Below are 59,038 nucleotides of genomic sequence, written 5' to 3'. Positions count from 1 at the left end.
TAGCTCTTATTGCAGGACTTTGACTGTGGGAAATCCCCTCCCCAGTCAATCTATTGTGGGTATTGAACATTAATATTGGACTGTACAGCCTTACTTATAGAACATTCCAACCTTGTTTAGCTTTATCTAGTCTAAATATGGCATTTTTCCACTTTGTATCCGTTTGATCAGTTTCAATGGGGGACATATATTTTGAAGGCGACCTGCAAATTCCACTGTTGTGGCTCATCCTTATTGTGGCTATAGTTTCACACTGAGAGACACAGAGTGGTTGTTGTGTTTTAGCGGAGAATAATAAACAAACAACTATCAGCGGCCGTGTACACACTACATGCTGTCAATGGTCAGGTAAGACCAATGAAACATAAATTAACTTACTTATATTATCGATCATAAGAAAGCTCAGTGAATATTTGACTAACTTGTGAGTGTGTCAGTCTGCCGAGATATGGGTCCACGGCCCTGGGACTGTAGCCGGGTAGCGTCTCTACCGAGAGCGGGGATTATATGAGAAGCTCTCTGGTGTAAATATTTTCGTAGTGGATGGAGAAATTCATGTAGACTGGATTTACATGGTCTCGCTGCACGTTGGCAAACTATCTTACTAATTAGCTAACTGGACAGTGCACAATGCTAACGTTGTCGAAATGGGACCTCATCATAAAGATGAGCTGCCAAGGCTGTTGCTTCACTCTCCAAGTTAGTTATCTGCAAATATACAGTCACTGATTATCTGTGGAGAACAGCTGACAAACAGTCCTTCCTGGATCTGAGAGGGGGTGTGGGGGGGGTGGAAGTGGTAAACCCGTCACATGACAGTCAGCCGAGACCGACACAGATGCCGTGTTCACGTACTAGTCGGAACTCGGAAATGTCAGACTTGCTAACTGGTTGCGATATTCACGCATGTCGGACATTTCCGAGTTTCCTATTTACGACTAGCACGTGAACGCGGAAAGAGACAAGGAGAGAGAGCTATTTCGGTTTGGAAAAGTTGAATATTTGCAGAAAGAGTCGTGTAATCGGTTAAGGAAGGAAGGAGGTTTGGAGGGAAAGAGAGAGGTTGAAAAGGCCGAGGGAGGCAGAGGATAGGTTTGAATCTGTTGAAGGTAGCAATAACATGTCGAGGATGATTGGTGTCAAGTTCAAACAAAGTGAGGAGCTCGAAGCTCGAGCCCTGCATTGATGGACATGGTTTTGGTAAAGATAAGTTTGGTCCATTGAAAGTGAGATTTTTGAAGAGGGTGGAACCAGGCCTTTTGGCTGATCCATGGGTGGGTTCAGGTTGGGTGGAAAAGATGGTCGGTGCTGTTGAGTCGGTGAAGGTAACCCGAAGTGGACATGTGATGTTTGTGTTTCTTCAGATCAGAGGGAGCGGGCGCTCTGTGCGACGCTACTTGGGGAAAGACTTGTATCTTGCTTTGTGCTTAGGTACAGGGCACCATTTGAAGGGAGTGATTTTTGGGGTAGTGTTAAGTGTGGAGGCATAGCCGCAGGAAGTAGGGGTGCTGAGGGGGCTTCAGCACCCCTGAAAAATCAGAATATTGAGAGAGAGGGAGAGATACATATTTTTTCACAGAAGAAGTGCACTGGGCATTTACTAGTATTAGTGGACTGATATAGGCATCTGTAGCGCGGGCAAACAATTTTTTCCAGCATCTCCGCTTTGGCAAAAAAGGTATTTGTATAATTAAGAACAGTATATTTCAGGATACCGTAGTTGGAATTGTTGCCCTGTCCCTTTCTCTGCGATTGTCATTCTAATGGAATCAAGAAAAAAACAACCTGTCCTCAAACATTTACATCAAAAGGTGCAAAGTTATGGGCAAAGACAAAAAAACAAATGAAATTAATTAAATAACATGAAAAACAACCACTTTTTGTGCAGTATTAATTTAGCATCCTTCCAAACCACTTAATATAAATGTACATTACTCTGTTGTACATAGCCTGGTCATCTAGGTTTGTACCTGTAGACTTTCCATCACTATGAAGAAAAACAATGCACAATACAGTAATTGAGTACATTGAGACATCAAGTGGTTTGTGATGATGAAATATGATGATGTGGCTCAGTTGGTAGAGCATGGCACTTGCAATGCTAGGGTTGTGGGTTCGTTTTCCATGGGGACCAGTACGAAAATGTATGCACTTACTACTGTAAGTTGCTCTGGATAAGAGCGTCTACTAAAATGGAAAAGGAATGAAATAGACCATTTCCGTTTTCACAGAAATAAGTTGCATTTGCAAAGTATTTCAAGAAACTGGAAAACATACAGTACCAGTAAAAAGTTTGGACACACTTACTCATTCTAAGGTTTTTCTTTATATTTACTATTTTCTACATTGTAGAATAATAGTGAAGACATCAAAACTATGAAATAACACATGTGGAATCATGTAGTAACCAAAAAAGTGTTAAACAAATCAAAATATATTTCATATTTGAGATTCTTCAAAGTAGTCACCCTTTGCCATGATGACAGCTTTGCACACTCTTGGCATTTTGATGTCTTCACTATTATTCTACAATGTAGAAATAGTAAAAATAAAGAAAAACCCTTGAATGAGTAGGTGTCCAAACTTTTGACTGGTACTGTATATCAAGCAAATATTTTTATACTGCACAAGTATTATCAAATTAACTGTTTTGTACAGATAATAATCGGACTCAAGTTACAAATGCTGTTAAGCAATTAAATATATTTAGTTAAAATTTGTTCACAAAAGTAGTGCACTGGGCCTTTACTTGTCCTGTATTAGCGGACTGATATAGATGTCTTCAGCGCGGGCTATAATTTTTTTCTGCATCCCCCCCTCCCCATCAGCAAAATAATCGCTGCACCCCCACCCACAAACTATTTCCTGCGGCTGTGTTTGAAGGTGGAGCAATTTAAGTTGAAGATTCCTGGTGTTTGTGCGGTGAGGGTGCTGGGAGGGGGGATGCAGGAAAAAAATTATTGCCTGCGCTGAAGACATCTATATCGGTCCGCTAATACAGGACTAGTAAAGGCCCAGTGCACTACTTTTGTGAACAATTTTAAACTAAAGTAATGTTAGGATTTACAAGTTATGCTGTTAAAGCTTTTGTGCCGAATACACTGCAGTGTTATAGGTGTCGCAGAAGTGTATACAAAATGGTGTCGTCTGCGTAGAGGTGGATCTGAGAGTCACCAGCAGCAAGAGCGACATCATTGATATACACAGAGAAAAGAGTCGGCCCAAGAATTGAACCCTGTGGCACCCCCATAGAGACTGCCATAGGTCCAGACAACAGGCCCTCCGATTTGACACATTTAACTCTATCTGAGAAGTAGTTGGTGAACCAGGCGAGGCAGTCATTTGAGAAACCAAGGCTATTTAGTCTGCCAATAAGAATGCAGTGGTTGACAGTCGAAAGCCTTGGCCAGGTCAATGAAAACGGCTGCACAGTACTGTCTATTATCGATCGCGGTTATAATATCGTTTAGGACCTTGAGCGTGGCTGAAGTGCACCCATGACCAGCTCGGAAACCGGATTGCATAGCGGAGAAGGTACGGTGGGATTCGAAATGGTCGGTGATCTGTTTGTTGACTTGGCTTTCAAAAACTTTTGAAAGGCAGGGCAGGATGGATATGGGTCTGTAACAGTTTGGATCTAGGGGATGACCGCGGCAGCTTTCCAATCTCTGGGGATCTCAGACGTTACGAAAGAGAGGTTGAACAGGCTAGTAATAGGGGTTGCGACAATTTCGGCGGCTAGTTTTAGAAAGAAAGGGTCCAGATTGTCTAGCCCAGATGATTTGTAGGGGTCCAGATTTTGCAGCTCTTTTAGAACATCAGCTGTCTGGATTTGTGTGAAGGAGAAGCGGGGGGGGCATGGGCAAGTTGCAGCGGAGGGTGCAGAGCTGGTGGCCGGGGTAGTGGTAGCCAGGTGGAAAGCATGGCCAGCCGTAGCAAAATGCTTGTTGAAATTCTCGATTATTGTAGATTTATCGGTGGTGATAGTGTTTCCTAGCCTCAGTGCAGTGGGCAGCTGGGAGGAAGTGCTCTTATTTTCCATGGACTTTACAGTGTCCCAAAACTTTTTGGAGTTAAAATTTGTTGTTTGTGTTCATTTATAATGGTGTATGTTTACCCCCCAACACCGCTTTCCATAAATTTCGATAGCAGACCCTCATGTCAAATTGAGTCAAAAGCTGTTTTGAAATCAACAAAGCATGAAAATACTTTGATTTTGTTTGTTTGTTTGTCAATAAGGGTGTTCAGGGTGAATACGTAGTCTGTCGTACGGTAATTTGGTAAAAAGCCAATTTGACATTTGAGGAAATGTAGGCGTCTGCTGTTAATGATAATGCAGAGGATTTTCCCAAGGTTCTCTCTCTCTCATTCATCACTCACTCACTGTCTCTTTCTCTCTGTGTGTGTGTGTGTGTGTGTGTGTGTGTGTGTGTGTGTGTGTAGGATGAGTGGGAAGCAGTGTCTGGAGGGTCAGGTGTACTCTGTGCCGCTGATCCAGTCAGATCTGAGGAGGGAGGAGGCTGTTCACCAGATAGCAGACGCCCTGCACTACCTAGAGACCATCTCTACTGACATCTTTACCAGGTACACACACACAGAGATAGAGGAGTATAAGTTGTCCAATAAGAGCATGTGCTACATGTGTTGTTTGGTAGCTAAGATCCTCCTGATTTATTCCTTACATATTGGGCGATTCCACGCCAGCGGGACTGGAAAATATTTTTGTTCTGGGAATTCTCACACAGAAACTTCATTGGCAGGAAGGATGTTTAACATGCTTTTTACATTTTTTGTATCACAAACCATTTTTTAGAAAATCATGATGAAAGTGGCCATTTTAGGCCCTTTTCAAGCTCTCCCTGACCGAGTCTGTAATACCTACATGTTTCAAGCAGACCACCATAGTCCCTGTGCCCAAGTACGCCAAGGTAACCTGCCTAAATGACTACCGCCCCATAACACTCACATCTGTAGCCATGAAGTGCTTTGAAAGGCTGGTCATGGCTCACATCAACACCCACTCCAATTTGCATACCACCCTAACAGATCCACAGATGACGCAATCTCAATTGCACTCCACACTGCCCTTTCCCACCTGGATAAAAGGAACACCTACAGTGGGGGAAAAAAAGTATTTAGTCAGCCACCAATTGTGAAAGTTCTCCCACTTAAAAAGATGAGAGAGGCCTGTAATTTTCATCATAGGTACACGTCAACTATGACAGACAAATTGAGAAAAGAAATTCCAGAAAATCACATTGTAGGATTTTTAATGAATTTATTTGCAAATTATGGTGGAAAATAAGTATTTGGTCACCTACAAACAAGCAAGATTTCTGGCTCTCACAGACCTGTAACTTCTTCTTTAAGAGGCTCCTCCGTCCTCCACTTGTTACCTGTATTAATGGCACCTGTTTGAACTTGTTATCAGTATAAAAGACACCTGTCCACAACCTCAAACAGTCACACTCCAAACTCCACTATGGCCAAGACCAAAGAGCTGTCAAAGGACACCAGAAACAAAATTGCAGACCTGCACCAGGCTGGGAAGACTGAATCTGCAATAGGTAAGCAGCTTGGTTTGAAGAAATCAACTGTGGGAGCAATTATTAGGAAATGGAAGACATACAAGACCACTGATAATCTCCCTCGATCTGGGGCTCCACGCAAGATCTCACCCCGTGGGGTCAAAATGATCACAAGAACGATGAGCAAAAATCCCAGAACCACACGGGGGGACCTAGTGAATGACCTGCAGAGAGCTGGGACCAAAGTAACAAAGCCTACCATCAGTAACACACTACGCCGCCAAGGACTCAAATCCTGCAGTGCAAGACGTGTCCCCCTGCTTAAGCCAGTACATGTCCAGGCCCGTCTGAAGTTTGCTAGAGTGCATTTGGATGATCCAGAAGAGGATTGGGAGAATGTCATATGGTCAGATGAAACCAAAATATACGTTTTTGGTAAAAACTCAACTTGTCGTGTTTGGAGGACAAAGAATGCTGAGTTGCATCCAAAGAACACCATACATACTGTGAAGCATGGGGGTGGAAACATCATGCTTTGGGGCTGTTTTTCTGCAAAAGGACCAGGACGACTGATCCCTGTAAAGGAAAGAATGAATGGGGCCATGTATCATGATATTTTGAGTGAAAACCTCCTTCCATCAGCAAGGGCATTGAAGATGAAACGTGGCTGGGTCTTTCAGCATGACAAAGATCCCAAACACACCGCCCGGGCAACGAAGGAGTGGCTTCGTAAGAAGCATTTCAAGGTCCTGGAGTGGCCTAGCCAGTCTCCAGATCTCAACCCCATAGAAAATCTTTGGAGGGAGTTGAAAGTCCGTGTTGCCCAGCGACAGCCCCAAAACATCACTGCTCTAGAGGAGATCTGCATGGAGGAATGGGCCAAAATACCAGCAACAGTGTGTGAAAACCTTGTGAAGACTTACAGAAAACGTTTGACCTGTGTCATTGCCAACAAAGGGTATATAACAAAGTATTGAAAAACTTTTGTTATTGACCAAATACTTATTTTCCACCATAATTTGCAAATAAAATCATTAAAAATCCTACAATGTTTTTTTCTGGAATTTCTTTTCTCATTTTGTCTGTCATAGTTGACGTGTACTTATGATGAAAATTACAGCCCTCTCATCTTTTTAAGTGGGAGAACTTGCAAAATTGGTGGCTGACTAAATACTTTTTTTCCCCACTGTATGTGAGAATGCTGTTCATTGACTACAGCTCAGCGTTCAACACCATAGTGCCCACAAAGCTCATCACTAAGCTAAGAACCCTGGGACTGAACACCTCCCTCTGCAACTGGATCCTGGATTTCCTGACTGGCCACCCCCTAGTGGTAAGGGTAGGTAACAACACATCCGCCACGCTGATCCTCAAAACGGGGGACCCCTCAGGGGTGTGTGCTTAGTCCCCTCCTGTACTCCTTGTTCACCCACGACTGCGTGGCCAAGCACGACTCCAACACCATCATTAAGGTTGCTGACGACACAACAGTGGTAGGCCTGATCACTGACAACGATGAGACAGACTATCGGGAGGAGGACAGAGATATGGCAGTGTGGTGCCAGGACAACAACCTCTCCCTCAACGGGAGCAAGACAAAGAAGCTGATTGTGGACTACAGGAAAAGGATGGCCGAACACACCCCCATTCACATCGATGGGGCTGTAGTGGAGCTGGTCGAGAGCTTCAAGTTCCTTGGTGTCCACATCACCAACAAACTATCATGGTCCAAACACACGAAGACAGTCGTAAAGAGGGCACGACAACGCCTATTCCCCCTTAGGAGACTGAAAAGATTTGGCATGGGTCCCCAGATCCTCAATGTTCTACAGCTGCACCATCGAGAGCATCCTGACCGGTTGCATCACCGCCTGGTATGGCAACTGCTCGGCATCCGACAGTAAGGCGCTACAAAGGGTAGTGCGTATGGCCCAGTACATCACTGGGGCCAATCTTCCTGCCATCCAGGACCTCTGTACAAGGCGGTGTCAGAGGAAGGCCCAAAAAATTGTCAAAGACTCCAGCCACCCTAGTCATAGACTGTTCTCTCTGCTACCGCACGGCAAGCGATACCAGAGCGCCAAGTCTAGGTCCAAAAGGCTCCTTAACAGCTTCTATCCCCAAGCCATAAAACTGCTGAACAATTAATCCAAAAAATTCGATCTTTTTTATTTTACACTGCTGTTACTCACTGTTCTTCATCTACACATAGTCACTTTACTCCTACCTATATGTACATATTACCTCAGTTACCTCGACTAACCTGCACTCCCGCACATTGACTCGGTACCGGTACCCCCTGTATATAGCCTCGTTATTGTTATTTTATTGTGTTAATTTTTTTACTTTTAGTTTATTTAGTAAATATTTTCTTAACTGCATGGTTGGTTAAGGGCTTGTAAGTAACCTGTTGTGTTCGGCGCATGTGACAAATACATTTGAGTTGATTTTGATTAGAATGACACATTTAAATACTTTATCAGCAATTTTTTCTGTACATTGAGCCCTCTTAATGAACCTGGTACCTTTATACACATGGTTTGGGAATGCCCTCTGGTATCTGTATTCTGGGATGAAGTAGCTTCTAACTTATCCACTCTGTCAGAAAATATTCCTGCATCTCCTTTTGATTTCTCTGTACTTCATTTATATGTCAGAAGCGCATTCTTCTTGCTGGCCTAACTGCTGCAAAAAAATATATTGCAGTACGTTGGAAGCCTCCACACTCACTTTCTATCCGTCAATGGATCCTCACTTTTTTGGATGTAATTGATATGGAGCATTTTACCGCTCTCATTCATTGAGCTAAAGAAGACACTTTGAACCAATGGCTTCTTGCCACTGAAACACTTGTGATGTGTTGCTTTGATTTGTTATTTGTTATTTTGAACCATGTATGTTCATTTAATTTGATCCCTTAGGTCCTCGGGTGGGGTGGGATTGGGGAGGGGGGTGTAACTTCATTTTGTATGTGTATATTCATATTTGCTGAATAAACATTTGATCACAAAATATATATATATTTTATTATCAGAACACACGCACACACCCACACATTTACACTTTGAGTTTCCCCTGGTGTGTGTGTAGGGTGTCTGAGAGTGTAGAGCGGAATCGCTTGCAGCTGCAGAGTGTGACAGATCGGATCAAGCTGGCCCAGGCCCGCGTCGACAAGATCAAAGGCAGCAAGAAGGCCACCAAGGTAACACGCTTCACACACAGAGTTTCAGATCTCTGCAAAACAGATTACTCACAATACTTTCAAGTTCTACGAGATGTTGGTTTGTGTGTGTGTGTGTGTGTGTGTGTGTGTGTGTGTGTGTTAGGTGTTCTCCAGTGCTAAGTATCCAGCTCCAGATCGTCTCCAGGATTACTCCTCCATCTTCAGTGGAGCCACAGACCCCGCCTCCCAGACACGCCCCCGATACCGCATACAGGCCAAACTACGATCCCTTGACGACAAGGCCCTGCAGGTAACACACACACATAAATATACAATACTTTATTTGATCTTCTGTTAAACATTGCAGTACAAAGGACCTACATATTTCAGAGGTCATACAGATTGCTGGACTTTGGACACAGAAAGCACTGTCTCCTCCGCAGCTAAAGCTGCCCATGCAGCTGATATTTGTATAGTTTAAATGCACAGCTTTATAGCAGTATAGGCATAGCTGTTTAGATAAATTAAATATTACCATGCCTTTTTGGCTTTCATACACAATATACATTCTGCTCCACTCAGCCATACAGCTGTGCACAGGTATTTAACAGCTGCATAGACAAACCTGGGGTCTGAGGTGATGGGCTTTGACCTGGCTGGGAGACACCTACCACTAGTTAGGCTCTGACCTGACTTGACCTGCCTGAGGACAGACCTTTTCTGATCTGTGGACATGACATGAGAAGCTACCCTCAGGAAACTACTGTGTGTGTGCGCATGTGTGTAGTGGTGGAAAATGTACTCAATTGTCATACTTGAGTAAAAGTAAAGATACCTTAACAGAAAATGACTCAAGTTAAAGTCACCCAGTAAAATACTACTTGAGTAAAAGTCTTAAAGTATCTGGTTTTAAATGTACTTAAGTAGAGTGGTCGAAAAAGTACTAAATTGTCGTACTTAAGTAAAAGTAAATGCTATACATGAAATTCCTTACATTAAGAAAACCAGACGGCACAATGTTATTGTTTTTTTAATTTAGCATTTGAAATGTAATGAATACTTTTGGGTGTCAGGGTATTTTTACTTAGTTACTTTACACCACTGTGTGTGTGTGTGTGTGTGTGTGTGTGTGTGGGCACCTTAGCTCAGCAGTAAAGTTGTGCATTATTGATAGTGAACACCCCTGAGTTCTCCCTCGCTGCCGGAACTGAAAACTTACAGGAACAGTAGTATTTTGTGCTGTGTGAGAGAGAGGAAGAGAAAGATGTGGAAAACAGTATTTCCTGTGTGCTTCCCTGGCTCAGAGATGTATTATTTCTGAAACCTCATGTGCTGCAGAGAGAGAGAGGTAGATGAGAGAGCGCGAGTGAGGGAGAGGGAACTAGACAGAGGCTGATGACAAAAAGAGAAAGAGTGGGTGTTATTCATGTGGTTTGGAGTCTGGTTGTGTGCAGACTCCAAACCATAGGGTATTTGAATCCGTCTTTGAATCTGTATCCCTCTCTTTTGCCTGCAAGGCTGTCTCTATCGAATGCTACTACTGTAGCTCTTTATTTGTTCAAAACAGCGGTGTAGTCCCCTGTAGCTCAGTTGGTAGAGCATGGCGCTTGCAACGCCAGGGTTGTGGGTTCGTTTCCCACGGGGGGCCAGTATGAAAAATGTATGCACTCACTAACTGTAAGTCGCTCTCGATAAGAGCGTCTGCTAAATGACAAAAATGTAAATGTAAAGCAAAGCTAATGCATGTTTATGTCTGGTGGCCATTTGTGTTTTCTAAAGAAAAGTAGGTTCTTACCAGACTCATCTAATATCTGTATTTTCTTGTTTTACACCCCCTGTCTCTATATCTAGGAGAAGTTGTGTTATTACCCGGTGTGTGTGAGCAGTAAGACGCGTTCGGAGGATGAGACTGAGGAGGGGCTGGGCGGTCTGCCTCGAAACATCTCCTCTGTCAGCTCCCTGCTGCTGTTTAATACTACAGAGAACCTGTTAGTACACACACACACACACACACACACACACACACACACACACACACACACACACACACACACACACACACACACACACACACTCCTCTAACTGGTTGTGTATGTGTTTAGGTATAAGAAGTATGTGTTCCTGGACCCCCTGGCGGGGGCGGTGACTAAAACACACACCACCCTGGAGACAGAGAAGGAAGAGAAACCATTTGACGCTCCGCTATCCATAACCAAGAGAGAACAGCTGGAGAGACAGGTACACACACATCGTACATATACACTCCCACATTTGTGTTCAATAAAGAACTGGAGGTCTGAAATATTATTTCAAAGGGCCTTGCTAACAGGTTAAAGTGTGACTGTGAATTATGACACTCTCCCTTCTTCTCTCATTCCCTCTCCCTCTGTCCCCCTGTAGACAGCAGAGAGTTACTTCTATGTTCCAGACCTGGGTCAGGTCCCAGAGATAGACGTCCCCTCCTACCTACCAGACCTGCCAGGCATCGCTGACGACTTGTCCTACAGCCAAGACCTGGGGCCGGGCATCGCACCCTCTGGACCAATACACATCTTCCCTGAACTACCGACCTTCACTGGGGAGGACATGCCTGGTACACACACTCTGTTTCTGTTGTGTAGATTATACAGAAGTTTCCATGGAAATCGGTCATGTCAACTGAGGGAAATGTTTCTATTGGTTTATGTTTTGTTGTTTGTTTGTGTTACAGATTCTCAGTTCCAAGTTGCAGTCCCGCCTCCTCCCCCTCCACCCCCACCAGAGCCCACACACACCCCCACCCCTCCCCCTGGTCTTCCCCCTCCTCCACCTCCTCCCCCTCCTCCACCTGCAGACAGCCCTGCCGACCCCAGCCGCACTCGGAGCACAGGTACCACACACACACTACATACAGTGCATTCGGAAAGTATTCAGACCCCTTCACTTTTTCCACATTTTGTTACGTTACAGCCTTATTCTAAAAGGCATTCAAACAAATATTCCTAATCAATCTGAAGACAATACCCCATAATGACAAAGCAAAAACAGGTTTTTAGACATTTTTGTATTCAGTCCCTTTACTCAGTACTTTGTTGAAGCACCTTTGGCAGCCATTACATCCTCAAATCTTCTTGGGTATGACGCTACAAGCTTGGCACACCTGTATTTGGGGAGTTTCTCCCATTCTTCTCTGCAGATCCTCTCAAGCTCTTTCAGGTTGGATGGGGAGCGTCGCTGCACAGCTATTTTCAGGTCTCTCCAGAGATGTTCGATCGGGTTCAAGTCCGGGCTCTGGCTGGGCCACTCAAGGACATTGAGACTTGTCCCGAAGCCACTCCTGCGTTGTCTTGGCTGTGTGCATAGGGTCACTGTCCTGTTGGGAGGTGAACCTTTGCCCCAGTCTGAGGCCCTGAGCGCTCTGGAGCAGGTTTTCATCAAGGATCTCTCTGTACTTTGCTCCGTTCAGCTTTCCCTCGATCCTGACTAGTCTCCCAGTCCCTGCCGCTGAAAAAGATCTCCACAGCATGATGCTGCCACCACCATGCTTCATCGTAGGGATGGTGCAAGGTTTCCTCCAGACGTGACGCTTGGCATTCAGGCCAAAGAGTTCAATCTTGGTTTCATCAGACCAGAGAATCTTGTTTCTCATGGTCTGAGAGTTCTTTAGGTGCCTTTTGGCAAACTCCAAGCGGGCTGTCATGTGCCTTTTACTGAGGAATGGCTTCCGTCTGGTCACTCTACCATAAAGGCCTGATTGGTGGAGTGCTGCATAGATGGTTGTCCTTCTGGAAGGTTTTCCCATCTCCACAGAGGAACTCTGGAGCTCTGTTAGAGTGACCATCAGGTTCTTGGTCACCTCCCTGACCAAGGCCCTTCTCCCCCGATTGCTCAGTTTGGCCAGGTAGCCAGCTCTAGGAAGAGTCTGGGTGGTTCCAAACTTCTTCCATTTAAGAATGATGGAGGCCACTGTGTTCTTGGGGACCTTCAATGCTGCAGAAAGTTTTTGGTACCCTTCCCCAGATCTGTGCCTCGACACAATCCTGTCTCGAAGCTCTACGGACAATTCCTTCGACTTCATGGCTTGGATTTTGCTCTGACATGCACTGTCAACTGTGGGACCTTATATAGACAGGTGTGTGCCTTTCCAAATCATGTCCAATCAATTGAATTTACCACAGGTGGACTCCATTCAAGTTGTCGAAACGCCTCAAGGATGATCAATGGGAACAGGATGCACCTGAGCTCAATTTCGAGTCTCATAGCAAAGGGTCTGAATACTTATGTAAAATAAGGTGTGTGTGTGTGTGTGTGTGTGTGTGTGTGTGTGTGTGTATATATATATATATATATATATATATATATATATATATTATTTTATTTATTTATAAAGCTTTATTTAGCTTTGTCATTATGGGGTATAGTGTGTAGATTGATGAGGATTTTTATTTTTTAAATCAATTTTAGAATAAGGCTGTAACGTAACAAAATGTGGAAAAAGGGAAGGGGTCTGAATACTTACCGAATGCACTGTATGTAAGTATACTCACTCACACACACACACACACACACTCTCTCCTTCTCTCTAACTGTGTGTTTATGTCCAGCTCCTGTAGCGGGGGCTCCCAGCGAGGTGGTTGAATCAAACAGCCGTGCCAGTCTACTAGAGTCCATCCGCAACGCTGGAGGCATCGGCAAGGCCAAACTACGCAACATCAAAGAACGCAAGATGGAAAAGAAGAAACAGAAGGAACAGGAACAAGGTAAGATAAAAAGAGGGGGAGTGAGAGGAGAGAGGTGGTGGGGGGAGAGAGGAAGAAGAATAGAGGGAGAGAAAATAAACAGATTGTCGTTGGTTGAGTGTCTTGGTTCTCCACTTGAATAACAAGCGAGCGATCAGTCTTGAACCTGGTGACTCTTTAAGAACATGTAGCACCAACCGAGCAATGCTACAGGCCTCCAGTTCTTTAATTTACAGAGCATATTTGGGACATAGTGTTAGTGTGTGCGCAGACTCCAAACCACAGGGTTACCTAACTAGTCATAGAGAACAGCTCAGGGCTGCATGACCTTTAGATGTATAAACATCACCTTCATTAAGCACTGATTTAACTACACAATGTTTTTATCTGTAAGACATTTGCTGTTTGCGCATGTGAGGGAGCGAGAATTTGTGTGAGTGAGTCCCATCATCATTGCTGGTTCAGTTGCTGCCGGGCCACTCTAACATTTAACAGCTGGGTTCATCTGAGCAAGTCATGAAAACTTCTACAGTTGTTCACTAGCTATACTATTTATGTAGTGTGTAGCTACAGTAGATGTAACTGCTCTGGTCTCTGCTCTGGTCTCTCTCCACTGTACTAAAAAGGACATAGAAATTGAATCCATCATCTCTGCTTCACTGCTTTCTAACTGTGTTCTCCCTCCCTCTCTCCTCTCTCTCAGTGGTAGCAGCAGCCAGTGGAGGAGACTTCATGTCAGATCTCTTCAATAAGTTGGCCATGCGAAGGAAAGGTGAGAACATCTCTCTCCCCGCCTGTCTTCCCTACTTCGCTCATCTCCCCTGGGTTATTGTCGCAAAGGCTCTGATAGTGGCGTAGTAGTATTTCTGTCTTGGTGATAGTGGTGTGTGTGTTTCCTAGGTATCTCTGGTAAGGGTCCTGGAGGCGGGGACTCGGGGGAGGGCCCAGCTGGTTCTGGCAGCGCATTCGCTAGGATGTCTGACGTAATCCCGCCTCTTCCTGCCCCCCATCAGCCAACCGCTGAAGACGAGGACGACTGGGAGGCCTAACAACTGAGACTTGCCAATCAGAACCAATGGAACTCTGAGCACATCTAGCTCTAAGCCAATCAGAGAACAGAATACTGAGGCGATTCTGAGGGATGAAGCTAACGCTTGTTGAAGAGGTAATGCTGTGCTGTCAGTGGGTTGAGTTTCTTCCAGATAGACAATGGTGGCATTCCAGGTTGTAGCGTGACTTCAGTGAAGACCGGGAACGCCACTGGTTTCTTTTCAGATTATATGATTGTTTGACCATAGTGACGTGGTCCCTACGTTTTGCAATCAGCCGCACCTCCAGTGTCTGCCATGTATTTGACCCAGGTGTGTTCTATAGTTCAGTGACTCCCTCTGCTGGCTTTCTGTAGTACTGATCAGCACACTGGAACCATCAGGTACTGATCTTTACTGAGAAAATAAAAGGACAAACTATAGTAGAAAAGTCAGACCTCATCTTAGTATTGTAAAAATGTTTATTATAAAGTAATAAAAGTAACACGTAAATATTACATCATGTGTAACACCACACTAAAGTAGCAGAACTTTTAAATCAGAATGTATTTCATTCAATAAATGGCTTTTTGCATTAAAAAAAAACTGGCAGTGGAGAGTTGACTGATCTGTACTGTTGGAGAGGTGTGTGTGTGAGACAAAGAGCCTAAACCTACAGTGCCTTCAGAAAGTATTACACCCTTGACTTTGCCCACCTGTTGTTGTTACAAAGTGGTATTAAAATGGATTTAATTGTCATTTGTTGTCAACGATCTACACAAAATACTCTAATTTCAAAGTGGAAGAAAACATTTATTTACAAAAAAATACAAAAAATAAAACATATCTTAAATAGATAAGTATTCAACCCCAAGTCAATACATGTTAGAATCACTTTTGGCAGCGATTACAGCTGTGTCTTTCTGGGTAAGTCTAAGCGCTTTGTATATCTGGATTGTACAATATTTGCACATTCTTAACTTAAAAAAATTATTCAAGCTCTGTCAAGTTGGTTGTTGATCATTGCTAGACAGCCATTTTTAAGTTTTTTCAAATCAATTTAAATCAAAACTCAGGAACATTCAATGTCATCTTGCTAAGCAACTCTGGTGTATATTTGGCCTTGAGTTTTAGGTCATGGTCCTGCTGAAAGATGAATTTTTCTCCCAGTGTCTGGTGGAAAGCAGACTGAACAAGGTTTTCCTCTAGGATTTTGCCTCTGCTTAGCGCTATCCCGTTTCTTTTTATACTAAAAAACTCCCTAGTTCTTGCTGATGACAAGCATACCCATAACATGATGCAGCTAACCACCATGCTTGAAAATATGAAGAGTGGTACTCAGTGATGTGTTGTGTTTAATTTATAGAAAAGTTTGTGGTCATACGCACATCCTTAAAAACATAGGTGCTGGGCTAACAAAGAACACTAGTAAAGCGGTGAATTGGGAGCTTCAACAGTGTGCGGGCCTTCTTGTTCTTTACTTGTGTTTGATTTGCCCCAAATGTAACGCGTTGTATTCTGGACATAAAGTTAATTTTTTGGCCACATTTTTCGCAGTTTTACTGCAGGAAGCATGTTTTGGAATATTTTTATTCTGTACAGGCTTCCTTCTTTTCACTCTGTCATTTAGGTTAGTATTGTGAAGTAACTACAATGTTGTTGATCCATCCTCCGTTATCTCCCATCACAGCCATTAAACTCAGTTTTGGCCTCATGGTGAAATCCCTGAGCTGTTTCCTTCCTCTCCGGCAATTAGAAGGACGCCTGTATCTTTGTAGTGACTGGGTATATTGATACACAATCCAAAGTGTCATTAATAACTTCACCATGCTCAAAGGGATATTCAATGTGCTTTTTAAAATGTTTATCCATCTACCAATACGTGCCCTTTGCAAGGCATTGGAAAACCTCCCTGGTCTTTGTGGTTGAATCTGTGTTTGAAATTCACTGCTCGACTGAGGGACCTTACAGATAATTGTATGTGTGGGGTACAGAGACGAGGTAGTCATTAAAAAATAATGTTAAGCACTATTATTGAGTCCATGCAACTTATGTGACTTGTTAAGCAACTTTTTACTCCTGAACCTATTTAGGCTTGCCATAAAGGGGTTGAATACTTGACTCAAGACAATCTCAATTTAATCAATTTTTAATTCAGGCTATAACAACAAAATGAGGAAAAAGTCAAGGGGTGTGAATACATTCTGAAGGCACTGTACTGTATATGCTTAAACGAGTGTGTGTGTGTGTGTATATGTGCTTTTGATAAGAACATCCCTCCAATCGAAAAGAGAGAGACTCTTGTCCAATCAGAAGTCCTGGCTCCAGGCTGAGAGAGGTGAAGCAGCTTAACTTTTTTGACCTGGCCGCACTCTTTCCCCTTCAACTTCCTCTCATAGCTGCTGCTGTTGCTTTTTCTTCTCCATGAAGAACTGAGTTGGGTCAGAGAGCTCCTGCGCTCCAGGGTTGTGCTCTACAGGAGTGCGTGTGCGACTGTGTGTGTGATTACCCGTCGCAGGCCAGCGAAGGCAAGGCCGAAGCTGGTGTGTGTGCTCTGATCCAGTCGGAGTTTGGCCAGCGTTGCAGGTTGGGAGTAGCGTCGGTCACAGAACAATACATGCATAGTCTCCGCGATGACGGATCGCTCTTCCTGTGGGGAGAGGAAATTAGGTAATCCCCAGAAGATTGATTGATTAGGGATACAGATTGATTGATTAGGCCAGGGGTATACATACCTTGAGATATATACTGAACAAAAATATAAAATGCAACATGCAACAATTTCAAAGATTTTACTGAGTTACAGTTCATATAAGGAAATCAGTCAATTGAAATAAATTAATTAGGCCCTAATTTATGGATTTCACATGACTGGGAATACAGATATGCATCTGTTGGTCACAGATACCTAAAAAAAAAAAGTTAGGCGTGGATCAGAAAACCAGTCAGTATCTGGTGTGACAATCATTTGCCAAATGCAGCGCGACACATCTCCTTCCCATAGAGTTGATCAGGCTGTTGATTGTGGCCTGTGGAATGTCGTCTCACTCTTCAATGGCTGTGCAAAGATGCTGGATATTGGCGGGAACTGGAACACGCTGTCGTACACATATCCAGAGCATCCCAAACATGCTCAATGGGTGATATGGGTCTGGTGCGTATGCAGGTCTTGGAAGAACTAGGACATTTTCAGCTTCCAGGAATTGTGTACAGATCCTTGCGACATGAGGCCGTGCATTATCATGCTGAAACACAATGTGATGGCGGCGGATTAATGGCACAACAATGGGCCTCAGGATCTCTTCACGGTATCTCTGTGCATTCAAATTGCCATAAAAATGCAATTGTGTTAGTTGTCCGTAGCTTATGCCTGCCCATACCATAACCCCACCGCCACCATGGGGCAAACCGCTCGCCCACTCGATGCCATACTCGCCATACTCTGCCATCTGCCCAGTACAGTTGAAACTGGGATTTATCCTTGAAGAGCACACTTCTCCAGCGTGCCAGTGACCAACGAAGGTGAGCATTTTCCCACTGAAGTCGGTTACGACGCCGAACTGCAGTCAGGTCAAGACGATGAGCTTCCCTGAGACGGTTTCGCTGAAGTTCTTCGGTTGTGCAAATCCTCAGTTTCATCAGCTGTCCGGGTGGCTCATCTCAGACCATTGCGCAGGTGAAGAAGCCGGATGTGGAGGTCCTGGGTTGGCGTGGTTACAGGTTGTCTAAGGTCGTGAGGCTGGTTGGACGTACTGCCTCTAAAACGACGTTGGAGGCTTATAGTAGAGAAATTAACATTCAATTCTCTGGCAACAGCTCTGGTGGACATTCCTGCAGACAGCATGACAATTGCATGCTCCCTCAAAACTTTTTTGAGTGGCCTTTTGTTGTCCACAGCACAAGGTGCACCTGTGTAATGATCATGCTGTTTAAATTAGCTTATTGATATTCCACACCTGTCAGGTGGATCGATTATCTTGGCAAAGGAGAAATGCTCACTAACAGGGATATAAACAAATTTGTGCACAACATTTGAGAGAAATCAGCTTTTTGTGCTTAACGGAAAATTTCTGGGATCTTTTATTTCAGCTCATGAAACATGGGACCAACACTTTACATGTTGTGTTTATATTTTTGTTCAGTATACTGTAGATAGATATGTTAACTATAGATTAACTGAAAAGGTTTATAGGTAAGAAAGCAAAGGTAACCTGCCTAAATTACTACCGCCCCGTAGCACTCAAGTCTGTAGCCATGAAGTGCTTTGAAAGGCTGGTCATGGCTCACATCAACACCATCATCCCGGAAACCCTAGACCCAACAGATCCACAGATGATGCAATCTCAATTGCACTCCACACTGCCCTTCCCCACCTGGACAAAATAAACACCTATGTGAGAATGCTGTTCATTGACTACAGCTCAGCGTTCAACACCATAGTGCCCACAAAGCTCATCACTAAGCTTAGGACCCTGGGACTAAACACCTCCCTCTGCAACTGGATCCTGGACTTCTTGACGGGCCGCCCCCAGGTGGTAAGGCCAGGCAACAACACATCTGCCACGCTGATCCTCAATACGGGGGGCCCGTCAGGGGTGCGTGCTTAGTCCCCTCCTGTACTCCCTGTTCACCCACAACTGCGTGGCCAAGCACGACTCCAACACCATCATTAAGTTTGCTGACGACACAACAGTGGTAGGCCTGATCACCGACAACGATGAGACAGCCTATAGGGAGGAGGTCAGAGACCTGGCAGTGTGGTGCCAGGACAACAACCTCTCCCTCAAAGTGAGCAAGACAAAGGAGATGAACTACAGGAAAAGGAGGGCTGAACACGCCCCCATTCACATCGACGGGGCTGTATTGGAGTGGGTCGAGAGTTTCAAGTTCCTTGGTGTGCACATCACCAACAAACTATCATGGTCCAAACACACCAAGACAGTTGTGAAGAGGGCACGACAACACCTTTTCCCCCTCAGGAGACTGAAAAGATTTGGCATGGGTCCCCAGATCCTCAAAAAGTTCTACAGCTGCACCATCGAGAGCATCCTGACCGTTTGCATCACTGCCTGGTATGGCAACTGCTCGGCATCCGGCCATAAGGCGCTACAGAGGGTAGTGCGTACGGCCCAGTCCATCACTGGGGCCAAGCTTCCTGCCATCCAGGACCTATATACTAGGCAGTGTCAGGGGAAGGCCCAAAAAACTGTCAAAGACTCCAGTCACCCAAGTCAGTCTGTTCTCTCTGCTACCGCATGGCAAGCGGTACCAGTACCCCCTGTATATAGCCTCGGGATTGTTATTTTATTGTGTTACTTTTTATTTTTACTTTAGTTTATTTATTAAATATTTCTTAACTCTATTTCTTGAACTGCATTGTTGGTTAAGGGCTCGTAAGTAAGCACGTATTCGGCAAATGTGACAAATAAAATGTAATTTGATAGAGAGAGTACCTATGGATTGATTGACAGCCTTCATATAGAGGTTCTCTATCACAGCCTGGCCTGGACTCCTCCCACCAGAGTGAGGCTGAAACAGAACAGAGTGTGAGTGTGACTAAGCAATAGTCACACTCAATTAATGGATGCAGGATGGACTGAGCTTTCCATTCAACCCTATGAGAAATGGAGAATGGCGAATGAATACCAGGAAATGTATGAGTGAGTGTGTTCCCTCTCACCAGGTTCTTGTCCAGGTAAGCAATCTTCTCCTGAAGCTCTGGAGACTTTATGTTTGGATATGCCAACCCTACCATCACAATATACCTACAGACACACACTTTATTACCATACTACATAACTGCACCCGCTTTATGCAAGAAACAAATAACTACCGTCTTCACTGATGAAAGCCTACAAATGAGAGATGTGCTATCTGTACCACACACCTGCCCAGGTCATCTGAGAAGTTGATACCCTCGCTCATCTTTTTCCCCGACCACAGAGAACAGCAACGCACACTACATGTTAATGTTTTTAAATATATGTAAAGTATTTTCTCTTTAATGTATTTTTCGTTATGTTTAGGACCCCAGTAAGACTAGCTGTCGCCATTGGCGTTGGCTAATGGGGATCCTAATAAATCAAATTTAAAAATGCTCCTGAGTGTATCCCCATCCACAGCACACCTCAGAGAGAGAGGGGAGTCTTTCAACAAGCATTCCAATAAGCAATATCTTTATCTGATGTTTAAACCTCAAAAAGGTGAGATGAGAAGTTCTTTAGTACTCATAATTTCAAGCGATGGTAGTTTGTTTGTGTCTCACCTGGATTGTGTGTGAGAACTCATTGAGCACGTGTTCCACCTGGTTGGCTTTCTTTGGCTCCTGGAAGATCTGAGAGAAAAGCACACGGAATATATGGACTTTTCAAGACCAAAACCTTGCTGAGAGGCAGAAACGGCTATATTTGAGAGCTAGATGGTATATCTTCTTCTTGCAAGAGAGTCATGCCAGGACTCTGCTGGCCTCCCAGTGTCCCAGAATCCTCCTGGAGTAGTCATATGAAGGGAAGAAACACACCACACCTCCCTGCACCATGTTACACAGGTTAGACAGCACATGGCCAGTCTCCTCCATCTACACACACATGGACACAGACACACACAGACACTAACATTGGCTTCTCCGAATGGCAGATTGTGACATTAAAAGGTGTGTGTGGGTGTGTGTTACTATGCGTGGTGTGTCTGTTCTGGAAGGTGAATTTCAGCTCCTGACCAGACGGGCCGCTGCACAGCACTATAGGTAGGATATTCTCTGGAGGAACCACATGACCTGCCAAACACACAGACACAGTCATTTGGTCCAAAGCAGGGGCTTCTCAGCTAGGCACTTCAATCATGGGAAATTACTTTTACTTTATGATTTACTATCACTATTACTGTAACACAGACCTTTAACCTGCTCTCTTATTCTAGCTAACTTCCACCGGCCCTCCCAGATCTATCCCAGGGTGCAGTATCTCAGGGTACTCTGTGATGCGCTTCGCTACAACCCCAACAGCTCCTGCTTAAAGTCAGACACCTAGACACAGACACAGACTAGTCGTATTGACTTTAATTTGTCAGGTCATCACTAATGTGTGTGTGTGGTCGCAGTTCAGTTGCTGGGAGACAAAGGTCACTTCAGACTGTGTGTGTGTTCTTACCTGGCTGAGTAGTCTGGCTGTGTGGATTCTGCCCCACCTAACCTGAAGACACCCAGCTGACCAGAAGGCAAGATGCAGCTATTACCATATTATACCTATCCTGTCTTCTCTACATGTGTGGCTCTTTTTCATGGCCTCCTTGCGTACACACCAGGGCTCTAAAGTGTGACCATTTTAGTCGCATATGCTCCTTAATATTTTGCTGTGCGACCTGGAATTTTTATTTGGGAGCACCAGTGCCCCTAAAAAAAACGTTCACCAGGATAATTGTTATAATGATTAGGCTTCGCTGTACCGTTGTTTCAGAGTGCCTTTGAGAAAAAAGGAGGCACAGATTAGTTAGATTGTTTCTTGCCCAAACAGTTCAAAAGATTAATACATTTTCCCAAGTATATTATAAGACACGAACAGAATACATCAGTGATTCGTATTTCCTGCAACTTTCTGAAGAGGCAACGCACGGGAATGCCCGTCTGTGTGTGCGCTGTGCGGTTCGCACATGTCTACCACCTTGTGTAGCCGTTAGCGATGCTAATGACAACCGCCTTCTGGTAGATGGAAAGAATTTCTCAAAACCTTCGCAATTAAATGTTAACTACAAAGAAGCCCATGCCAACCTACCTGGCAGAATGATATCATGATAATTTGCTTCAATCCATTGGGCATTTGTTTTGTAAACTCTGCACATGTGGGCTACAGAATCTACTAGGCATTTCTTTAGCAAACTCTGCACACATGTGGGCTACACAAACACCGCTATTGCTATAGGTGCATTGTGCACACTTGAATAAAAGTTATTGCATTTTTGCCAGACCTAAAAAATGGTCTCCTGATGTAGTTAAAGCATTGTTGTGGACAAAAAAGTGGATGTTCTATTAAACAAAGTGTGATTTTGAGAGCGAAAACCTGAAAAACCGGGGGAAATCCGAAACCTGGAAAAACAAAACAGAAAAAACCTACATTTGGGACAAAACAAAACGGAATTAAGCCTCAACTATGTAGAATCCACAAGTGATTTAGTAATTTCAATGACAGCTACTTGTATCAACATTTTTGCTTTTTATAATAAATACATGTATTTACAGGGTTACCTATTAGTTTCTAGGGCAAAACAAGAAATTGCTCGAATTCATATAGGCTATATCTCAATCAAGATTTTTTTAAATCCCCTTTTCTGATGCTCCTAAATTTGATGTTGTGCTCCTAACTTTTCTAAGTTGGGAGCACCAGTGCTAACAATGAAACCTTTTAATTTAGAGACTTGGCACACAAACATACTTACCTCCCAGCACATGCACCAGCTCCTCCACCACAAAATTATCAGTTTGATGTACATCAGGTTCTTGGCCTTCAGTCTACTCCTGTTACACACACATCAGACACAGTGTGTGCGTTTGTGTGTGTGTTATTTTACCACAGACACAATGACAAACTAGTATAGTTCTCGTGTGTGTGTGATATGTGTGTGTGTGTGTGTTCCTGTGCTCCAGTTAGTTCTGAGCTGTGTATACAGGAGAGAGTGTCACTGAGGTTGTGGGCCTCCTCTTTGAACAGCACCTAAACCAATCAAATCAAACTGTTAAAACAGCTCAATACATTGTTCAATAGATAGACATAGCACATGAGGGAAAAATACACTACATGACCAAAAGTATGTGGACACATGCTTGTCGAACATCTCATTCCAAAATCATGGGCATTAATATGGAGTAATTACAGGTACTGTAAAAACTTTTAAGAAAGGGAAATACACATCTAGTATAGGTTGCCTGACAATCAGACTGTGATACCTCTGGTTCACAGGCTGAGATTAATGCCATACATTTGTTTGGAAAATGTCCACTTACAAGCTCTACAAGCCAGAATGTTGAATAAAAGTGTATTTTAACATACTTTACTGGTTGTCCGTGTGGTTGGTCCTTTTGGCGGTAGGAATGTGAGATAATATATCCAAAGGAAAGTATAATTAAATACACTTTTCAAAGTGCTGGTGTTGAATTCAGATTTCTATCACCTGAAGCATAGCTAGCTGAAGATAACAGCCAACTTAAAAAAAATATATATATATTCTTCGGTATTATGGCGGTCCGCAAACAAATATTATAGGTGCATGCAGCCTACTATTCTGTAGTATGAATTTATATTTACATTTTAGTCATTTAGCAGACCCTCTTATCCAGAGCAACTTACAGTTAGTGCATTCATCTTAAAATAGCTAGGTGGGACAACCGCATATCACAGTCATAGTAAGTACATTTTTCCTCAATAAAGTAGCTATCGGCAAGGTCAGAGCTAGTAGGGGGAAGTGAAGTGTGCGTGTTAGTTCACAAAATTATTTTTTATCTTGGGAGGTGGTGCGAGGGGGGGTGCTGCGGGATTATTTAAGATACACTATATATACACAAAAGTATGTGGACACCTCTTCAAATTAGTGGATTTGGCTATTGCAGCCACACCCGTTGTTGACAGATGTACAAAATCGAGCACACAGCCATGCAATCTCCATAGACAAACATTGGCAGTAGAATGCCCTTACTGAAGAGCTCAGTAACTTTCAACGTGGCACCGTCATAGGATGCCACCTTTCCAACAAGTCAGTTTGTCAAATGTCTGCCCTGCTAGAGCTTCCCCGGTCAACTGTAAGTGCTGTTATTGTGAAGTGGAAACATCTAGGAACAGATGGGGACCGCCGAGTGCGGAAGCAGGTAGTGCGTAAAAATCGTCTGTCCTCGGTTGCAACTGTCACTACCGGGTTCCAAACTGCCTCTGGAAGCAACATCAGAACAAGAACTGTTCGTTGGGAGCTTCATGAAATGGGTTTCCATGGCCGAGCAGCCGCACACAAGCCCAAGTTCACCACTTCAGAGTGTTCAAGACAACTGCAAACTCTGAAAAAAAACAAGCTCTGAATGGGAAAAATCGTTTTAAACTGTTATCCAACTCGGAATTCTGAATCGGAAACTCAGGCATCTTTCTAGACTTTCCAACCAGAAGATCACCGACGTCATGATTTTACCTCGTTTTTTTCCCGAGTTCCCATTTGTCTTGAAAGCACGAATAACATGCGCAGTTTGAACTCCTCCAGGAATTTACGTTGCATGTTCGCTCAGTGCTGCCTCCTCTTATTGAGTAACTCAAGTTGAAGGCCGATCGGGGTACTGCAGGTTGCCATTAGCAGCGAAATGATCCTTATAACTTATTCTGTGTGCATTTTAAAAATAATCACTTCAAGGACATAAATGTACATGTGATGTATTAGAAGCAATTATTGGTACAAGTATTGTCTTAGAAACATGCCTGCAGTACCGCGGTCGGCCTTGAACTTCCGTGTCTTCAATGAGAGGAGGCAGTCGTTATCCCCAGTTCTTGACAAAAGTGATCCACTCGAATGTGCTCAATGTCCCCTCCCTGCTCACTCCACCCTGACCAGATTTTTTTTGCCAGTGATAGATGTCTCTCTTTCTCTATCATCTCTGCACGGACCTCATGCGCGTTCATGGCAACTCTGAAATTCAGAACCTCCGAGTAAACATTTGCATAGAGCTTCCTATTGGTTGATTCTGATAGTTTCCAAGTCATTTCCAAACCTAATCTTTCTACAACGTGTTTCCAAGTCTGACATTTTCGAGTTGTCTTGAACGATACAGCATAGTTTAGTCAGGCTTACAGCGCTGCGCTTACAGGGCTTTTATTTGAAATAATTTGATTATTTGAGAGATGGTTGTAAAAAAAAATGGTGCATTCATGACAAGTCGAAAACTCGGAACCTCTGAGTTAAAATGAACACAAGTTATTTGATTAGAGCTTCATATTAGTTGATTCTGATACCTTCCAAGTGGGAAACTCAGGCCTCATCTTTCAACAAAGTGTTTACAAGTCGCAAATGATCGAGTTTCCGAGTTGGCGTGAATGTACCATCTTTCCCCCAAATAAACCCGTTAAAAAATATATCCTAATACATGTGTTTACCACACCATAAAACAATGTGTGAGGTAATGTACATTATGTGTATTTCGTTAGATGACGATTGAGTCACTTGCTTCACACGACGGTGCCAATTCCCTCCAACGAAAAGCCCGCCACCCCCCTTTCCTCGCTGCGTATCTGGAAAGTTCTCGGCGTTTCCTCCAGATGCTAGAACTAAGCAAGCAACACAGCAACGTGGACCCCCCAGATTTTTTTGTGTGCCAGTGATAGATGTCTCTCTTTCTCTATTATCTCTGCACGGACCTCATGCGCGTTCATGACAACTCTGAAATTCAGAACCTCCGAGTTAAAATTTGCATAGAGCTTCCTATTGGTTGATTCTGATAGTTTCCAAACCTAATCTTTCTACAATGAGTTTCCAAGTCGGATATTTTCGAGTTGTCTTGAACGCAGCATAAAGCGCTGAGTTTACAGGGCTTTTATTTGAAATAATTTGATTATTTGAGAGATGGTTGTAAAAAAAATTGTGCATTCATGACAAGTCGAAAACTCGGAACCTCTGAGTTAAAATTAACGCAAGTTATTTGATTAGAGCTTCATATTAGTTGATTCTGATACTTTCCAAGTGGGAAAGTCGGGTCTCATCTTTCTACAAAGCGTTTACAAGTCGCAAATGTTCGAGTTTCCGATTTGGCTTGAATGCACCATCTTTCCCCCAAATAAACCCGTTAAAAAAAATATCCTAATACATGTGTTTACCACACCATAAAACAATGTGTGAGGTAATGTACATTATGTGTATTTCGTTAGATGACGATTGAGTCACTTGCTTCACACGACGGTGCCAATTCCCTCCAACGCAAAGTCCGCCACCCCCCTTTCCTTGCTGCGTATCTGGAAAGTTCTCGGCGTTTCCTCCAGATGCTAGAACTAAGCAAGCAACACAGCAACGTGGACCCCTTGACTTATTAGCCAAGCAGCTCAACAGCACACATTCAGTTTGGAGACTGGTGCACAACTGTCTATATCCGGCATAATTTGGCGCTAAATGCAAAATATAGCAAACAAGACAAACTGAATATTGATCTAGCTGATTTGTGGCGCAGCTTGCCTTCCGTTCCGAACCATAGTTAGCTAGCTAGCGCTCTACTCTACTAGCCAGCCAGCCAGCCATATTGTTAGCTAGCTAACGTTAGAGGTTTGCAGACAGAAGTGTTTCAGGGGCTTAAGGGCTATGACTGCAGAAGAGATGACCAACGAAGAACAGAACAACATCCCGATGGAGGGAGAGGATATCACGCAGAAGAAAGATGGAGGGGTTTTAAAGGTAACTGAGCAAGTTACGTTAGTTAGCCAGCTAGCTTAGCTAACGTTGGCTTGCTCGCTTATCTAGCCAATGGCAATGCAATGAATAATATAACCAGATAACTAGCCTGACTAAACTATTTTCGAACATATTTTATTTTCTTCATTTGGCTAGGTTAGACTAATTAGATGGTTTTACAACGCAGTCCAATGACTGAATTTGCAACATTTGGGGTTTGCTAATGTTAGCTAGCGATAAATATCTGTTGGACTATCATTGTTAGCTAGCTAACTGGCTAGCTATTCATATCTTGACGATAGCCAGCAGACTATAACCTGTAAATTCATATGCCTACGGCCGAGACATGCAACTACCTCTGGAAACAACCGTGAAGCATTCCATTGGAAACGATGACCAAAAATAAACGCAGCATCCAACAGTTTCAAAGACTTTACTGAGTTACAGTTAATATAAGAAAATCAGTCAATTGAAATAAATTCATTAGGCCCTAATCTATGGATTTCACATGACTGGGAAAACAGATATGCATATACCTTAAATAAAATAAAAAGTAGGGGCGTGGATCAGAAAACCAGTCAGTATCTGGTGTGACCATCATTTGCCTCATGCAGCGCTACACATTTTGATGTTGATTGTGATATGTTGTACTGCTCCTCTTCAAAGGCCATGCGAAGTTGCTGGATATTGGCTGAAACTGGAACATACATTTTAGTCATTTAGCAGACACTCTTATCCAGAGCGACTTACAGTTAGTGAGTGCATACATTATTTTTCATACTGGCCCCCAGTGGGAATCGAAACCATGCCATGCTCTACCAACTGAGCTACATCCCTGCTGGCCATTCCCTACCCTGGGCCAATTGTGTGTCACCCCATGGGTCTCCCGGTTGCGGCCGGCTACGACAGAGCCTGGATTCGAACCAGGATCTCTAGACCACTGAGCCACTCGGGAGACAACTCTGGATACATCCAGAGCATCTCAAACATGCTCAATGAGTGACATGTCTGGTGAGTATGCAGTCCATGGAAGAACTGGGAGATTTTCAGGTTCCAGGAATTGTGTACAGATCCTTGTGACATGGGGCTGTGCATTACCATGCTGAAACATGAGGTGATGGCGGCGGATGAACGGCACGACAATGGGCCTCAGGATCTCGTCACAGTATCTCTGTGCATTCAAATTGCAATTGTGTTCGTTGTCCATAGCTTATGCCTGCCCATACCATAACCCCACCTCCAGCATGGGGCACTCTGTTCACAACGTTGACATCAGCAAACCGCTCGCACACACGCTGTCTGCCATCTGCCCGGTACAGTTAAAACCAGGATTCATCCGTGAAGAGCACACGTCTCCAGTGTGCCAGTGGCCATCGAAGGTGAAAATTTGCCCACTGAAGTGGGTTACGACGACAAACTGCAGTCAGGTCAAGACCCTGGTGAGGACGACGAGCACGCAGATGAGCTGAGTTTCTTCGGTAGTCCTAACCCACAGTTTCATCAGCTGGCCAGGTGGCTGGTCTCAGATGATCCCGCAGGTGAAGAAGCCGGATGTGGAGGTCCTGGGCTGGCATGGTTCCACGTGGTCTGTGGTTGTGAGGCCGGTTGGACGTACTGCCAAATTCTCTAAAATTACATTTGAGGCGGCTTATGGTAGAGAAATTAACAGTCAATTATCTGGACATTCCCGCAGTCAGCATGCCAATTGCACGATCCCTCAACTGGAAGCATCTGTGGCATTGTGTTGTGTGACACAACTGCACATTTTAGTGGCCTTTTGTTGTCCCCAGCACAAGGTGCACCTGTGTAATGATCATGCTGTTTAATCTGCTTCTTGATATGCCACACCTATCAGGTGGATGGATTATCTTGGCAAAGGAGAAATGGTCACGAACAGGAATGTAAACAAATTTGTACACATTTTAGCTAAATAAGCTTTTTGTGCGTATGGAACATTCCTGGGATCTTTTATTTCAGCTCATGAAACATGGGACCAGCACTTTTATATTTTTGTTCAGTGTACTAGACTGCATACAGTGACACTACCATAGGTTGACTGGGCCAAACATTGCTACAGCACAACTAATCTTCAGTCTCTCTCTCCCTCCCCTCCATCTCTAGTTGGTGAAGCAGGAAGGCACGGGGACAGAGCTGCCTATGACTGGGGACAAGGTGTTTGTTCACTATGTTGGCACGCTGCTGGATGGAACCCCGTTTGACTCCAGTCGTGAACGAGGAGAGAAGTTCTCCTTTGAGCTGGGCAAAGGTGTGTGTCTGTTAGTTAGTGTAGGCCAGGTGATCAAGGTGTTGGACCTTGGTGTAGCTACTATAACTGTGTGTGTGTGTGTGTGTAGGCCAGGTCATCAAGGCGTGGGACCTGGGAGTGGCTACTATGAAAGTAGGAGAGATCAGCCAGCTGATCTGTAAACCAGAGTACGCCTACGGCACCGCCGGCAGCCCCCCGAAGATACCCCCCAACGCTACCCTTATCTTCCAGGTAACCCTCTGTCTGTCAAGTATTGATAGGGTGTGTTTTTGAGGTAAATATTCTGTGCCAACATTGACGTGTGTGACTTTGTGAGTGCTCAAATTTAATGTTGTGTGTGTGTGTGTGTGTGTGTTAGGTGGAGTTGTTTGAGTTTCGAGGGGAGGACATCACTGAGGGAGAGGATGGAGGAATCATCCGTCGCATCATCACTAAGGGAGAGGGATACACCAAGCCTAATGAAGGAGCTGCCGTAGAAGGTACGCGCGCACACACACACAAACGTATCATCAATAAGGAACAGACACCCCAAACCAAACTAAGACCTAATGTACAGGGTACAAGCTCTCACACACCTGTCTCTTTCCCCTGCAGTGTGTTTGGAGGGCAGCTGTGAGGGCAAGGTGTTTGACAAAAGGGAGCTGAAGTTTGAGTTGGGAGATGGAGAGAGCCTGGGTCTGCCAAGCGGAGTGGAAAAAGCCCTGACTGCTATGGAGCAGGGAGAGGAGTCCCTCTTCATCATTAAACCCAAGTAATACCCACTACAAACCTAGTGTACATACTATGTTGTTGTTTTGAGAAATGTGTAATTGTGTGTTCTCTGGGTATATTGGCCGAGTTGTGTCTGCACTCTGTATCACAGGAGGTTGGAGGCACCTTATTTGGGGAGAACGGGCTCGTGTTAATCAGTGGAATGGTATTAAATACATCAAACGCATGGTTTCCATGTGTTCGATGCCATTCCATTTGCGCCGTTCCGGACACTATTATAAGCCGTTCTCCCGTCAGCAGCCTCCTGTGCTCTCTATGTATGGATATTTAAGTGTGTGTGTGTGTGTAGGTATGGCTATGGAAACACGGGCAGCAGCAAGTACAATATTCCTGGTGGAGCCACTCTGCAGTACAAACTCAAACTGACCACCTTCGAGAAGGTATGACCCTTCTTAATTTAGCCAAATCAACTAGATGGTCCTGTCCAGAAAGATCCCTTAGGCATTTTATTCATGGCATTTCCACACATTTTGCCTACTGAACGTGCCCTAGAGTCTGGTGTTCTGAGAGGTGATATGCTAGCTGGCTGACTGACTGAAGTATTTCCTGTTCCCCAGGCCAAGGAATCCTGGGAAATGAACTCAGCAGAGAAACTGGAGCAGAGCATCATTGTCAAGGAGAAGGGAACACAGTACTTCAAGGTGTGTATTAACATTTCTTTGTGTGAAGGGAAGTAGCTTCAAGCAGCGATGCTGTGTAAAACTGTATGACGTGTGTTTGTGTGTAGGAGGGAAAGTATCGCCAGGCGTCTGTCCAGTATAAGAGGATCGTGTCGTGGCTGGAGAATGAATCAAGTTTACCCGAGGGGGAGGAGCAGAAGGCTCAGGCCCTGCGGTTGGCTGCTCACCTCAACCTGGCCATGTGCTTCCTCAAGCTACAGGAACCAAGCTCTGCTTTCGACAACTGTGACAAGGTACACTCATTCAGGAGACGCACACCTGACTGTATCTGAACATATCTGACTACCTGAATATTCCACACCACACTTATTCACCTATGGTTTCTGCTCTCTCTCGTTCATGTGTGTAGGCCCTGGAGCTGGACGAGACCAATGAAAAGGCTCTATTCCGGAGGGGGGAGGCACTGTTTGCCATGAAGGAGTTTGAAAGGGCGAGAGCGGACTTCCAGCGAGTCATACAACTGTATCCTAGCAACAAGGCCGCCAAGAGCCAGGTACTGTACTAGAATGGTCTTTGTGTGCCTCAGTCTAAACTTCCCTCTCCTCATCTGGATGTCCCATCTCTCCCTGCTGTCTGTCTGATCTGGGTCTGTCTGCCCTTCCAGGTGGCTCTGTGCCAGAAGCAGATTAAGGAGCAGCATGAGAAGGACAAGAGGCTCTATGCCAACATGTTCCAGAAGTTTGCTGCGAGAGACGCTAAGGTGAGACAAACACCCCTTAGCCCCTACACACTACACACTTTCCCTAGCTCCTACACACTACACACTTTCCCTAGCTCCTACACATCACACAGTTCCCCTAGCCCAAAGGTGCGTGGTGATGGATTACTGAAGAGAACGCAGAACAAGGCTGTAGTTTTCTAAATTAACCACCAGAAGGCAGACTAACCCACACTTAGCATTCTATAGACGGGTTGGTTGTTAATCAACAAAACCGATGGTATACCGAAAATGTTGTACTTGAACATGAAAAACAGTTCGGTACTAGAATTTGTGTTACTTTCGGTAATTCTGTCATGTCTCACGGATCAAGCCTGTCTATCAGCGCAGTTGACCCGTTATTATAGCTTGCACCGTGCCTGCTCCATTTACTCATTTATAAATGAAGATACTTCTATGCAAATGTTGTTGATCAGCTCAATAAATTAAGTCCCAAATGGAAGGAAAGCAGGTTGTTTCATCTGTAGCCCCATGAAATCAGCCAAAACAAGCTCAATAACTCAATGCATGTACACACTCCTATTGAATATGCCTTCACCTGTATTGTGGATAGGCCTGGGCTACATCTTGATTTACCCAGTTTATCAACATATTTACCATTCAAATAAATTATTACCATTGTGTAATTAGATTGGTAAAAACCAGGTCAAATTGATTCATTAATGCATTCTGAAAGTATTCACACCCCTGACTTTTTCCACATTTTATGTTACAGCCTTATTCTAAATTGGATACAATTATATTTTTTCCATCGTCATTCTACACACAACACCCCATAAGGACAAAGTGAAAACAGGTTTTTATACATTTTTGCAAATGTATAAAAAAGAAGAAAAAATATACCTTATTTACATATGTATACAGACCCTTTGTTATGAGACTTGAAATTGAGCTCAGGTGCATCCTGTTTCCATTGACCATCCTTGAGATGTTTCTACAACTTAATTGGAGTCCACCTGTGGTAAATTCAATTGATTGGACATGATTTAGAAAAGCACACACCTGTCTATATAAGGTCCCACAGTTGACAGTGCATGTCAGAGCAAAAACCAAGCCATGAAGTCGAAGAAGTTGTCCGTAGAGCACCGAGACAGGATTGTGTCAAGGCACAGATCTGGGGAAGGGTACCTGCAGCATTGACGGTCCCCAAGAACACATTTTACATTTTAGTCATTTAGCAGACGCTCTTATCCAGAGCGACTTACATGAGCAATTAGGGTTAAGTGCCTTGCTCAAGGGCACATCGACAGATTTTTCACCTAGTCGGCTCGGGGATTAGAACCAGCGACCTTTCGGTTACTGGATCAACGCTCTTAACCACTAAGCTACCTGCCGCCACAGTGGCCTCCATCATTCTTAAATGGAATAAGTTTAAACCACCAACACTCTTCCTAGAGCTGGCCGCCTGGCCAAACTGAGTTCCTCTGTGGAGATGGGAGAACCTTCCAGAAGGACAACCATCTCTGCAGCACTCCACCAATCAGGCCTTCATGGTAGAGCGGCCAGACGGAAGCCACTCCTCAGTAAAAGGCACATGACAGCCCGCTTGGAGTTTGCCAAAAGGCACCTAAAGGTCTCTCAGACCATGAGAAACAAGATTCTCTGGTCTGATTAAACTAAGATTGAACTCTTTGACCAGAATGCCAAGCGTCACGTCTGGAGGAAACCTGGCACCATCCCTACGGTGAAGTATGGTGGTAGAAGCATCATGCTGTGGGGATGTTTTTCAGCGGCAGGGACTGGGAGACTAGTCAGGATCCAGGGAAAGATGAACGGAGCGAAGTACAGAGATCCTTGAAGAAAACCTGCTCCAGAGCGCTCAGGACCTCAGACTGGGGCAAAGGTTCACCTTCCAACAGGATAACGACCCTAAGCACACAGCCAAGACAACGCAGGAGTGGTTTCGGGACAAGTCTCTGAATGTCCTTGAGTGGCCCAGCCGGAGCCCGGACTTGAACCCGATCTAACATCTCTGGAGAGACCTGAAAATAGCTGTGCAGCGAAGCGCCTCATCCAACCTGACAGAGCTTGAGGATCTGCAGAGAAGAATGGGAGAAACTCTCCAAATACAGGTGTGCCAAGCTTTTGTAGCGTCATACCCAAGAAGATTCGAGGCTGTAATCGCTGCCAAAGGTACTTCAACAAAGTACTGAGTAAAGGGTCTGAATACTTATGTAAATGTTTCATTTTTTTATTAATTTGCCAAAAATATTTAAAAACCCTGTTTTTGTTTTGTCATTTAATGGGGTATTGTGTGTTGATTGAGGGGAAAAATACATTTAATACATTTTAGATTAAGGCTGTAACGTAACAAAGTGGAAAAAGTCAAAGGGTCTGAATACTTTCCGAATGCACTGTACATGGCTGTCTCTGAAACATGTTGATGTAAAATAAATGCACATGTAATAATGAACTCAAAAGATGCCCAATGATTGAATAGCTGTGTTTATCTGTCTGGATCAAGTGCCATTCTGTGGCTTTGGCTAATATGCCTTGTTTATTGCCGTGGTATCGTTTTGGTTTTGAGTGTCAGGATGGTATTGAATTCAAAATTCTGGTACCGTGACAACACTATGCGCAACTATGGGGCAAAACAGACTGGGTTGGCTTAGACTGTTGACAACATGTAAACCTATATTTAGTCCAAATGTTTATTGAAAACATAAATACATTTGCATTATGAGCACTTGTCTCTCAAATACATTTTGTTATTTTAGCCATATTAGCATAGACATGGCATCAGTCAAAACACCTAAAAACAAGACATGGTATCAATAACAAGCCTCCTCCGATTCCTCACATGGCAGCTTCTTGTCATTGTTGCTAGCTATCTGACCATTCAGAATCATAACGATGCCTGTTGTCAGCCAACCCGTCTATAAAGCTACAGCACCTCTGAACACTGAACTAAACTGTATTAATATCTCTCTTGCGCTCTCTCTGCTGTGATTATCAGGAGGAGGCTGACAAGGGGATGGAGAATGGAGGAGGGATGGAGGTGGAGGAGAGTGGAGGACAGGAGTAATGGCTGCTGGAGACAGATGTGGTAGTCTGTCTGTCATGAAGACTTTTATAACTTCAGACGTTTGTGTTTATAAAGAGAGAAAGTGTTTGTGTGTGAGAGAGAAGTGCATGTGTGTCCATGGCTCGTCTGTATCTCCTGTGTGTCTGTGTGCTATCATCATGGCAGCTAGCTTCTGTAGCTGACTGCACTCTGGAGGTGTGGCTAAAAGGAGTCCCCCTCCCCTCCCTCTGGTTAACATGTAGCAGGCTGCCCCCTCCCTCCACGCCCCTGCTCAGACTTCTTTGCTTAATGGAGTTGGAAGCCCAGTACAAGGTGTGTGTGTATGTATGTATGTATGTATGTAAACAACCTACATTCACCCAGTAAGGGCTTGTCCCCAAACCCCCTTCACTTCTCACCCCTTCCCCCTTCCAAGGCCAACTAATCAATTCCTGGGGACTGCTCCCTGTTTGTGTGCGACTGTGTCTGCAGACCGTAGCAGCACCCTCTCTAGCAGCATTCATGCTCACTAAACGGTTGCTCTCTGCTTCTCAAACACTGTTAGCCTGGGTTTATGATTTCTGTCTTTACTGTTCTTAATGGGATGATGATTTACTTCACAACTGGAAAGTGTGTGTAGCAGCTGATATGAACTAGCAGCTTCTCCTGGTCAAACTCAACCAGTATAAAGCTCCGTCAGATTACATATATATATATATATATATATATATATATATATAGTCTTACTGTAGTCTATGGCTGCATCCCAAATTACACTATGCCCTACTTTTTGACCAGTGCCCTGTGTCTAACCTAAGGAGGCTGTTATAAAGTAGTGCACTATATAGATAATCGGTGTCATTTGAGATGCAGACTTACATACAGCATCCCTATCTAGCAGACCTGGCTCTAGAATCATACCTGATTCAGCTAATCTCAGTCCTGTGGAGCAGTTGGTTTGTAGAATCAGGTGTGTTGGAACAGGGCGGCGCAGCTAGGGAGTGAGATCGGTCAGTGGGTGGGGTTTGGGGTGTCAAATGCGTGTTGGTGGGGGGGTCTGTCTGATTGGAGCATTATGGTTGGTTCTCCGACTGAAGGATCTAATAAACAGAAATGACTCAAACTCTTGTTTTTGTGTATCCACGTTTTGTACAATACAACTTTCTTTGGCCAACTTAAATCAGAAATGCATATTCTGCTCTCCTGGTCAGTCTGTCATGGAAAGAGCAGCTGTTCTTAATGCTTTATATACTCAGTGTATATACCATACAAGCTCATTAGAGTATACAGTTGGAGGAAAACAGTTATCTTTATGAATAATACATTTTCACAATTTGAGTATGTATGGTATATCTACAGCCTAGCCAGAGTATCCAGATAGATGAATAACCAATTTTCACAAAAATATAATTGCACTCACAACTCTAAACTGTCTTCATAAGGCTTCCTTAGTGTAAACTTTAAATAGACATCAGTTAGCAGTCTGAGAGCTTGTATGGTACAGTATATCTACAACCTAGTCAGAGTAGCCAGATATAGGAAAATGTATGTAAAAAGCTAAACAAGCATGTTGTGTTTATATTTTTGAAATCCATAGATTAGGTCCTAATGAATTTATTTCAATTGACTGATTTCCTTATATGAACTGTAACTCTGTAAAATCGTGAATCGCTGATTTTTATTGGAATATCTAACTATCAGTCCTGTGTTCCAATCGCACGTTATGTTTGCTAATCCAAGTTGATCATTTTAAAAGGCTAATTTATCATTAAAAAACCCTTTTGCAATTATGTTAGCACAGCTGAAAACTGTTGTGCTGATTAAAGAAGCAATAAAACTGGCCTTCTTGAGATTAGTATCTGGAGCATCAGCAATTGTTGGTTCAATTACAGAATAAAAATGTCCAGAAACAAAGAACTTTCTTCTGAAACTCGTCAGTCTATTCTTGTTCTGAGAAATGAAGGCTATTCCATGCGAGAAATTGCCAATAAACTGAAGATCTCGTACAACGCTGTGTTCTACTCCCTTCACAGAACAGCACAAACTGGCTCTAACCAGAATATAAAGGATTGGGAGGCCCCGGTGCACAACTGAGCAAGAGGACAAATACATTAGTGTCTAGTTTGAGAAACAGACGCCTCACAGGTCCTCAACTAGCAGCTTCATTAAATAGTACCCACAAAACACCAGTCTCAACATCAACAGTGAAGAGGCGACTCCGGGATGCTGACCTTCTCGGCAGTGTTGCAAAGAAAAAGCCATATCTCAGACTGGCCAATAAAAATAAAATATTAAGATGGGCAAAAGAACACAGACACTGGACAGAGGAAGATTGGAAAAAAGTGTTATGGACAGACAAATCGAAGTTTTAGGTGTTAGGATCACAAAGAAGAACATTTGTGAGACACAGACCAAATGAAAAGATGCTGGAGGAGTGCTTGATGCCATCTGTCAAGCTTGGTGGAGGCAATGTGATGGTCTGGGGGTGGTAAAGTGGGAGATTTGTACAGGGTAAACGGGATCTTGAAGAAGGAAGGCTATCACTCCATTTTGCAACGCCATGCCATACCCTGTGGACGGCGCTTGATTGGAGCCAATTTCCTCCTACAACAGGACAATGACCCAAAGCACAGCTCCAAACTGCAAACTAGGGAAGAAGCAGTCAGCTGGTATTCTGTCTATAATGGAGTGGCCAGCACAGTCACCGGATCTCAACCCTATTGAGCTGTTTTGGGAGCAGCTTGACCATATGGTACGTTAGAAGTGCCCATCAAATCAAATTTTATTGGTCACATGCGCCGAATACAACAGGTGCAGACATTGCAGTGAAATGTTTACTTACAGCCCTTAACCAACAGTGCATTTATTTTAAACAAAAAAAGTAAGAATAAAACAACAACAACAAAAAAGTGTTGAGAAAAAAAGAGCAGAAGTAAAATAAAGTGACAGTAAGGAGGCTATATATACAGTAAAATAAAGTGACAGTAGGGAGGCTATATATACAGGGGGGTACCGTTGCAGAGTCAATGTGCGGGGGCACCGGCTAGTTGAGGTAGTTGAGGTAATATGTACATGTGGGTAGAGTTAAAGTGACTATGCATAAATACTATGCCCACATGTACATATTACATGGCTACCCAGACTATTTGCACTGCCCCCCCACCCCATCCTTTTTAGCAGCAGCGTAAAAAGGATGGGGTGGGGGGGCAGTGCAAATAGTCTGGGTAGCCATGATTAGCTGTTCAGGAGTCTTATGGCTTGGGGGTAGAAGCTGTTGAGAAGTCTTTTGGACTTAGACTTGGCACTCCGGTACCGCTTGCCGTGCGGTAGCAGAGAGAACAGTCTATGACTAGGGTGGCTGGAGTCTTTGACAATTTTGAGGGCCTTCCTCTGACACCGCCTGGTATAGAGGTCCTGGATGGCAGGGAGCTTTGCCCCAGTGATGTACTGGGCCGTACGCCCCTACCCTCTGTAGTGCCTTGCGGTCAGAGGCCAAGCAGTTGCCATACCAGGCGGTGATGCAACCAGTCAGGATGCTCTCGATGGTGCAGCTGTAGAATTTTTTTGAGGATCTGAGGACCCATGCCAAATCTTTTTAGTCTCCTGAGGGGGAATAGGCTTTGTCGTGCCCTCTTCACGACTGTCTTGGTGTGTTTGGACCATGATAGTTCGTTGGTGATGTGGACACCAAGGAACTTGAAGCTCTCAACCTGTTCCACTACAGCCCTGTCGATGAGAATGGGGCGTGCTCAGTCCTCTTTTTTTTCCTGTAGTCCACAATCATCTCCTTTGTCTTGGTCACGTTGAGGGAGAGGTTGTTGTCCTGGCACCACACGGCCAGATCTCTGACCTCCTCCCTATAGGCTGTCTCATCGTTGTCGGTTATCAGGCCTACCACTGTTGTGTCGTCGGCAAACTTAATGATGGTGTTGGAGTCGTGCCTGGCCATGCAGTCATGGGTGAACAGAGAGTACAGGAGGGGACTGAGCACGCACCCCTGAGGGGCCCCCGTGTTGAGGATCAGTGTGGCAGATGTGTTGTTACCTACCCTTACCACCTGGGGGCGGCCCGTCAGGAAGTCCAGGATCCAGTTGCAGAGGGAGGTGTTTAGTCCCAGGATCCTTAGCTTAGTGATGAGCTTAGAGGGCACTATGGTGTTGAATGCTGAGCTGTAGTCAATGAATAGCATTCTCACGTAGGTGTTCCTCTTGTCCAGGTGGGAAAGGGCAGTGTGGAGTGCGATAGAGATTGCATCAACTTGTGGGAAGTGCTTCAGGAAGCATGGGGTGAAGTCTTGTCAATGACTACATTTCCTATGCATTTTGCTATATTTCATATTCAAACTCATTTCATGTATGTTTTCATGGAAACTATATTTTTGCATAAACGAGCATAAAATAAATCACCAACAGTAACCAGGTTTACATCCAACCAAGAATGCGGATGAATTACAGTGAGGGAAAAAAGTATTTGATCCCCTGCTGATTTTGTACGTTTGCCCACTGACAAAGAAATGACCAGTCTATAATTTTAGTGGTAGGTTTATTTGAACATTGAGAGACAGAATAACAACAAAAAAATCCAGAAAAACGCATGTCAAAAATGTTATAAATTGATTTGCATTTTAATGAGGGAAATAAGTATTTGACCCCCTCTCAATCAGAAAGATTTCTGGCTCCCAGGTGTCTTTTATACAGGTAACGAGCTGAGATTAGGAGCACACTCTTAAAGGGAGTGCTCCTAATCTCAGCTTGTTACCTGTATAAAAGACACCTGTCCACAGAAGCAATCAATCAATCAGATTCCAAACTCTCCACCATGGCCAAGACCAAAGAGCTCTCCAAGGATGTCAGGGACAAGATTGTAGACCTACACAAGGCTGGAATGGGCTACAAGACCATCGCCAAGCAGCTTGGTGAGAAAGTGACAACAGTTGGTGCGATTATTCGCAGATGGAAGAAACACAAAAGAACTGTCAATCTCCCTCTGCCTGGGGCTCCATGCAAGATCTCACTTCGTGGAGTTGCAATGATCATGAGTACGGTGAGGAATCAGCCCAGAACTACATGGGAGGATCTAGTCAATGATCTCAAGGCAGCTGGGACCATAGTCACCAAGAAAACAATTGGTAACACACTACGCCGTGAAGGACTGAAATCCTGCAGCCCCCGCAAGGTCCCCTGCTCAAGAAAGCACATATACAGGCCCGTCTGAAGTTTGCCAATGAACATCTGAATGATTCAGAGGAGAACTGGGTGAAAGTGTTGTGGTCAGATGAGACCAAAATCGAGCTCTTTGGCATCAACTCAACTCACTGTGTTTGGAGGAGGAGGAATGCTGCCTATGACCCCAAGAACACCATCCCCACCGTCAAACATGGAGGTGGAAACATTATGCTTTGGGGGTGTTTTTCTGTTAAAGGGACAGGACAACTTCACCGCATCAAAGGGACAATAGACGGGGCCATGTACCGTCAAATCTTGGGTGAGAACATCCTTTCCTCAGCCAGGGCATTGAAAATGGGTCGTGGATGGGTATTCCAGCATGACAATGACCCAAAACACACGGCCAAGGCTAATCAATTTTGCAGTATAGTCAATTTTATAAGACTGACAAATTCAAATGCAAACTGTAATTGGGTAAACCAAAAGCAATCTCCCATTTGAGATTTCATTTCCTTGACATGCATTATCGGTAGGTACTAACTGGGATCTTTGAGATAACCCTTACCTTAACCATAAACCTTACCTAACCTTAACCCCTTACCTTAATCGCTTCAACTTCGTCAGAGTTTGGTCGTCCCAAGCTACCAATTAGCACAAACCATGCATTATCCTGAGCCCTATACTACAAATCAGGTTTAAGGAGTTACCGAAGTAACGTTGGTAAACTCTGAGTTCAACTCAGGATAACCGGTACCACGAAAGTGGCTCACCTTTTAGCCAGGTACGTTTCTATGGCAATGAATCCTTCAGAACACTGCTAGCTTAGGTTAACTGTTTTGAACTCCAAGCACAGATAGGACACATTTAAATTAATTTGCTTAGGCATTTTATTGTGGCATCGTGTCAGTGAGATTCACACCTATGATCTTCTATTCTCTATCCATTGAACTGGTCCACCGTGCCACTGAGATGGAGCTAGTGTTTTTTAAATTTTTATATTCATTCAAAGCTTTATTTACACCAGAACAAGATAGAGAATAGAGAGACACTGAGAACGGAATGTATATGTTTTTAAATAACATTCTTAGAACATTCTTTGAATGTTACTAATGTTTTGTTGTGGTTTTTATGGAACGTTTTCTTAATGTTCTGAGAACATTACTTTAAATAGAACTATGAGGAAACCTGTAGGAAATGTTATGCTGAAGTACTGAAATTCCCACAGAAAAACGTTGTTTCTTAACGTTCTCTGAACTATTTGAGAACATTCCCAATGTCAAACCAGTTGGAGAACGTTCCTAGAACATTACCAAAATTGAAAAATCTAACCATGTTTGACCTTTTAAGAGACGTTCTGTTAAATTAATGTAGCCTCCTGTAGCTCAGTTGGTAGAGCATGGCGCTTAAAACGCCAGGGTTGTGGGTTCGATTCCCACGGGGGGCCAGTATGAAAAATGTATGCACTCACTAACTGTAAGTCGCTCTGGATAAGAGCGTCTGCTAAATTACTAAAATGTAAACATTTAAAACTAACCTGCTCTGGGGCAGGCTAACTCAGAGTAACTCAGAGCCGTGAGTTGAGGACCAATGAAATCAGATCCCCTCCCTCTCACAAAGATTGCGGCATCCCCTTCATTTTAGGAAGATGACTGATTATACATTTATTACCAAATGTTTGTTTGTGTGTAAAATAATTGTAATGTCAAAATACCTATCACATTACACCTTTAGTAATGACTGAATACATTTTAAACTTCACACACAGTAAAACTTTAGTATGACTTAATACAATTATTTTACAAAAGCACACCAAAGATGGCATTAACGATAAGTAATAAAATAAAGACGGCACTTCTAAAAGCCTATTTCACACAATAGCCTGCTGAATTTGCAAGATAACTTTTCTTACATTTTGATTCCGGCATAAATGAAAATGTGGCACCGACTCCCCCTTGGATTGATGTTAAAGTATTGTCTCAATGACGAGTTCGGTGTTTGACTCACCAAGTACAACATGCACATGCAGTTACAAGCCTGCTAGAATTAGCGGCAGGCGTATGGAGGTTTCATAGTGTCTTAATTATACAAGCATGTAAAGTATGATTTGCGCATATAAAATATGAGTTTCACCTGTATACTGAGTTTTGTAGTTTCAAAAAATATTTTCTAACATGTAACTTATTTTCAGAATAAATGCAACACTTGCAAGCGCATAACTTGATGTGTGAATAAATGCAACAACACTTGCAAGTGCATAACTTGATGTGTGAATAAATTCAATAAGATTTGCAAGCATGCAACTCAATTTCAGAATGGATGCAACTCATTTTCTAAACTTGCGACTGGTGAATCTTCTGTGAATCAAAACTACATTTGCCGATGTCGAATCTGTGCTCTCAGAGTTTTGGCACAAATTTTGTGATTAACCTGTGACAAAAGCTTTGCAGTTGTATAAAAAAAGAAAAATCTGCAAGCAAGCAGCACAGAACACAAGCTTTTCTTCCGACCAATGAGGTGAGGTGTTGTCATTCATGAACGTGCTTTCACGTTTTACAGGGTTCCGGTCTGGAAGCACGCTTTCGACTGCTAAATATGGATAACATTTGTTAAAATGACTAGCTAGTTAGCTAACTGATATTAACAGAATGTGAAAGCTACAACAAGGCGTTGGTGAGGAAGATGACGGGAATAATTAAAATGACTGTTTCCACATAGCATTACTGCTACAAAGCTGATGCCTAGCCTACTTCATCTTCAAGAGGCCTGTGAGTTTCACCTATCAATCACACTGTCTGTATGAATAACTCTTACAGGTCATCTTACATTATGTGCATTTCCCCTGTGTTTGAAATCTCTTTCACACTGGCATAACAATCAAAGAAAACATAGCACACTAACAAGGGTCTAACAATGTCTTGATGAGTTTCTATGCTACTCTCTGTACTCCAGGCGATTGAGCAGCCAGTGCGAATCAAGATCATTAGGCAGATCCATTAACATTCCTTCTTCACCAAGCCCGTGCCCGGAACCGTCATGGGGGGCATCCATCCCTTCGGCTGCATCTTCATTCAGCTCTTCTTCATCCTCAACAGCATCTGGTTTGAGTTCCTGTTCCTGGTGTTCATCATTTTCCTCATCACATGCTCCAAGGCCACCGTCCTGCTGTGCTACTTCTACTTGTGTGCAGAAGTGGGTGGAGACATACAGTATGTACATGGATCTGGTTATCACAGTAATGGCATTCTATGCTCTCTCTTTGTATGTAAATGAATTGTGTAATATTTGTAAAACGGATTTCCAACCTTTCCAGTTTGCCAGATTATCTATGCTGTTATGTTTAGCTACCAACTGTGAAGTCTTCGTGTCAACAGTAAATCAAATGTTTTAAACATTCTAAATGATGCAAAAGTTTCTTTCTCATATCACTCAATTTATCTCTGCTCATCGATCCAAGCACTTAGACCTCACTACAGTGTCAAAACATTTTATTGAGCCGAACCCAGAGTGTGTTGTGTTTTGTATAGGACTCACTGGTGGTGGCACTCCTTCCTGAGCAGTCTCTTCATTTTTTTATTTAACCAGGTAAGCCAGTTGAGAACAAGTTCTCATTTTCAACTGCGACCTGGCCAAGATAAAGCAAAGCAGTGCGATTAAAAACAACAACAACACAGAGTTACACATGGGATAAACAAAACATACAGTCAATAACACAATAGAAAATCTATATACAGTGTGTGCAAATGTAGTAAGTTATGGAGGTAAGGCAATAAATAGGCCATATATAGGCCAAAATAATTACAATTTAGTATTAACACTGGAGTGATAGATGTGCAGAAGATGATGTGCAAAAAGAGATACTTGGGTGCAAATGAGCAAAATAAAAAACAATATGTGGATGAGGTAGTTGGGTGGGCTAATTACAGATGGGCTGTGTACAGGTGCAGTGATCGGTAAGCTGCTCTGACAACTGATGCTTAAAGTTAGTGAGGGAGATAAGTGTCTCCAGCTTCAGAGATTTTTGCAGTTTGTTCCAGTCATTAGCAGCAGAGAACTGGAAGGAATGGCGGCCAAAGGAGGTGTTGGCTTTGGGGATGACCAGTGAGATATACCTGAGGGAGCGCATACTACGGGTGGGTGTTGCTATGGTGACCAATGAGCTAAGATAAGGCGGGGATTTGCCTAGCAGTGATTTATAGATGACCTGGAGCCAGTGGGTTTGGCGACGAATATGTAGTGAGGGCCAGCCAACGAGAACATACAGGTCACAATGGTGGATAGTATATGGGGCTTTGGTGACAAAACGGATGGCACTGTGATAGACTACATCCAATTTGTTGAGTAGAGTGTTGGAAGCTATTTTGTAAATGACATTGCCGAAGTCAAGGATCGGTAGGATAGTCCGTTTTACGAGGGCATGTTTGGCAGCATGAGTGAAGGAGGCTTTGTTGCGAAATAGGAAGCCGATTCTAGATTTAACTTTGGATTGGAGATGCTTGATGTGAGTCTGGAAGGAGAGTTTACGGTCTAACCAGACACCCAAGTATTTGTAGTTGTCCACATATTCTAAGTCAGACCCGCCGAGAGTAGTGATTCTAGTCGGGCGGGTGGGTGCAAGCAGCGTTCGATTGAAGAGCATGCATTTAGTTTTACTAGCATTTAAGAGCAGTTGGAGGCTACGGAAGGAGTGTTGTATGGCATTGAAGCTCATTTGGAGGTTTGTTAACAGTGTCCAATGAAGGGCCAGATGTATACAAAATGGTGTCGTCTGTGTAGAGGTGGATCTGAGAGTCACCAGCAGCAAGAGCGACATCATTCATGGCAGTCTACCTGTTTGTCTACGACTTGCACTACTTCTTCTCCAAGCTGCAGTTCATCAGTGCGGCCACTACCATCCTCTACTTCACCATGATCATGGTGCTCATATTCTTCCTCTTCACAAGGGTGTCAACGACAGTGCCACACTACGCAAGGCTAGACTCTGTAACAGGTTTTTGCAGAGCTCAAACAAATGGAGTATCTCCTGATTTTCACTTTAACAAACACAGTGCTAGAGCTTTTTGCATACTTTGGCAGATTTGTCTGTTTCCAGCCACCTCGCTCAATAAGAATTGTATCCACCTTTAATAAATGGAAATTGGTGGTGCTGTAATAGCGAGCCGAGCCAGTTGAAAATATTGATGCCATGGATATTTTTGGTGTCTGTGTGCTCCTGAAGTGCTGTGGCCCTGTGTGCTCTTTCATTAGTTTTGTGTTTTTACTCATTTATTTCTGGTACCCTCCTACCTGAGTGGAATGAGGCCTGTGTGGCATTGCATTGTTAAAATCATCCCAGTGTGGAGATGAAACATCTGTGAGGTGCAAAGCCACATGCTCTAAGTACTCTCTGCTCTAGCTAAATGTATATGTTTTAATGGGCTGATGTGAGTAATACTAATACAGAGATAACCATTGTAAATGTATTTTCTCCTCTTTATTGCTTTTTGCCTTTTTATGCCATTATGTTTTCCACTTCAATGCCCTTAAATCTGTAGTTTGAAGCATATATAAAACATTTTTCATTATATTACATATTCAATAATAAACATCACACAACACTTTAGAAGGGTATCTGTGATGATTCTTACCATTCAATTATGTTTGTTAGCTATCTCTTCTGGTCAATTAAGTTTTATACGTTTCATTTTTCAACACCCAAGTCCACTTTACATGAATACCTAATGCACATCTGAGGTTGACGAGTGCTAATTTCACTAACATTTTGTAAAAGGGTAGTAGACATTTACAGATCATAGTCTAGCCCAAAACGAATGAGACTGTTTCAGCATCTACAAAGTAACAACACATCATTTTAGCAAACATTTAAAAAGGCAACATAAAATAATCCAAGTGATTTGCGACTGAATATATATTTAAGAAACACAGCTTCTACCCCCAAGCCATAAGACTCCTGAACAGCTAATCATGGCTACCCAGACTATTTGCATTGACAGTTGGTGCGATTATTCGCAAATGGAAGAAACACAAAATAACTGTCAATCTCCCTCGGCCAGGACAACTTCACCGCATCAAAGGGACGATGGACGGGGCCATGTACCGTCAAATCTTGGGTGAGAACCTCATTCCCTCAGCCAGGGCATTGAAAATGGGTCGTGGATGGGTATTCCAGCATGACAATGACCCAAAACACACGGCCAAGGCAACAAAGGAGTGGCTCAAGAAGAAGCACATTAAGGTCCTGGAGTGGCCTAGCCAGTCTCCAGACCTTAATCCCATAGAACATCTGTGGAGGGAGCTGAAGGTTTGAGTTGCCAAACGTCAGCCTCGAAACCTTAATGACTTGGAGAAGATCTGCAAAGAGGAGTGGGACAAAATCCCTCCTGAGATGTGTGCAAACCTGGTGGCCAACTACAAGAAACATCTGACCTCTGTGATTGCCAACAAGGGTTTTGCCACCAAGTACTAGGTCATGTTTTGCAGAGGGGTCAAATACTTATTTTCCTCATTAAAATGCAAATCAATTCATAACATTTTTGAGATGCGTTTTTCTGAATTTTGTTGTTGTTATTCTGTCTCTCACTGTTCAAATAAACCTACCATTAAAATTATAGACTGATCATGTCTTTGTCAGTGGGCAAATGTACAAAATCAGCAGGGGATCAAATACTTTTTTCCCCCTCACTGTACATATTACCTAAATTACCTTGACTAACCGGTGCCCCCGTACATTGACTCTGCACCGGTACCCCCCTGTATATAACCTCCCTACTGTTATTTTATTTTACTGCTGCTCTTTAATTTTTATTTTTTTTACTTTGCTTTTTTTTACTTTGCTTCTTTTTTTCTTTTCTTAAAAACTGCATTGTTGGTTAAGGGCTTGTGAGTAAACAATTCACTGTAATGTCTACACCTGTTGTATTCGGCGCATGTGGCAAATAACATTTGATTTGATTTGTGTAGGTGATGTAGAGAGAAGCTGTTGGTTTTCTTTCCCATCATTTGTCCGTGGTGCTCGTTCAACATAGCATTAGGAGAGTCCTGTGAACATCAACAGTCATGAACATGTCATTCTGAACAGCACCATCTTCCTAATAGATAACTTTGACAAATTAGCATAATATTACATCTGATGGGCGACAGCGTCACCCCCATAACCTCCATACATAAAGTCTAAAGACATATTTAAAGACTTTTTCAGTCAAGCATGTTGCTATGAGGTGTAGAATATGTTACTGACAAAAGGGAATATTAATCATGAATACATAGAAAATGTTGTTGTTCCATTTACAATAGATTGAGGAATATTAATTAGAAAAGTGGTGGTGGATTGCATGTGGATGGTAGTCATGGGTTATGATGGGTTTTAGTCATCCTAGCAAATAATTTTAATTCAAATATAGTCCACTCCAGATCAACTAATTTGCAAAATAAGGATCTACAACCCCCAAACTACACTAACTGTTCTTGTTACAAATGCATGACTATTGTCTCATGTTAATCAGGACAGCCCTGATCAACAGTCAGAAAGAGCTTTACAGATACCCAGCCTAAAACCCAAAAGAGCAAGCAATGCAGAGGTAGAAGCACAGTGACTACCTGGCTTGATCAGCAGGGGGTCCACAGCTGCAGTCGGAACGGCAGTACCACCAGGGGCTCAGATCCTCAGGGAGGGGAGATATAGTGTCAGGTCCCACCAGTCAATATAATTTGATTCATTACAATCTAAAAGTAAAAACTGATACTAGATCAGCACTCCTACTCTAAGACGCTTTGTGAATACATGTCCAGATAAGACAAGTTGACCCTAGCATAATAATTACTGGGGGCTGAGACAGGGGGGTTGGGAGACACTGTGGCCCTGTCCAATGTCACCCCTGGACAGGGCCAGCCAGGAAGGAGCTTACCCAACCAATCTGAGGCAGTGGTTGTGTGGCTAGCAGAGGCAGAGGTGTGCTTGGCAGATCTGAAAGAGAGGCACAACATTATTTGAATGAGAAACCTGAAAATTTAAACAGAATTTATGCTGATGATTTGTACAACTTGAGACAGATAGCAATACAGTACAAATAGATTAAAACATCATATTAAATGTAACACAGATACAGATTATGTGCATGTGGTGGTTTCAAATAATAAAATGACTACTGATAGCTAGCTCTATCCATCCTTTTCCAGAAAATGTTTATCTGATATTATAGCTAGCTAGTTGATGTTGTTCTAGCTAGCTCACCCAAAGCAGGCTTTTCTCCTCCTCTCTGGTCTGCAGATGCATGACTACATGATCATGATGTTGTGGCTGCAACATTTAACTGACACTAGAACAACAACTAGCTAGCTACAGTATATCAGATAGACCTTTTCAGGAAAAGCAGCTTGTCACGGTTTCGGCCGAGGCTGCCTCTCTTCCTTGCTCGGGCAGGCTTCGGCGTTCGTCGTCTCCGGAATACTAGCTGCCACCGTTGTATGTTTCTATGTTCGTTTGGTCTGGTCTGTATTGTACACCTGTTATCGTTTAGTGTCATTAGTGTCCTATAAGTTCTCGTTGTGTTTGTCAGGTGTTGTGTGTGATTGTTTTCTCTGTCGTGCGTTTTGCTGGACGTATTACTGTTTGCTCGGTTGAGCTGTTCTCCATTGTTTGGAGTGTTTTGTCGCACCTGTGTAGTGCGCCCGTTTTGTTTTCGCCTGCGTGCGGAGTTTCGCCTTCGGGCTATTTTGTGCGTTTCTCTTGTGGATATTTCACTAAAGTCTTTGGACTGTACTTCTGCGTCCTGCGCCTGATTCCACCACCACACCCACCTACAGCATCATTGACAGAATCACACACCAGCTCGAATGGAATCAGCAGGAGCCGCAGCAGCACAGGAGACGTTGGAGGACAGGGTCCGCGAGCAGAATGACCAGATCCTGCGGATGGGGTCCGCCCTGCAGGAGGTGATCACCACCATCCGACGCTGGGAGACCCGAGGGACACCTCCACCGCCATCTTCCCTGCCCTCACCATCGGCAAGTCAGCCCATTCCCGCTCCGGAACCCAGAGGAGTTCGACTCTCGCTCCCGAGGGCCTACGATGGGACCGCTGCCGGGTGTCAGGGATTCCTTCTCCAGGTGGAGCTTTACCTGGCCACCGTGCACCCGGCGCCCCCTCGGGACACGAGAGCGTGTCCGCCCTGATCTCCTGCCTTTCCGGCAAGGCGTTGGAATGGGTCAACGCAGAGTGGAGGAGAATAGACGCTACCACCATCACGTACGACGAGTTCTCCCGCCGCTTCAGGGCGGTGTTTGACCATCCCCCGGAGGGGAAAGCGGCGGGGGAGCGTCTGTTCTGCCTCCCGGCAGGGGAAGAGGAGTGCCCAGGAGTTCGCCTTGGAATTCCGTACTCTAGCGGCGGATGCAGGGTGGAATGAGCGGGCCCTCATCGATCACTACCGCTGTAGTCTACGTGAGGACGTCCGTAGGGAGCTGGCCTGTAGGGACACCAGCCTCTCGTTCGACCAGTTGGTCGACATGTCCATCAGGCTGGATACCCTGCTAGCTACCCGCGGACGTCCCCGAGGGGGTCCGTCCATTTCACCCTCCAGCGCCTCCGAGCCGTGCCCCATGGAGCTCGGGGGCGCTGGCGCTAGAGAGAGGAGGGGTCGGATTACGAGGGGGTCCATCTCCTGCACCAACTGTGGTCGGGGAGGACACACCGCGGCTAGGTGCTGGGGATGGCCTCCTAGGGGAGAGGACGACAGGTCCCGCACTGGGGAGTCCTTCCAGGTGAGTAGGCGCCCCACTCACCCAGAGCTCTCTGTTGCACACTTCTGTATACCTGTGTGTTTTCCACAGGTAGCACCTCATTCCCAGCATAAGGCGCTGGTAGATTCAGGCGCGGCTGGGAATTTTGTTGATAAGAAATTTTGTTTAGCCTTAGGGATTCTCCTTCTCCCTGTTGACGTCCCCTTCCCCGTTCATGCCCTAGATAGCCGTCCGTTGGGTGCGGGCTTGATCAGGGAGGTCACGGCGCAACTTAGGATGTGTGCGCAGGGGGGTCATCAGGAGATGATCCAGCTATTTCTGATCGACTCGCCTGCGTATCCGGTGGTGCTGGGCATGCCCTGGTTGAGTACCCATAACCCATCTATTTCGTGGCAGGAGAGGGCTCTGATGGAGTGGTCTGCCCAGTGTGTGGGTCGATGTTTAGGCGTTTCCGTAGGGGCTACCTCGGTGGAGAGTCCAAACCAGGTGCCCGCATTGCACGTTCCCCCTGAGTATGGGGATTTGGCTATTGTGTTCAGTAAGTCGAGGGCGACGCAGTTGCCTCCCCATAGGCAGGGAGATTGTGCGATAGACCTCCAGGCAGGAGCTGCGCTCCCACGGAGCCATGTGTATCCTCTGTCTCAGGAGGAGAAGAGAGCTATGGAGACTTACATAGACGAATCTCTGAGACAAGGATACATACGGCCCTCCACTTCCCCTGCGTCCTCGAGTTTCTTTTTTGTGAAGAAAAAGGATGGTGGGTTACGCCCGTGCATAGATTACCGTGGTCTCAATCAGATCACGGTGAAGTACAGTTATCCACTCCCGCTGATTGCGACCATGACAGAGTCATTGCACGGGGCGCGTTTCTTCACTAAATTAGATCTCAGGAGCGCGTACAACTTGGTGCGCATTAGGGGGGGCGATGAATGGAAGACAGCCTTTAGTACCACCTCGGGCCATTACGAGTATCTTGTCATGCCATACGGGTTGATGAACGCTCCTTCAGTTTTCCAATCATTCGTGGATGAGATCTTCAGGGACATGCAGGGGCAGGGGGTGGTCGTGTACATAGATGACATTCTCGTGTACTCGCCTACCCGAGTCGAGCATGTGGCCCTGGTGCGCCGAGTGTTGCGGAGGCTGTTGGAGCACGACCTGTATGTCAAGGCAGAGAAGTGTCTGTTTTTCCAGGAGTCGGTCTCCTTTTTGGGTTATCAGTTGTCTGCGTCAGGGGTGAAGATGGAGGTAGACCGGGTGTCAGCCGTGCGTAATTGGCAAACGCCAACCACTGTGAAGGAGGTGCAGCAGTTTTTGGGGTTTGCGAATTACTACCGGAGGTTTATCCGGGGTTTTGGACAGGTGGCAGCTCCCATAACGTCTCTTTTGAAGGGGGGTCCGGTGCATCTGCAGTGGTCAGCCGAGGCGGACAGGGCGTTTGGGAGGCTGAAGGACCTGTTTACCTCGGCTCCGGTGCTGGCGCATCCGGATCCCTCTTTACCATTTCAGGTAGAGGTGGACGCGTCAGAGGCCGGTATAGGAGCCGTGCTCTCGCAACGGTCCGGCACGCCACCTAAGCTCCGCCCCTGTGCTTTCTATTCCAAGAGGCTCAGTCCGGCGGAGCGAAACTATGACGTAGGGGACAGGGAGCTGTTAGCCGTGGTACAGGCCCTAAAGGTGTGGAGGCACTGGCTTGAGGGGGCTCAACACCCTTTCCTCATTTTGACGGACCACCGTAACCTGGAGTACATCCGGGCAGCGAGGAGACTGAACCCTCGCCAGGCGCGGTGGAATATGTTTTTGACCCGGTTCACATTTAAAATCACGTACATCCCTGGGTCACAGAACGGTAAGGCAGACGCACTGTCTCGGCGGTATGACACGGAGGAGAGGTCCGTGGAGCCCACTCCCATACTGCCGGAGTCTTGTCTGGTGGCACCGGTAGTGTGGGAGGTCGATGCTGAACTCGAGCGGGCGTTACGCACCGACCCTAGTCCACCTCAATGCCCGGAGGGTCGGAGGTACGTTCCGCTCGAGGTTCGGGATCGATTGATCTATTGGGCTCACACGTCACCCTCCTCTGGACACCCTGGTATCGGCCGGACAGTGCACTGCCTTAGTGCTAAATACTGGTGGCCCACGTTGGCGAGGGATGTGAGGGTTTATGTTTCCTCCTGCTCGGTGTGCGCCCAGTGTAAGGCGCCTAGACATCTGCCTAGGGGTAAGTTACTACCCCTGCCCGTTCCACAACGACCATGGTCTCACCTCTCGGTGGATTTCATCACTGACCTTCCTCCTTCACAGGGGAATACCACTATACTGGTCGTTGTGGACCGGTTTTCTAAGGCCTGTCGTTTGCTCCCTATGCCGGGCCTTCCTACTGCCCTGCAGACCGCCGAGCGCTATTCACCCATGTGTTCCGGCACTACGGGGTACCCGAGGATATTGTGTCTGATCGAGGTCCCCAATTTACCTCCAGAGTCTGGAGAGCTTTTATGGAGCGGTTGGGGGTCTCGGTGAGCCTCACCTCGGGTTACCACCCGGAGAGTAATGGGCAGGTGGAACGTGTGAACCAGGATGTGGGTAGGTTTCTCAGAACATACTGCCAGGACCGGCCGGAGGAGTGGGCAAGATGCGTTCCCTGGGCCGAAATGGCCCAGAATTCCCTACGCCATTCCTCCACTAACCTAACCCCTTTCCAATGTGTGTTAGGTTACCAGCCGGTTCTGGCACCTTGGCAGCAGAGCCAGATCGAGGCTCCTGCGGTGGATGAGTGGGTGCGGCGCTCGGAGGAGACATGGAACGCTGCACACGTCCATCTGCAGCGGGCCCTCCGTCGTCAAAAGGCGGCGCCGATCTCCACCGCAGTGAGGGACCGGTGTACGCACCTGGTGATCGAGTCTGGCTCTCTACCAGAAACCTGCCCCTCCGCCTGCCCTGTCGGAAACTGGGTCGGCGGTTTGTAGGGCCATTTAAAGTCCTGAGAAGATTGAACGAGGTGTGTTACAGATTACAACTGCCTGTTGAGTATAAAAGTATTAACCCCTCGTTCCATGTGTCTCTTCTCAGGCCGGTGGTAGCTGGCCCACTCCAAGAAAATGAGATCAGGGAGACTCCTCCGCCCCCATTGGACATCGAGGGGGCACCGGCGTACTCTGTGCGGTCCATCTTGGATTCGAGACGTCGGATGGGGGGTCTCCAATATCTAGTGGAGTGGGAGGGGTACGGTGCTGGGTGCCGAGGAGAGACATTTTGGACCCGTCTCTCCTGACGGAATTCCATCGTGGTCACCCGACGCACCCTGCTCCGCGTCCTCCTGGTCGTCCCCGAGGCCGGAGTCGGCGCACGTCTGGAGCCGCGCGTCAAGGGGGGGGGGTACTGTCACGGTTTCGGCCGAGGCTGCCTCTCTTCCTTGCTCGGGCAGGCTTCGGCGTTCGTCGTCTCCGGAATACTAGCTGCCACCGTTGTATGTTTCTATGTTCGTTTGGTCTGGTCTGTATTGTACACCTGTTATCGTTTAGTGTCATTAGTGTCCTATAAGTTCTCGTTGTGTTTGTCAGGTGTTGTGTGTGATTGTTTTCTCTGTCGTGCGTTTTGCTGGACGTATTACTGTTTGCTCGGTTGAGCTGTTCTCCATTGTTTGGAGTGTTTTGTCGCACCTGTGTAGTGCGCCCGTTTTGTTTTCGCCTGCGTGCGGAGTTTCGCCTTCGGGCTATTTTGTGCGTTTCTCTTGTGGATATTTCACTAAAGTCTTTGGACTGTACTTCTGCGTCCTGCGCCTGATTCCACCACCACACCCACCTACAGCATCATTGACACAGCTCATATAGCAAGCCAATAAAATTAATATAATTGCATTGGTTCGACATTGACATCTAGCTAGCTAAACTAATGTTAGTCTCAACCAAATGAAAAGTACAAAGCTAGACCTATTGCTCTGATACAAAACGTAAGAACCATTAGATACATGCTAGCCAGAAGGCTCTAATGCCAGCTAGCTAGCTAATCAGTCATGTAATGCCAATAGAAGAGACTAGGAAGCTAGTTAGCATCAGCTTTGTAGTGGTTATGCTATGTGGAAAAACTAATTTTAATGATTCCCTTCATCATCCTCACCAAAGCCTTGTAGCTTTCAAATTCTGTTAATATCATTTAGCTAACTATCTAGTCATTTTAACACATTTTATCCATACTTAGGACATTGGAAAGCGTGGTTCCAGACCGGAACCCTGTAAAACGTGAAAGCGGGATTCTTCAGATAGCATTGAGGAGTACACCACATCAGTCACTGGCTTCATCAATAAGTGCATCGATGATGTCGTACCCACAGTGACCGTACGTACATACCCCAACCAGAAGCCATGGATTACAGGCAACATCTGCACTGAGCTAAATGGTAGAGCTGCCGCTTTCAAGGAGCAGGACTCTAACCCGGACTCTTATAAGAAATCCCGCTATGCCCTCCGACGAACCATCAAACAGGCAAAGAGTCAATACAGGACTAAGATTGAATCGTATTACACCGGCTCTGACGCTCGTCGGATGTGGCAGGGCTTGAAAACGATTACAGACTACAAAGGGAAGCACAGCCGCGAGCTGCCCAGTGACACAAGACTTCCAGACGAGCTAAACCACTTCTATGTTCGCTTCGAGGCAAGCAACACTGAAGCATGCATGAGAGCACCAGCTGTTCCGGATGACTATGTGATCACGCTCTCCGTAGCCAATGTGAGTAAGACTTTTAAGCGGGTCAACATTCACAAGGCCGCAGGGCCAGACGGATTACCAGGACGTGTACTCCGAGCATGTGCTGACCAACTGGCAAGTGTCTTCACTGACATTTTCAACATGTCCCTGACTGAGTCTGTAATACCAACATGTTTCAAGCAGACCACGGACAAGGACACTAAGATAACCTGCTTAAATGACTACCGACCCGTAGCACTGACGTCTGTAGCCATGAAGTGCTTTGAAAGGCTGGTCATGGCTCACATCAACACCATTATCCCAGAAACCCTAGACTCACTCCAATTTGCATACCGCCCCAACAGATCCACAGATGATGCAATCTCTATTGCACTCCACACTGCCCTTTCCCCCCTGGACAAGAGGAACACCTACGTGTGAATGCTATTCATTGACGACACCTCAGCATTCAACACCATAGTGCCCTCAAAGCTCATCACTAAGCTAAGGATCCTGGGACTAAACACCTCCCTCTGCAACTGGATCCTGGACTTCCTGACGGGCCGCCCCCAGGTGATAAGGGTAGGTAACAACACATCTGCCACACTGATCCTCAACACGGGGGCCCCTCAGGGGTGCGTGCTCAGTCCCCTCCTGTACTCCCTGTTCACCCATGACTGCATGGCCAGGCACGACTCCAACAACATCATTAAGTTTGCCGACGACACAACAGTGGTAGGCCTGATCACCGACAACGATGAGACAGCCTATAGGGAGGAGGTCAGAGACCTGGCCGTGTGGTGCCAGGATAACAACCTCTCCCTCAACGTGACCAAGACAAAGGAGATGATTGTGGACTACAGGAAAAAAAAGAGGACTGAGCACGCCCCCATTCTCATCGACGGGGCTGTAGTGGAACAGGTTGAGAGCTTCAAGTTCCTTGGTGTTCACATCACCAACAAACTATCATGGTCCAAACACACCAAGACAGTCGTGAAGAGGGCACAACAAAGCCTATTCCCCCTCAGGAGACTGAAAAGATTTGGCATGGGTCCTCAGATCCTCAGATCCTCAAAATATTATACAGCTGCACCATCGAGAGCATCCTGACTGGTTGCATCACTGCCTGGTATGGCAACTGCTCGGCCTCCGACCGCAAGGCACTACAGAGGGTAGGGCGTACGGCCCAGTACATCACTGGGGCCAAGCTTCCTGCCATCCAGGACCTCTATACCAGGCGGTGTCAGAGGAAGGCCCTCAAAATTGTCAAAGACTCCAGCCACCCTAGTCATAGACTGTTCTCTCTGCTACCGCACGGCAAGCGGTACCGGAGTGCCAAGTCTAGGTCCAAAAGACTTCTCAACAGCTTCTAACCCCCCACCCCCACCCCAACCCCCACCCCATCTTTTTACGCTGCTGCTACTCTGTTAATTATTTATGCATAGTCACTTTAACTCTACCCACATGTACATATTACTTCAACTACCTCAACTAGCCGGTGCTCCCGCACATTGACTCTGCACCGGTACCCCCCTGTATATATAGCCTCCCTACTGTTATTTTATTTTACTTTTTTCTCAACACTTTTTTGTTGTTGTTTTATTTTACTTTTTTATTACAAAATAAATGCACTGTTGGTTAAGGGCTGTAAGTAAGCATTTTACTGTAATGTCTGCACCTGTTGTATTCGGCGCATGTGGCCAATAACATTTTATTTGATTTGATTTGATTTGAGGAATGACAACAACTCACCTGATTGGTCGGAATAAAAAGCCCTGTACACCAGAGCTCGTGTTTTTCTGTGCTGCTTGCTTGCAAAACATTTTTTTTTACAACTGCAAAACTTATGCCACAGGTTAGTTGCAAAATTAGTGCCAGAACTCTGAGCGCACAGATGTAGTTTTGATTCACAGAAGAAAATTCACCAGTTGCAAGTTTAGTAAATTAGTTGCATTCATTCTGAAATGTAGTTGCATGCTTGCAAATCTTATTGAATTTATTAATATATCAACTTACATGTTTACAAGTGTTGTTGTATTTATTCACATATCACGTTATTCGCTTGCAAGTGTTGTTGCATTTATTCTCAAAAGAAGTTACATGTTTGAAAATATTTTCTGCACCTACAAAACTCAGTATACAGCTGCAACTCATATTTTACATGTGCAAATCATACTTTACATGCTTGTATAATTAAGTCACTATTTTACCTCCATACAGGCGGGGGAGCAATATCCACCATCATAATATGGATGAAGCCTGATGGAATGTGAAGCTAACTGAAGCTGGCTAGCTTTAGAAAACCCTGAGTAGACCTACCATCCTTCCTTCATAGTATACCCCTCTGGCCACAACTAAAATCACATCTCATCCCAGCTTGGCCTGTCACTCAGTCACTTTGTGAGAGACAGCGTTGGTAGGGTTTCAGACCTGTCAATCAATCACTGGGGATGGAGTACAGGGAGGGGTTAGGATCAATTACGTATATAAACCTGATGCTATGTATTGGCCATTGACAGGCTTTGAAGCCACCGGTCGGCCATATTGGCACTCCCTAGTAGGAGCAGTCCTCCATAGGAATGAATGGAATTCAGTATTTCAATTAAATGTTTCAAGGACAAAATGACATATATTTAAGTATTTTTGTTGTTGTAGTGAGGACAGCACCATCAGTACTCCCCAAAAAAATACTTCAAGGAAAATGTTTTTATATATTTTTTCCTTTTTTTATTTTTTCTGTTTAGCTCACATAATATAATTTAAAAGTATGCATTAATGTGTGTAATATAATAAACGTGTCAAAAACGAATGTAGACATTAATAAATGCATTTCTATAGCTTCAAAAATATGTTTTACAATTGAGGAGTACCGAGATGGCTGCGCGGTGGCTTCAATACAGCGCCCCCTGTCCATCCAGGTTTTATACACATCGTTTGGTAGGACGCTACCAGGGCTAGGCTGTTTAGACAGGCATAACAGTTGGGTTTACTGAAGCTGGGGTGCACCATGGCCGTTTTAATCATGTTTGACGGGTCTGGCCTCTGTGTGTGATGTCTCTTCCTTCAGATAGTAATTATCTGGTCATGTGGCAGACTTTTCTCTTTAATACATATAATCAGTATGTATTAGTGGCCCATGCAGGGCTCAAACCTACCACCCTCTTCTATAACCAAGCGATCTGAACCAGATCTAGATCTACAGTGCATTCGGAAAGTATTCAGAGCCCTTGACTTTTTCCACATTTTGTTATGTTACAGCCGTATTTTAAAATTGATGAAATAAATAAAAATTCTCATCAATCTTCACACAATACCCCATAATGACAAAGCGAAAACAGGTTTTTACAATTTTTAGCAAATGTATATTTAAAAAAACCTTATTTACATAAGTATTCAGACCGTTTGCTATGAGATTCGAAATTGAGCTTAGGTGCATCCTGTTTCCATTGATCATCCTTGAGATGTTTCTACAACAGTCCACCTGTGGTAAATTAAATTGATTGGTCATGATTTGGAAAGGCACACACCTGTCTATATAAGGTCCCACAGTTGACAATGCATGTCAGAGCAAAAACCAAGCCATGAGGTCGAAGGAATTGTCCGTAGAGCTCAGAGACAGGATTGTGTCGAGGCACAGATCTGGGGAAGGGTACCAAAAAATTTATGCAGCATTGAAGGTCCCCAAGAACACAGTGGCCTCCATCATTCTTAAATGGAAGAAGTTTGGAACCACCAAGACTCTTCCTAGAGCTGGCTGCCTGGTCAAACTGAGCAATCGGGGGATAAGGTTTTTGGTCAGGATGGTCACTCTGACAGAGCTCCAGAGTTCCTCTGTGGAGATGGGAGAACCTTCCAGAAGGACAACCATCTATGCAGCACTCCACCAATCGGGCCTTTATGGTAGAGTGGCCAGACGGAAGCCACTTCTCAGTAAAAGGCACATGACAGCCCACTTGGAGTTTGCCAAAACACACCTAAAGGACTCTCAGACCATGAGAAACAAGTCTCTAGTTAAAGAAAGATTTGCATGGGGATTTTTTTATTATGCCTCAAGCGGAGAATGGGGGGTCTCAAGCTGAGAAATTAGTGTAATATATATACAGTGCATTCGTAAAGTATTCAGACCCCTTGACTTTTTCCACATTTTGTTACGTTACGGCCTTATTCTAAAATGTATTCAATTGTTTTTCCCTCATTAATCTACACACAATATCCTATAATAACAAAGCAAAAACAGGTTTTTAGAATTTTTTTCAAATGTATTAAAAATAAACTCAGTACTTTGTTGAAGCACCTTTGGCAGCGATTACAGCATCGAGTCTTCTTGGGTATGACGCTACAAGCTTGGCACACCTCTATTTGGGGAGTTTCTCCCATTCTTCTCTGCAGATGCTTTCAAGCTCTGTCAGGTTGGATGAAGAGCATCACTGCACAGCTATTTTCAGGTCTCCAGAGATGTTCGATTTGGTTCAAGTCCGGCCTCTGGCTGAGCCACTCAAGGACATTCAGAGACTTGTCCCGAAACCACTCCTGCGTTGTCTTGGCTGTGTGCATAGGGTCACTGTCCTGTTGGGAGGTGAACCTTTGCCCCAGTCTGAGGCCCTGAGCGCTCTGGAGCAGGTTTTCATCAAGGATCTCTCTGTACTTTGCTCCGTTCAGCTTTCCCTCGATCCTGACTAGTCTTCCAGTCCCTGCCGCTTAAAAACATCCCCACACTATGATGCTGCCACCACCATGCTTCACCGTAGGAATGGTGCCAGGTTTCCTCCAGATGTGACGCTTGGCATTCAGGCCAAAGAGTTCAATCTTGGTTTCATCAGACCAGAGATTCTATACAGTTTAAGGTACTTTACCGTATCCATTTCAGTAAGGCTAGATTGTCCAAATTCTACCCAAATATTGATGGTACATGTGACAGGTGTAAAAGCTCCTTGGCGGACTTGACCCACATGTTCTGGTCCTGTCCCCATCTGGCAGATTATTTGTCCACTATTTAAAACCCTTTTTGAAGCATTTGATATAAAGTTGCAGCCTAGTGCAGAAATGGCTGTTTTTGGAGTACCAAACAACAATCCTTCTCTGACCAATAGTAGAGTGTTTGTTTCTAAATCTCACGCTTGACAGGGACCTTCGATGTTGATGCTGAGCGGGAGAAAAATGGGCACCCGATTTGAGAG

General features: G+C 44.7%; 2 protein-coding genes and 1 non-coding gene across 3 annotated transcripts; all 3 read left to right on the top strand.

The window, feature by feature from the left end:
* The first annotated feature begins 241 nt into the window (after nucleotides 1-241).
* Nucleotides 242-15,043, top strand: LOC121576567 (WASH complex subunit 1-like). Its single transcript, XM_045206451.1, has 11 exons — nucleotides 242-348; nucleotides 4,444-4,584; nucleotides 8,619-8,730; nucleotides 8,855-9,001; nucleotides 10,543-10,679; nucleotides 10,794-10,929; nucleotides 11,092-11,284; nucleotides 11,402-11,560; nucleotides 13,275-13,430; nucleotides 14,113-14,181; nucleotides 14,310-15,043. Exons 1-11 carry the CDS (start codon nucleotides 332-334, stop codon nucleotides 14,456-14,458), a joined length of 1,416 nt encoding a protein of 471 aa, XP_045062386.1. The 5' UTR covers nucleotides 242-331; the 3' UTR covers nucleotides 14,459-15,043.
* An 11,348-nt stretch (nucleotides 15,044-26,391) lies between these two features.
* On the top strand, nucleotides 26,392-35,398 carry LOC121576566 (peptidyl-prolyl cis-trans isomerase FKBP4). Its single transcript, XM_041889802.2, has 11 exons — nucleotides 26,392-26,839; nucleotides 28,958-29,102; nucleotides 29,191-29,333; nucleotides 29,461-29,581; nucleotides 29,697-29,853; nucleotides 30,163-30,253; nucleotides 30,431-30,514; nucleotides 30,601-30,786; nucleotides 30,903-31,046; nucleotides 31,158-31,253; nucleotides 34,228-35,398. Exons 1-11 carry the CDS (start codon nucleotides 26,747-26,749, stop codon nucleotides 34,294-34,296), a joined length of 1,329 nt encoding a protein of 442 aa, XP_041745736.1. The 5' UTR covers nucleotides 26,392-26,746; the 3' UTR covers nucleotides 34,297-35,398.
* A 5,412-nt stretch (nucleotides 35,399-40,810) lies between these two features.
* Nucleotides 40,811-40,884, top strand: trnal-uaa. Its single transcript has one exon. It is a non-coding gene; the product is annotated as a tRNA-Leu (tRNA).
* Nucleotides 40,885-59,038: the final 18,154 nt, after the last annotated feature.

This window comes from Coregonus clupeaformis, chromosome 23, assembly GCF_020615455.1.
Source record: "Coregonus clupeaformis isolate EN_2021a chromosome 23, ASM2061545v1, whole genome shotgun sequence".
Lineage (NCBI taxonomy): Eukaryota > Metazoa > Chordata > Actinopteri > Salmoniformes > Salmonidae > Coregonus > Coregonus clupeaformis.
This window is presented reverse-complemented; position numbering and strand designations above follow the sequence as displayed.

Excerpts from the sequence above, each read along its gene's own strand:
- LOC121576567 (XM_045206451.1), top strand. Across the intron at positions 9,002-10,542 it reads TTGACGACAAGGCCCTGCAG|GAGAAGTTGTGTTATTACCC; the intron begins GTAACACACACA and ends CTCTATATCTAG. Across the intron at positions 10,680-10,793 it reads TTTAATACTACAGAGAACCT|GTATAAGAAGTATGTGTTCC; the intron begins GTTAGTACACAC and ends GTATGTGTTTAG.
- LOC121576566 (XM_041889802.2), top strand. The coding sequence starts at position 26,747 with ATGACTGCAGAAGAGATGACCAACGAAGAACAGAACAACATCCCGATG. Across the intron at positions 29,582-29,696 it reads TGAAGGAGCTGCCGTAGAAG|TGTGTTTGGAGGGCAGCTGT; the intron begins GTACGCGCGCAC and ends TTTCCCCTGCAG. Across the intron at positions 29,854-30,162 it reads CTCTTCATCATTAAACCCAA|GTATGGCTATGGAAACACGG; the intron begins GTAATACCCACT and ends GTGTGTGTGTAG.